The following is a 72089-nucleotide window of genomic DNA, read 5'->3' as shown; positions in this document are numbered from 1 at the left end:
CTTTTCTTCTCTGTAAATGCTGTTTTTTCTCCTGGGGGTCAGGGGGAAGATTCCTTCTATTTCTAGTTTACTGGGGATTTTGATCATGAATGAATGTTGAGTTTTATCCAAATGCTTTTCCATTATCTTTTCACAGTTAATTACTGATAGAGAAATATTGAATTCTCTGACTCTAATTGTATATATGGCAATTTCACTTTCCAGTTTTATCGAATTTTGCTTCTTGAACTTTAAAGTTCTGTTAGTGGCATACGTATTTAGAATATTTATATATTTTCATAAATTTGCTCTGCTTTTGATTATGTAATATCTGTCTTTATTCCTGACACTATTTCCTGTTGTGAAATTTAGGAAGTCTGATATTAATATGGCTATGCCAGTTTCTTTTAGTCTGTCTTTGCACAGTATATATTTTTCAAACTTTTACTTTGTCCTATATTTATATTTAAAGTGGGTTTCTTGTAGAAAGCATATGAATGAGTCTTTTTTTTTTTATCCAATTGGATTATCTACCTTGTTAACTGGTAGGTTAACATTTAATGTAATTAAATGTTACATACATTTAATGTAATTAATAATATAAATTAATGATATGGATGGATTGAATCCTACCTTCTTGCTAGAAGTTTTCTATTTGTTCAATCTGTCCTTTATCTTTTTATGTTCTATTTACATATTTCCATGGGTTATGATTTTATTCTATCTCCTCTTTTGATTAATCATTTATACTTCTTTTTATCTTTTTGTAGTTAACCTGGAGATTTAAATGTATGTTTTCAATATTATAATATTATAAATCAAAGTTTAGTGTTAGGAGACACTGAGATGCATTTAAATCTTTTATTTTAGTTGATAGTTACCTTTCTCTGGGGTTGCTGGGCAGAAGAGAAAAGTCTAAGGACCCGAGTTCAAAGTGACTTCCTGTGCTGGTCTGCTTGCTGTGGCTAGGAACATTTGGTGGTGTTACTTGGCCACCTTGGTATCTCTCTAGAGTGGAAGGGGAGTCTCAGGCCTGGAAGGGTTGGAGGGCATTTTCTCTGGCCACTTCATGTTGGCAGGGCTACAGTCTATCATTCTGCAGTTGATGTTGGGCTCACCTGATGTTGTCAGAACTCTCTTTCCATCCGGGGAGGAATGAGTCTTCCTGGGCTGTCTTCTGTTGATATCCTTGTTGCTGGGTTAGGAATAGAACCCTGTTCCACTATTCCTGGGGCTTCTAATAAGTTTTCCTTCTTCCTACTATCTTTCAGAGCTCTTCTTTGATTGTGTTTTAAGTTATGTCCAGGATTTATAGTTGTTGTCAGGAGTCATTTCACCATCTTTTCCAGTGCAAAAAATAATTACTCTCCATCCATTTGAATCTAAAAAATAAATATATTTAGCTCATGTTAAAGAAAATCATGGATGTTTAAGTGTTTGTTAGCTATGTATGTTCCTCTGCAACATTAAATTTGTTGGAACTTACTGTTATATTGTCTTCTTTTAAGACACTGTGTCCTATTCCTAGAAGTGAAAAAACAAAATGGAATAATTATATTCTAATGAGAAAGTGTGCAAAGGACACAAAATATGAGTCTCTGATCAATTGACAAAGTAACCAATATGTAACCTAAAGACGTTTTTGGCTCTAAGGGACTTGAAAGGTGAATTTCGTCAAGCATTTAAGTAAAATATAACATATGTCTTATCCAAACTCTTTCAGGAATAGAGAAGGAGGGATACTTTACACTTTATTTTGTGAGAACAATATTACTATGATAAAAACAAAGACATCACAAGAAAACAGAACTAACAACCAATGATCCCTCATAAATATAGATGCAAAATTTCTTAACAATATATTGACATACAAGTTCAACAACATATAAAACATGTAATACTTTATGACCATGTGTTTTTTATTCTGGGAATGCAAGATTAGTTTAATGTAAAATTGATCAATATAGTCACAATAATAATAGAGAAAAAAGGCATGATTCTTCCAGTAGATATAAAAAATATTTGAGAAAATTCAACATTTTTCATGGTAAGAACTCTCAGGAAACTAGGAATAGAAGAAAATTTCTTCAACTTGATAAAAAATATCTATGAAAAATCTAAAGGTGATGTACAATATTATTATTGATTTATAATCAATAATATTATTGATTATAAATCAATAATAATGATTAATTATAAATCAATAATAAATGTGTCAATTCTTTCTACTTGTGATTGTGAACAAGACACGAATGGGTATTCTCCTCACTTTTATTTAACAGTATACTGGAGACAATATCAAATGTATTGAGGCAAGAAAAATAAACAAAATATATAAATATTGGAAAGGAAGAAGCAAAACTCTGTCCTTGTTTGCAGACAACATAGTTATGTATATAGAAAATCTTAAGGGATTTCCAAAAATTTAATAAAACTAATGTAAATTTAGCAATGTTACAGTATACAAGGACTATATGTTTAAAATTTGTATTTGTATACTAGCAATCAAAAGTCATAAAATGAGATCTTTAGAACTTTATTTTCTATAGCATCAAAATATTTGGAAATTAACTTATCAAAAGATATGTACCATACAGTTTAAATCACAAAACATTGCAATGGCAAATTAGAGAAAGTCTAAAAAATGGATATATCTACCATATTGGTGGACTAGAAGTTTCAATGTTTTTAAAATGATGATCCTTCTCAAATTTTTCTATAGATTTAATGCAACCCAGTTCCTAGTGGAGAAGTTCTTGGTCTTAGCTTTCTTGCCCAAAGCCCAAATGGAATCTAACAGAAGGAGGCATGCAAACTTTTTGCCCACTGTTGTGGTGCTTGCTACTGGAGGGTAAATTTCAAAAACCTTCGAATATCTGAAAGATGAGAGGGATAATTATGATGGAAAACTGAATACTTCAAAATATTGCCTATGGCTGAGAGATAATGGCATGCAGTCATGAAAATTCACTTCCAAATAGATTACATGGTTATATAAAATGAAATATTGTTTAAATCATTACCTTACACACCATAAATCTAAATACAACTTAGAATGTCATTTGATTTAATTAATATTTTTATTTTCTATTTCAAGTATGTACATTGATCTTGAAGGCTGATTTCTTCATTGGTGTCACTTGATTTGGCAAGTTCCTCAGAACTTTTAACAACCAAGCAATTTATCTTCATTTCTTAAGAATAACTAAAAGATAAATCTCAAATATTAGAGCTCCACTCATAATAAGGAAAAATGTTTGGAAGCAGAGAAATTACCCTTATTTTGGAAAGATATAGGTATTTAAAAGTTAAGGCCTGAATTTTTTGATAATTGTTGATGCATTTTGGATTTTACAATTACATTTTCTATGATAGTAGAAGACGAGCCTTACTATATAAAAGATGCATATCATAGTGGAAATTAGAAGACTAGAGTATTGCCATAATTCCTATGTATTCTGACAATCTGGTTCCTATGTATTCTTATAATGTAGTTCCTATGTATTCTGATAACCCAGTTAAGTCACTAAATATCCCAATCCTTAGCTGTCTAATGAAATAAAAGTGGGAAAAATGACAATTGCCAGGTCTTTTCCTCACAGGATTGTGATGGAAACATGAGAAACCTTATGAAAACACTTTGACAAGTGTTAACTAGTATAAACAAAGTAGAGAATATTGCTTGAGTCCTTTCTCTCTTCTTTCTCTTTTCCTGTCTCATATTTTCTTTCTTTATCCATTTCTTTCTATGATTATTATTAGTATTAGTAGAAGTAGTAGTGTTAATAATTCCAACTTAAATCAATGTGAATAATGGCTAAGACATTTTTATGAAATGAAAATTGTATCATAGAGCATAATTTGCACTGCAGGTTTAAAGACAAGGCTTACAGATTTTGAGGTTGAAAATTCTATTGATTTATGCAGCACTAGGTGATTCTCTTATCGTTACTTGCCCCCAAGAAGAAAAATGAGTAGCAAGAGAATAAAAGATATTAAGTAACATAACCTTAACAATACAGATGAAAAAAGGTCAGCAGAACAGAGTGAACTAAGACCTTGGGATAGAATTGAGAAGCCATGTCTTCCAAGGTTATTTGTTCTGTACTACACACACTAAGCAAACACTGTTTGAACAGTGTGGTGATACCACAACTGCATTTTCAGAGTTGTTGTCTCCTTTACCAAGCTTCTGGGACTATTGACTGCAGAGAACTTACAATTGACACCTTTATTGGGGAATTGCTGTCACCTGCAGGAAGCTCGCCATCCAAGATTGTCTTCTTTGAGGGGGTCAACCACAGTAAGTGACTGACTCATATAGGATATAAAAGCTCAGACCTGTTGCTCCAATTCAGGACAACTCTGAAGATCCACCAAGCTCTAAAACTTCTTATCTGACCAGCTGAGGCCTCAGTTGCAACCAAATCACAGGTCAGCTTTTCCCTGTGCTTAATTCCTGCCTTCCTCACTTCTTACAAACACATCTCCTGCAAACACTTCCTAATAAACTCTCTGCATGCAATTCTCCATCTCAGATTATACTTCCAAGGAACTCAAATTAAAACTAAGATAATTATCTATGAAAATGATACATGTGCTGGAACCACAAATACAGATATGATAGTATCAGTATGGCAGAAAATACAGAGAAATGATTGATATAATCACTAATTTTTGCAGTGTTTATGAAGGAATAACATTTCCGCTTGTACTGTACAGGAAGGCTGAAAAATAAAGTTAGGGTTGAAAAGTATATTCCTTGGTATTACAGAGTGGTATACCTTTTTTTACAAGGGAAGTTTTGTATGAATATATACCAAAGGGTAAAAAAATATGGCATGTTGGGAGAACTGAGTGTTTACTATCACTTGAGGATAGAGTAGCAAGAAAAGAAGGAAGAGGAGGATGAAGAGATAAACAAGAACTGGATAAGAAAGACATTATATGTCAGGAAGAGGAGTTTGGATTTTATAGGGCAGATTTTGAAGAGGCTTTGAAGAGTGTTAAATGAGGTTAAATGAGGAATAACTAGGTATTGCTGAAATTTTACTCTTTCTGTCAACTGCAAGAGAGATTGAAGGTGTAAGATAAGAGGTCTAAGTATACTTAGATTATTATATAATAGTACTCTATTGATCCTGCTATATTTTATTTACTAAAAATCAATAATAATATCATCCTTAATTTATAATTCAAAACTTATTTTTCCATAATTTAAATTAATCTTCACTTTAAAAATGAAAAAACACAGGTACAGTTCATTAATTTATTTACTTATTCATTAATGTCTTCCCTCAGTTTTTAAAAATCTATACTTTATGTTTTCTCATAAGGTAAATTCTGAAGTACATATCAGCAAAATCAATTATATATGAATTAGGGAATATTTTTACTTCCAGATTCACATTAATAAAAAGTGTGTTTCCCACACCTTAGAAATGTTGAAGCTATATTGATTGCATGGTGTTGTTTTTTGAAAAAATAATATTGACATTATTTCCTATACTAACATGTTTTGTAGGTCTTGAGTAGCAAAGGGAAGGCTTTTGAATGTACATAGAAATTCTGGCAGGAGTGTAACATCAAATTTCAAATTATAGGGCTTCCCTGGTGGCACAGTGGTTGAGAGTCCGCCTGCCGATGCAGGGGACACGGGTTCGTGCCCCGGTCCGGGGAGATCCCACATGCCGCGGAGCGGCTGGGCCCGTGAGCCATGGCCGCTGAGGCTGCGCATCCGGAGCCTGTGTTCCACAACGGGAGAGGCCACAACAGTGAGAGGCCCGCGTACCGCAAAAAAAAAAAAAAAAAAAAAAAAAAATTCAAATTATAATCTTTATCTTTACTCTCTGATGGTAGATAGAACATGATGTGGTAGAAAAAGCACAAGCCAACTTAAGGCTGAGATTGGAGTTTGATGCTTACCAATGATGAGACAATGAAAAACCTCAGAAAGCACTTTATTTCCTTCCATAAAACTGGGAGACTGAGTTAGGTGATTTCTGCATTTCTCTCAGTGTTGAATATTCTCCAATCTAGCACATCAAGGAGTCTTTTCCTTTCTTTCTTTCCTTTTTCTCTTCGGGGGGATGCAAGTCTCTCAAGGTTGGCCCTTTGCATTTCTTTCTTATCTAAGTGAACACCAAGTCACTATCCTTTACTTAGTGCTTATAAAATGAAAGAGTGAATGATGTTATATTACAAAATTGTGCTGTCTTTATTACAATGCAAGATAGCAAGTATTTCTATTAGCAAGCAGTTTACCCACATGACATAACTATTTCTAACTGTAGAGAACACATGCTTAAGGATCATGAATCTTTAAATGGGTTTTGAGTTTTAAAGGCACTGATAGACCCTAGAACTGTTGAGTCACATTGACTATGCATTAAATTTTGCCATACATCAGAAGGGTAATATGTCTCTATGAACTCCATTTCTATTTCTCATTATCTGCATCCTACATCATTAACTTTTAATGAATCTGGCTTTTATTTGCTACCCCAGCATAGGAAAGTTTCATTTTTCTTCTACAATGCTTAGCACTTTTGAAGAAACAGAGTGTTTTCTTTTTGTATGCAATTCATATTTACAGCTGGGTTTTATTCTCTTGAATTTGTTATAGCTGAAAATAGAAGGCTACAAAATCCTTGGTTAAAAAGTCCCTTTGAGAATTTGCTACCAAACAATCATAACTTCACTGCAAGAACAAGACTTTTTCTCCATGAAAACCAGGGAGATTATGTCCTGACATAAACATTCTGATGCCCCAAAGAAAGACTAGAACAATTTGTTTGAAAATGTTATAAGCTGAAGAAGTTATTCTTGGCTATTATGCAGTCAGGCAATATAACATCCCATAGAGGAATATATTTAGGACAGGGGTCTATTTCATTGATTCTTACCCTATACCAGAGGGTGGCTTTGTTATAATAGCCATGCATGAAGCTACATCTACCTCAACCTGACTTTTGGACAGTGAGCATCCTGATTCAAATTGAAGATCATCATAGCATGGGGTCTGACCTACTGAAATAAACAAAGGTAAGTAGAAAAATAATATTTGTGTCTCTTTTATTTAAGGAGAGGTTGCATGCAAAGGTAATTTCCGAGGGCCTGGGACTTGATTCCCCATGTGAAGAAGGTAATTATCACATCTGTAGAGCAACCTCTTACAACTCACACCCACCTAGGTTTTTATAAAACCTAGTATAAAAGACTCCAGCTTTTTATACTTTAGTGATCTCTGCTGCTAAGACCTGGGAAATCCAAATATATTTTTTTTCAATTCTTTCATCTTGAATTAGACTGGGAAGCATTTTTCTGTTGATGCATGCCCTGTGCTTGCTACAAACCTATTAAAACATAGATACTTAGGAACTGACTAGGATTTTCCCCAAATATCACTTAGCTGCTCACAAAACATTCTCCATCCAACATTCAAGATTAAACTTCTATTTCTAGCCTAGGTGTCTTCACACTGTGGTCCACAGAGTCTGAATTATTCCATGTAGAACTATCAGGAGACATCAAGGGAAGTGAGGAGCAGAGTTACAGGAGCCTGCCCCATTGAAGAAGAGCAATCCTATCATTTTTATCTGTGTCACCTATTAGGATTCTCTACGATTAAAGTTCAGAAAAGGATTAATTGCAAAAAACTAATGCAATGATGGTTGTAACTTGGTCTTCTTCTCTAATGCTTTAAAAGTCCTCAGCTCTGTTCAATTACGTTTTTCTTTTCTCAGAATATGGTTGTACCTTGTTGATTACCTAGTTTAATTCAAGGCCTTGGAGGGGAAAGCTAAGGGGATAAGTTTCTTGTTTGGGGACGTTCTCACTCTGCTTTCTTGTCAGGGACCTCGATCCTTCTTTCAAACCAGGTCATTTGTTTCTCCAGCTAAGTCACATAAATAGCCTACATGCAAGAATGAAAAAGGTCTCCTTCATTCCGTATCAACAGGGATCAAAGAGATTCAAGTAATTTGTTTTCTTAATCAAATAAGATTATCAAATCAAAATAATCTATCAAATCAAATAATCTATCAAAAATCAAATCAAATAATCTATCAAAATCAATGGAGATTAGTGGCAATTGAATCATAGTGTCCAGAGTTGATTAAGGAGAAACTATTTTCACACATCCAGGTTAAATATAAGCATAATTATCTCAGTCTACAAATAGACCATGGCATTACTGGCAGAGTATACTTGGAACAATTTAGGCATTTGGATTTTGATGACAGAGTGTCAGCCTCAAGTGATTGTGCATAAGTAGCCATCACACTGACATCTGAGAGTGTCTCACAATTACTGACTTCCTTCTGGAAGGTGTTCCCTTGCTTTCTAGGGTACTGACTCATCTACCTGTCAATCACCCTTCTTCTTTTTAGAGAAGCAGTTGCATGCATGCTACATAGAAAGCATAGTGTCTTCAGAGACATTACTTTAATACTTTATAGTATCACCCATTACTTTAAAACTTTTATTTATTTTGGTAGCATCAATTTCAAACTCCAGAAGAAATGAAATGAACCTGTGATTACATGTCATGACCAATGGAATCCTCTCATTTCTTCATTTTATTTTTTTTAATTTAACTGGGAGTTGATTTACAATGTTGTGTTAGTTTTAGGTGTAGAGCAAAGTGATTCATTTATATACATATATATTATTTTTCAGATTCTTTTCCATTATAGGTTATTAACAGGCATTGAATATTGTTCTCTGTGTTATACAGTAGGTCCTTTTAGTTTATCTATTTTATAAATAGTAGTGTGTATCTGTTAATCCCAAATTCCCAATTTACCCTCCCCCTCTTTCCACTTTGGTAACCATAAGTTTGTTTTCTATGTCTGTGAGTCTGTTTCTGTTTTGTAAATAAATTCATTTGTATCATTTTTTTTTTTTTTAGATTCCACATATAAGTGATATCATATTGTATTTGTCTTTCTCTGTCTGACTTATTTCACTTAGTATGATAATCTCTAGGTCCATCCACGTTGCTGCTAATGGTATTCACTCTTTTTTATGACTAATAGTCCATTGTATATATACCACATCTTCTTTATATATTCATCTGTCCATGGACACTTAGATTGCTTCCATGTCTTGGCTATTGTAAATAGTGCTGCTATGAATATTGGGGTGCATGTATCTTTTCAAATTAGTTTTCATTTTTCCAGTTTATGCCCAGGAGTGAAGTTACTGGATCATATGGTAACTGTATTTTTAGTTTTTTAAGGAACCTCCATAATATTCTCCATAGTGGCTGCACCAATTTACATGGTGCAGACGAATGGTGCAGAGAGTACCCCATTCTCCACACTCTCTCCAGCATTTATTGTTTGTGGACTTTTTAATGAGGACCTTTCTGACCAATGTGAGCTGGTACCTCATTGTAGTTTTGATTTGAATTTCTCTAATAATAGCAATGTTTAGCATCTTTTCATGTCCCTGTTAGCCATCTGTAGGTCTTCTTTGTAGAAATGTCTATTTTGTCTGTTTAGGTCTTCTGCCCATTTTTTGATTGGGTTGTTTGTTTTTTCTGATATATATATATTACCTATTTCTGATATTTATATATGTATATATATAATGTCTATTTAGGTCTTTTGACTGGGTTGTTTGGCTTTTTTTTTTCATATTGAGATATATGAGCTGTTTGTATATTTGGAAATTAAGCCTTTTTCGTCTCATCCTAAATGTAGTACATCAGTATTTTAAGTACATCCTTATCTTTGTAGATTGCATTATAATGGTTAAATGAATATGGTCTAACTTAATGAAGGATGGAATCCATGATCTTCTACTTAGCAAGGGTGACCTTGGACATGATATTCACCTTGTCTTAGCCTAAAAATGTAATAATCATAGGCAGGGAATTGGACATAACACTGGTCATTAGGCCAAACTTTGTGATTCTCATAATGTATGACCTCGTATAAGTCATTTCACTTATCAGGGACTCATATGCCTCAATTGCAATTGGGGAGACTATTTTGTCAAAGTTTTTCTAGGTCTAGATTTTATTTTTTCATTCTGATTGGGAGAAAAAAAAGAGGATTTTAAAGGTGAGATTCAGGAATAGCTTTACACAGAAGTTTTAAATAGTTTTTAAAGTAAAAGCGGGACTGAAACTGGCCCAGATCAGGAATAGACTAATCCAGGTACAGGGAACAGCATTAGCTCAGGCACACAAGTGGAAAAGCACAGGCCACATACATGCCAGTGCCAAACTTAGACATTTTCATCTATCTGTGATATTTTATTCATAAGGTTAAATTATCAGTTAGTAAGATATTATGAAAGCTAAATTTATTCAATATAAGGGCTTTATTTTGTTATATATGCCTTTTTTTGCAGTTAAAATATTCTTTCTTAAAATGGAGTGTCAGTAATACAATTTGGAATATATAATCTTAAAAATGCCCTTACTTTACAAAATTAAATGTTTGCTACCATATGGTGGTCCCCAGCATGTTTTCTTAAACATTAAAAGTCTATGAACAGGGACTTTCCTGGTGGTCCAGTGGTTAAGACTCCGTTCTTCCACTGCAAGGGCTACAGGTTCAATCCCTGGTCCGGAAACTAAGATCTCACAAGCTGCACAACTGAAAAAAAAAGAAAAAACAAAAACGTCAATGAACAAAAAATCTAGGAACCACTACTGCAAGTCAAATAGCAAGTGATTCTGGTTGGAGCCCAGCCTCTTTGGTGACTAAGATTAATAAGATAGAGTTTGAAGGCTATGATTGTTAAGGTAGCTGTTATTATTATTTCTGTTCTATTAATGTAGAAATAGGGGCTCAGGAAAGTCAATTTCCTTTTCCAAAGATTCATAGTCACTACTTTATGACTTGAAATCCTGTTTCTAATGATCTTGGTGATCTTGGTGAAAGCAGGAGCGTTGGAGTAGTGAGGGTAGAATCGATTTTGCCTAACATTGTGGGGTAACAATAAAACGTTATTTAGAACAGAATGACTTTCAAAACTTTTGTGAAATAAGATAGCTTTGGGCTGTAGATACATGTAAGGCATAGGTAAAATCAGAGCTATCATTTCTTAACATATTATTGATGTTTGACAAAAAGATGCAAGGGAATACAACTTGTAGAAGAAGTGGAGATAGAGGAATAAAAATAAATAACTAAAGCAGTACAATATATAATCAAGCTAAAAAATTGCTAATGCAATGACATATAGACTTTTTAGTTTCAGATATATCCCAGTTAATATCTCAAATCCACACGTTATGTGCCATATGAATGTGACAATATAATATGAATGTAAATGTAAAATAATGAAACCATGCAAATACTAGAAGAAAACATGGGTGAATTCCCCTTCAAACTAGTATAAGGAAAGACATTGTTACTGTAACTCAGCCTCCCTTTCTTTCTTCTGGCAACAAAACTAATTTTTCTTCAGGAGATTGGGTGTGACTGGATAAAACTCTCAATCAAAGAACATTGCCTTCTTTAGCCAAAACTTGTGTTTATGAGCAAAGCTAGTCCAGTCAGACTTTCTCCCCTGGAATTAAAATTAGTTTTAACATCTGCAGTTTATATCATTAAAGCATTAAATAGAAGCGAGCCAGACACATACAAATTACTCAACCACTCTCTTCCTTGAAAAGGCAGAAATTGGTAGACTTACCCTCACATTGAGAGTTTACATCTGTAATGAAGAGGGAAAAGAAATGTAAAATGGTAAAATCACATTTGGTAATTTTGTAAGTCATTGGGAGTTTGGAACTTGACAATTTTGATTTTGTAGACTTGGAAAAGTTAGAAATAGTAACTGATAGAAACAGGAGAGGGAACTTAGAGCATGGGCAGGGGATAAGTTCTGTTTTGCTGACTTAGTAGATATTAAAGACAGGACATATTACTGATTTAAATACATAAAATTGTACAACATTCACAGTGAAGTAGATGGAGCAGGGTAATGGAGATGCAGAACATATCCGGTATCTTATATTTTCTGGGATCTTGCTATACTCTACAATAAATAAAAAATGTGTGTGTGAGTTAAACAAAAATTCAAGTATCTAAAAATTAAGGACATGGAACTTTACAGTTTTGCACTATTCACTCATTTACCTTTCAGGATTGTGTTAGGATTTCAGTGAAATAGTTTACTATGGTGACCAAGTTCTGTTAATAATCATGAAGCAAAGTTATTTACATATCCCTTCAAGCACACAGTATTACATTTCAATTATTTCTAATTACAGCAGGTTGTATACTTTATCATAAGTCTTACTAAACACAATATCCAATCTGCTGATAGCTCTAAAACAAGGAAATGAAGCTAGTAGTCTATGGAAAATAGCAGTGAACTCAAAGAAGTAAAGATGGAGTAAAGACAAAAGACCAGAAATAAAAGAAAATTAAAAGAGTATAAGAAATGAGAGAATGGGATGTTATAATGTCAGTGGATACAAATTACTGTTGAATATTTTGGAGATGGTACAGGTATTTGTGAGTATAAGCCTTAGTATGTAACCATCATTACATATAGATGAAATCGTGCTGAAATAAATATTGTTTATAAGATCAAGGCAATGCCCTCTTGGATAACAACATCTCTCCAAATAATGGCATAAGCTGGGATAGAAAACCTGTGAATCAAGTTTTGGGATAAAGTAAGACATTGGAAAATGACAGTGATAAGAAGCACCATTGAAGTCCTTCATTGTAGCTATGTCCTTTTCAGTATTTCCAGATTATCACACAGCCAATAAAGTTGCTACTCCAGCTTTAGAGAATTAGACTCAAATATGAAGACATACAAATGGACAAACAATCAGCTATCAGATGTGCTATTGTCTCCACATGTGCTTCTAAACAGCACCAGACTGGTCTTTAAATTCTCCTAGAAAAGTGATCCTATTTACTCTTGTGGTATGTCTCAATGTTGTGCAAGTTGAACACACATGAATCCTTCCTCATGAAGATATTCAAGATTTCAGAAGGATGGGTATGACATTACCAATAAAAGATTACTTTTAGTAATAATACTACTTTCTCAAATAGTAGTGAACAAGTGGGTTTTTTATTGATGTGCCAACTATTGATTATGCCTCTGCCTGATAAAATGCAGCTGTCCTTTTGTTACTGTAAAACTCCCCTCATTATATTTTATTTTGTAAGAGGATTTTTTCTTTTCACTTTCACAGTTTAGCCTGATACCAGGGAAAGTGGGATATATGCTTAAATCAGAGAAGAATTCAGGAGAGTTAACCCTAGGAATTTCATTAATGAAATATACTTTTGTGAAAGAAATGAAAGCTACTCATGGATACTGCCACAGGTGATTGGTGGGAGGAAGTGAGAGACATTTGAGGGACCTAGAGGCTAACAAGAAATACTTTATCACTCTTACATGAATGGCTTAATTTCTCCACGGATTAACCTCAGAATTGGTACATTTTGAATAGAGCATTGTACATGTGGGAAAATCCACAGGCTATCAAGTAAAGGAAATTAATGTCTCTATGTTTCTCATTTCAAAGAAGAGACTTACTATCTACTCCAGCATATAAAATTTCAATCAAAGTTCCATATACTCAGAATAATTCTGAGATACTGGTTTCAATTCTCTGTATTAATAGAATGTACATAGAATCGTCTGAGAAGAAACATCGTAAAGCCAATAAATCCCAGATATTTTCCTTTTTTATTTGCCACCTAATAAGTTATCTTGGTACAAGTTTATCTAATTAAAACATCACCACCATTAAAGAATAAAACTGATTTAATATTACATGGGGCAGTGGTAGTAACTTGAAATGAAATATACTGTTTCTTCTGATAGAAAAAGTTAGGTAACAAGTGACAGGCTCTTGGGCACCAAGAGAAAGAACCTAGAACTACCAAGAGAAGATATTCACCAAATTCTGATTGTGTCCATAATTAGTCCTAATATTTCACATAAAATTTTCCACCTATTGTCCAGAACATGTTTTTTTTTTTTTTTCATCTCAAATATTCTCATTCAAATTGGTGAGTTGAGAGAGTGATATATGGATGGAAAATATGAGAAAGGTGAAAATATGAAATAATTAAATATTTCATATTCCCTAGATAACAAAGCCTAGGGCAAAAGTTTCCATGCTATCATATTATAGGAGATTGCAATCAGAGGGAAGCAAATGTGAAGGATAAAGGAAAGTGAGAGAGGAAAATAGAAAGAGCATGTACAAGAAGGAACATTTGTTCTCAGTAAGCACAGCTGATGGTAGGACATCCTCAGAAAGCCCAGATAAAAACATTGTATCTCAGGGAAATTCATGAAGGTAGGATGAGAGAATATCTGCTGGCTTTTTCTCAGTTTCCATTCCCTATTAGTCAAAGCCTATCTATGGGTCGTGAATAATCTTTATGTCCAGGATATAATTACCTGGCCCCTCACCTGAACTTTTGGAGATATTGAATGCTCTGTGTATCCAGACTGGGTGGTGCACAGATGTACCTGTCTCTACTTACCAGTCACCTTGTACATGTGAGATCCTTGCTTTGTGGTGGTGACAGCAGTTCCTGCAGAAATATGGGCTAGAACCATCTCTAGGCCCATTTTAGAGCAAGGAAGTATCCAAGGTCTAATGTTGGAGAGGTAGGTAGGGCTGAGCATAACTTGAGTGGCACATAATTTAGCTTGGTAAAGGTCATTTCCTGTGCCATTCTTGTATAGTTGGATCATGTAGGAATGAACATTGCCCTCAGTTGTAGGAGAGTATATATAGTCCTCAAAGGTCACCACCAGTTGAAATATTCTAAAAAGAGTTAAATAAAAAGGCTAAGCAAATATAACTGTTAATATTTATACCTATCTTTCTCCTCTCCCTACTAGTTTAGATTTCCCTCCCCATTGATATGACTTTGGCTGATGTGGATTGCTTTCTTGGAGAGATAGACCATAGTGAGCCCACAGTGGTCTGTACATTTAGCTGCTTTGCCCTTTGTCCCTGTGGATATGGTTGGAGAAACTGACCATTTTCATATAGTGTTGTCCACTGAAGCACAAGAAAAATCCCGATGGATTCCCCTGGGGTAAACATACTCTTACCATCACCCTTGGGATAATCAGGTTGGATTATTTGCACTATAACTCCTTTCTTTGCTTTCTAATTTTCCGATAAGTAAAGCCTAAAATTGTAATGTGATAACCTGGATTGCAGTTCAGTGAATACCTTACTATATTCCCTGGTAAGAGCATAGTTCTACCACCACCACTCACACCAAAGGAAGCAAGAACAATTACCTGACAGATCCTAAACTTTGGGGAATGAGAAGTGCAAATTCCTCACTTGGATAACTGGGAATGAGTGTGTGAGATGTTGATCCTACTTACACTCCTTGACTGATGGAATGGAATATTCTACTGGGAACACTGCACTCTGCATTAATCATCGATTAAGTAATAACCTGCATCCTGAAGGACAATGCCCAATTTCACAAGGTGTTGTCAACTTGGTACATTAATTAAGTCTTCAGCACTCTATTCCAACAGCAACAGTCCTGTTCAATCCGGCCGGCTGATTCTTGTTGGTGGAATACATGGCATGACCAGTAAAAACCGTAATTATACTTTCATTATCACAACTCCTTTTCTGGAAAGATCAGAGACAATATTGTGTGGGATACCATGTCAATAGATTAGGCATCCTGTAAATCTGATATTAGTACAGGTAAGTTCACATTATCAGGGTTTCAGGTAAGTTCACATTATCAGGGTTTCTCTTGATGCTTCAGTTACTGCACAGAGGCATTAATGGTTAATCCAAGTATTGATTTTAACATGGTTGAGTTTTTACTTCTGCCAAAGTGGATGGAGTTTGGTGAGATGGGCCAGTACGTATTTGATGGCTACTAACCCTGAAGAATGATGCCATATTAAGGTTTCACTATCAGTCTCTTGCTGACAAATTGGATGCCAGCAGTTTAGCTAGCACATCTTTAGAGAAGAGAAGGTCCTATTTTGGAGCTCACACATACATTCCATTCCTTCCTAGATTGTTACTTGTCCATGGGCACATGTACAAGTACCAAGATTGTCAAGGAAAGAGTCAAAGTGACCATCACAGGATGAGTCACTCAGGCAGTTTTAAGTAACTCATCTCTGACGGATAATCTCTGTTGACCATTCATAAGAGACAAAAAAGTTGGCATTTTTTGTTCTTAATTTCCTAGATTCATCTGAACACCTATTCCTCAGGTAACTTTAATCTGAAGTTTGCACTCTTGTTCTTTTTAGGCCTCTGACCAAACAATGCAGTCATTCTCTAATGCCCAAGGCTTAGGGTATATCCATACCTCAGATCTCCTCTCCCACCAGATAATAGGCTTTATTTGATAATTGTGTTTAGGGTCACCCTTGAGATGAGTTGCAATTCAGATCTTCCACAGCTAGTGCCAATTTATTGCACTAATTATCTATGAACCTGGCCTGCATCCTTTCTTTCCTCATGAAGGAACCACATATGAAGATACAGGCATGATTTCAGAGAGAAGTGACAGGTCAACTGAGACATATGGCATGGGAGTCTGAACTTCATTATCATGTCATTTACTTCCTTCTTCCATATTTGCTCAAATCTGATTTAAAATTAATCACGGCCATGATGATATAAATTATGTCTATGCCCACCTCATCGTGTGATTGAGTAGATTTGACAATACCCTGGAGACATAATATCTTGCTGTGTAATTACTGGGTATTTTGTCTTTTTTAGGTCCAACAGTAGAAGTTGGAAGTAGACTTCAGAAGTCCAACTGAAGTCAGTGTAAATATCTGTGTCCATTATATTGTTGGACATAGTTTTGATGGGATTATGTGTCATGTAAAGTTCCACTGGTACTCCATGAAACTTTCTATATCCCAGGTACAGAAACAGTTAAGCAAAAACCAAAGAACAGAGGAGCTCAGAAAGAAGAACCTGCATCTAAATGCCTACAACTTCCCTATGTTGGGAACTCAATGATAAATATTACAAGATTTACCATCTTATGAGCAATAAGAGTGAGAAGAGTTCTTTTAAAAATTATATTCAGTCCTATAATCTTATTAAAAAAGAAAATGTACACATTTTTAATTTATCATAATTTCCTTTTGGTGCTAATGGAAAATCAATAAAAAATATATCATCTTTCAAGCCACAATGGATTACTTTATATTATTGAAGGTAATGCCTGTGCAAACTTAAATACAGTTCTAGAGAAAAGGCTGAATTGTCAAGGTGAAATAGTTGTAATTGAGATAAATCACAAATAGAATTAGCATATACTTCTGCAGTAAATCTTAACCTATTTGGAAACTGAGGCTTGATTCAGTGAAAAACAAGACTTACAATGTACTTTCAGAGGGAGGAAAACATAACTAATAAATGCATAATATTCTTGTACTTCTAAAATGCTTTCATATACAGTATTTTATTACTTGGAAGTATTTAGAGTGAGTTAACAAAAAACTAACAACACTTTGTCAAGTAGAAATACTGTTGGATCTAACTTAAAAGAATAAAGAATATTGTAATCACTAAGTTACTGGTAGTGTTTATATAAAATACATTTCTTAAGTAGTTTTTCTCTCAATAAAATGAATCAACTCCCTCTAAAATTTTACTTTATTAGGTTAGTTTTCATATGAATCATCACTTAATACATATTATAAAATATAAAATTAATATAGTCTTTCAATATAGTTAAAAATGTTAGGATTTTAGTGTATTTAAGACAATATAAAATATACACTTTACATTTTAATTATTTATTAAACTTTTTAATTTTGGGGGGTATTTGCAATATTCAGGGCCAATTATAAAGCAGATATATGGGGAAAGATTTCTGCCATAATTTACATAAGTGAACAGGCAAATCAGATTTTTTTTAATATTAGAAAATCAATAATGAGAGGTGTCTATGCATGGAAAAAATCATGTACACAGAGCTCATTTATGGCACACAAAGTTGTCAGTATAAGTGCATTTGTGTACCAACTGCAAAAAAGTCAAAATTTCACATAAAATTTCTGCCTCTTGGAATTTAGTGACGAACAGATGTGTTTCTTGAGATGTGGGATTTTTCAGTGATAAGACCAGGATCATCCCAGCAAACTGAGATAATTATCCACTCTAACTATTGGACACATTTGCTTGGCAAATGAGAAGAGGCAATTTATGTGGCTTATGGGAACATTCTTATGATCTTAGACAAACTCTTTGGGGTTCTTATAAGGTAATCACTCCCAGAAGGCTCCAAAGCACTTGCCTTTGTTACAAAACATAGAGGAACTTTCAGAAAAGTAAGAAATCATTCTCAGTAAAATCATCTTTATTGAATTTATCATTCCCAACAGATAAAATTCAGTTTTACTTTCCATTCTCACCTATGGACAATCTGCTATCATATTATTTATATTAACTTTATTTTTTAATGCTGAAAGTGTCTAAGTAAAATACAGACATCATAACATCTTATATACTTTATCGCATGTTCTAAATATTAAAACACTTTTTTTGTAATTTCTTTTTTTATTTCTTTTTTATGTTTTTTGTTTTTTACATCTTTAATGGAGTATAATTGCTTTACAATGGTGTGTTAGTTTCTGCTTTATAACAAAGTGAATCCGTTATATATATACACATATGTCCCCATATCTCTTCCCTCTTGCACATCCCTCCCTAACACCCTCTCTATCCCACCCCTCTAGGTGGTCACAAAGCACCGAGTTGATCTCCCTGTGCTATGCGGCTGTTTCCCACTAACTATCTATTTTACGTTTGGTAGTTTATATATGTCCATGACACTCTCTCACTTTGTCACAACTTACCCTTCCCCCTCCCCATATCCTCAAGTCCATTCTCTAGTATGTCTGTGTCTTTATTCCTGTCTTACCCCTAGGTTCTTCATGATATTTTTTTTTTCTTAGATTCCATATGTATGTGTGAGCATACGGTATTTGTCTTTCTCTTTCTGACTTACTTCACTCTGTATGACAGACTCTAGGTCCATCCACCTCACTACAAATAACTCAATTTTGTTTCTTTTTATGGCTCAGTAATATTCCATGTATACATGTGCCACATCTTCTTTATCCATTCATCCGATGATGGGCACTTAGTTTGTTTCCATCTCTGGGCTATTGTAAATAGAGCTGCAATGAACTTTTTAGTACATGACTATTTTTGAATTATGGTTTTCTCAGGGTATATGCCCAGTAGTGGGATTGCTGGGTCGTATGGTAGTTCTATTTTTAGTTTTATAAGGAACCTCCATACTGTTCTCCATAGTGGCTGTACCAATTCACATTCCCACCAGCAGTGCAAGAGTGTTCCACTTTCTCCACACACTCTCCAATATTTATTGTTTCTAGATTTTTTGATGATGGCCATTCTGACTGGTGTGAGATGATATCTCATTATAGATTTGAGTTGCATTTCTCTAATGATTAATGATGTTAAGCATTCTTTCATGTGATTGTTGGCAATCTGTAGAACTTCTTTGGAGGAATGTCTATTTAGGTCTTCTGCCCATTTTTGGATTGGGTTGTTTGTTTTTTTGTTATTGAGCTGCATGAGCTGCTTGTAAATTTTGGAAATTAATCCTTTGTCAGTTGCTTCATTTGCAAATATTTTCTCTCATTCTGAGGGTTGTCTTTTGGTCTTGTTTATGGTTTCCTTTTCTGTGCAAAAGCTTTGAAGTTTCATTAGGTCCCATTTCTTTATTTTTGTTTTTATTTCCATTTTTCAATGAGGTGGGTCAAAAAGGATCTTGTGGGAATTTCTGTCATAGAGTGTTCTGCCTATGTTTTCCTCCAAGAGTTTGATAGTTACTGACCTTACACTTAGGTCTTTAATCCATTTTGAGCTTATTTTTGTGTATGGTGTTAGGAACTGTTCTAATCTCATACTTTTACATGTACCTGTCAAGTTCTCACAGCTCTACTTATTGAAGAGGTTGTCCTTTCTCCACTGGACATTCCTGCCTCCTTTATCAAAGATAAGGTGACCATATGTGTGTGGGTTTATCTCTGGGCTTTCTATCCTGTTCCATTGATCTATATTTCTATTTTTGTGCCAGTACCATACTGTCTTGATTACTGTAGCTTTGCAGTATAGTCTTAGGTTGGGGAGCCTGATTCCTTCAGCTCCATTTTTCGTTCCCAAGATTGCTTTGAGTACTCAGGGTCTTTTGTGTTTCCATACAAATTGTGAAGCTTTTTGTTCTAGTTCTGTGAAAAATGCCAGTGGTAGTTTGATAGGGATTGCATTGAATCTGTAGATTGCTTTGGGTAGTAGAGTCATTTGCACAATGTTGATTCTTCCAATCCAAGAACATGATATATCTCTCCATCTATTTGTATCATCTTTAATTTCTTTCATCAGTGTTTTATAATTTTCTGCATACAGGTCTTTTGTCTCCCTAGGTAGGTTTATTCCTAGATATTTTATTCTTTTTTTGCAATGGTAAATGGGAGTGTTTTCTAAATTTCAATTTCAGATCTTTCATCACTAATGTATAAGAATGCCAGAGATTTCTGTGCATTAATTTTATATCCTGCTACTTTACCAAATTCATTGATTAGCTGTAGTAGTTTTCTGGTAACATCTTTAGGTTTATCTATGTATAGGATCATGTCATCTGCAAACAGTGACAACTTTACTTCTTCTTTTCTGATTTGGATTCCTTTTATTTCCTTTTCTTCTCTGATTGCTGTGGCTAAAACTTCCAAAACTATGTTGAATAAGAGTGGTGAGAGTGGGCAACCTTGTCTTGTTCCTGATCGTAGTGGAAATGCTTTCAGTTTTTCACCATTGAGGATGATGTTGGCTGTGGGTTTGTCATATATGGCCTTTTTTATGTTGAGGAAAGTTCCCTCTATGTCTACTTTCTGGAGGGTTTTTAACATAAATAGGTGTTGAATTTTGTCAAAAGCTTTCTCTGCATCTATTGAGATGACCATATGTTTTTCTCCTTCAGTTTGTTAATATGGTGTATCACATTGATTGATTTGTGTATATTGAAGAACGCTTGCATTCCTGAAATAAACACCACTTGATCATGGTGTATGATCCTTTTAATGTGCTGTTGGATTCTGTTTGCTAGTATTTTGTTGAGAATTTTTGCATCCATGTTCATCAGTGATATTGGCCTGTAGTATTCTTTCTTTGTGACATCCTTGTCTGGTTTTGGTATCAGGATGATGTTGGCCTCATAGAATGAGTTTGGGAGTGTTTCTCCCTCTGCTATATTTTGGAAGAGTTTGAGAAGGATAGGTGTTAGCTCTTCAGTAAATGTTTGATAGAATTTGCCTGTGAAGCCATCTGGTCCTGGACTTCTGTTTGTTGGAATATTTTTAATCACAGTTTCAATTTCAGTGCTTGTGATTGGTCTGTTCATATTTTCTATTTCTTCCTGATTCAGACTTGGCAGCTTGTGCATTTCTAAGAATTTGTCCATTTCCTCCAGGTTGTCAATTTTTTTTGGCATAGACTTGCTTGTAGTAATCTCTCATGATCTTTTGTATTTCTGCAGTGTCAGTTGTTACTTCTCCTTTTTCATTTCTAATTCTATTGATTTGTCTTCCTCTTTTTTTCTTGATGAGCCTGGCTAATGGTTTATCAATTTTGTTTATTTTCTCAAAGAATCAGCTTTTAGTTTTATTCATCTTTGCTATTGTTTCCCTCACTTCTTTTTCATTTATTTATGATCTGATTTTTATGATCTCTTTCCTTATGCTAGCTTTGGTTTTTTTTTTGTTCTTCTTTCTCTAACTGCTTTAGGTGCAAGGTTAGGTTGTTTATTCGAGGTGTTTCCTGCTTCTTAAGGTGGGCTTGTATTGCTATAAACTTCCCTCTTAGAACTGCTTTTGCTGCATCCCATAGGTTTTGGGTCATCGTGTCTCCATTGTCATTTGTTTCTAGGTATTTTTTGATTTCCTCTTTGATTTCTTCAGTGATCACTTCGTTATTAAGTAGTGTATTGTTTAGCCTCCATGTGTTTGTATTTTTTACAGATCTTTTCCTGTAATTGATATATAGTCTCATAGCATTGTGGCCAGAAAAGATACTTGATACAATTTCAGTTTTCTTACATTAACCAAGGCTTTATTTGTGACCCAAGATATGATCTATCCTGGAGAATGTTCCATGAGCACTTGAGAAAAATGTGTATTCTGTTTTTTTTGGACAGAGTGTCCTATAAATATCAATAAAGTCCATCTTGTTTAATGTATCATTTAAAGCTTGTGTTTCCTTATTTACTTTCATTTTGGATGATCTGTCCATTGGTGAAAGTGGGGTGTTAAATAAATATTAAAACACTTTTCATCAATTGCCAAGCATGACATGCCCACACTTAACAAAATTAATAGAAATTCCATAATGTCATCTAATGTGTAGCCCATATTCAAATTCACCAAATTGTTTGACTTAACCCAGGACTGTCATATTCTCCCTTGGTTTCTTATAATTTAAAACAATTCCTGTGTTTTTATCTTCTTTAAAAACTCTTATTCTTTGACATCCATGCAGCAATCCTCGGGTGTCTTTTGTTTGTTTGTTTGGTTTTTATATTTGCCTTTTAAAAACTGTTATTTACCACCTTTTGACATCAGTTTTTCTTACGCTAAAATTTTATCTAGGGGCAGAGGGGAAGATGGCGGAAGAGTAAGATGCAGAGATCACCTTCCTCCCCACGGATACACCAGAAATACATCTACACGTGGATCAACTCTTACAGAACACATACTGAATGCTGGCAGAAGACCTCAGACCTCCCAAAAGGCAAGAAATTCCCCACGTACCTGGGTAAGGCAAAATAAAAAAAGAAAAAAGCAGAGACAAAAGAATAGGCATGGGACCTGCACCAGTGAGAGGGAGCTGTGAAGGAGGAAATGTTTCCACACACTAGGAAGCCCTTTCGCAGGCAGAGACTGCGGGTGGCAGACGGGGGATCTTTGGACCTGCGGAGGAGAGCACAGCAACAGGGGTGCAGAGGGCAAAGTGGGGAGATTCCCGCACAGAAGATCGGTGACGACCAGCACTCACCAGCCCAAGAGGCTTGTCTGCTCACCCGCTGGGGCGGGCGGGGCTGCGAGCTGAGGCTTGGGCTTTGGTTGGAGCCCAGGGAGAGGACTGGGGTTGGCTGCATGAACACAGCCTGAAGGGGTTAGTGCACCACGGCTAGCCGGGAGGGAATCCGGGAAAAGGTCTGGAGCTGCCAAAGAGGCAAGAGACTTTTTCTTCCCTCTTTGTTTCCTGGTGTGCATGGAGAGGTGATTAAGAGTGCTGCTTAAAGGAGCTCCAGAGATGCACGCAAGCCGCGGCTAAAAGCGCGGACCCCAGAGATGGGCGGGAGATGCTAAAGCTGCTGCTGCCACCACCAAGGGGCCTGTGTGCGAGCACAGGTCACTATCCCCACCCTTCTTCTGGGGAGGCTGTGCAGCCCGCCACTGCCAGGTTCCCGGGATCCAGGGACAACCTCCCTGGGAGAATGCAGGGCAGGCCTCAGGCTGGTGCAATGCCACGCTGGCCTCTGCCGCCGCAGCCTCGCCCTGCACTCCATGCCCCTCCCTCTCCCCGGCCTGGGTGAGCCAGAGTCCCCGAATCAGGGGCTCCTTTAACCCCTTCCTGTCTGAGCAAAAAACAGATGCCCTCCAGCGACCTACACGCAGTGGCAGGGCCAAATCCAAAGCTGAGCCCCTGTGAGCTGTGAGAACAAAGAAGAGAAAGGGAAATCTCTCCCAGAAGCCTCAGAAGCAGTGGATTAAAGCTCCACAATCAACTTGATGTACCCTGCATCTGTGGAATACATGAATAGACAGCGAATCATCCCAAATTGAGGAGGTGGACTTTGCCAGCAAGATTTATGATTTTTTTCCCTTTTCCTCTTTTTGTGAGTGTGTATATGTATGCTTCTGTGTGAGATTTTGTCTGTATAGCTTTGCTTCCACCATTTGTCCTAGGGTTCTATCCGTCCATTTTTTTTTGTTTATTTGTTTTGTTTTGAATTTCTTTTCTTAATAATTAAGTTTAATAACTTTATTTTATTTTACTTTATCTTCTTTCTTTCTTTCTTTCTTTCTTTCTTTCTTTCTTTCTTTCTTTCTTTCTTTCTTTCTTTCCTTCCTTCCTTCCTTCCTTCCTTCCTTCCCTCCTTTAGACAATGAATCATCCCAAATTGAGGAGGTGAACTTTGAGAGCAAAATTTATGATTTTTCCCCTTTTCCTCTTTTTGTGAGTGTGTCTGTGTATGCTTCTGTGTGAGATTTTGTCTGTATAACTTTGCTTCCACCATTTGTCCTAAGGTTCTATCCGTCTGGTTTTTTTTCCTTAATAATTATTTTTTTAATTTAATAACTTTATTATATTTTACTTTATTTTAACTTCTTTCTTTCTTTCTTTTTTCTTCCTTCCCTCCTTCCTTCCTTCTTTCCTCCCACAGTACCTCCCTCCCTCACTCCCTCCCTCCTTTCTTTCCTTCTTTCCTTCCTGCTTTCTTTCTTTCTTTCTTTCTCTTTCTTTCTTTCTTTCTTTCTTTCTTTCTTTCTTTCTTTCTTTCTTTCTTTCTTCTTTCCTTCCTTCTTTCCTTCCTTCCTTCCTTCCTTCCTTCCTTCTTTCCTTCCTTCCTTCCCTCCTTTCTTTCTTTCTTTCTTTCTTCCTACTTCTACTAATTCTTGCTCTCTAATTTTTCCCCCTTTTATTCTGAGCCATGTGGATGAAATGCTCTTGGTGCTGCAGCCAGGAGTCAGTGCTGTGCCTCTGAGGTGGGAGAGCCAACTTCAGGATGCTGGTCAACAAGAGACCTCCCAGCTCCACATAATATCAAATGGCGAAGATCTCCCAGAGATCTCCGTCTCAACACCAGCACCCAGCTTCACTCAATGACCAGCAAGCTACAGTGCTGGACACCCTATGCCAAACAACTAGCAAAACAGGAACACAACCCCACCCATTAGCAGAGAGGCTGCCTAAAATCATAATAAGTTCACAGACACCCCAAAACACACCACCAGACGTGGACCTGCCCACCAGAAAGACAAGATCCAGCCTCATCCACCAGAACACAGGCAGTAGTCCCCTCCACCAGGAAGCCTACACAACCCACTGAACCAACCTTAGCCACTGGGGATACACATCAAAAACAACAGGAACTATGAAACTGCAGCCTGCAAAAAGGAGACCCCAAACACAGTAAGATAAGCAAAATGAGAAGACAGAAAAACACACAGCAGATGAAGAAGCAAGATAAAACTGCCCTAGACCTAACAAATGAAGAGGAAATAGGCAGTCTACCTGAAAAAGAAGTCAGAATAATGATAGCAAAGATGATCCAAAATCTTAGAAATAGAATAGAGAAAATGCAAGAAATATTTAACAAGAACCTAGAAAAACTAAGAGGAAACAATCAATGATTAACAAAACAATAAATTAAATTAAATTAAACAATTAAACAATAAATTAAACAATAAATTAATTAAACAATAAATTAAATTAAAAATACTCTATAGGGAATCAATAGCAGAATAACTGAGGCAGAAGAAGTGACCTAGGCAGAAGATAAGTGACCTAGAAGATAAAATAGTGGAAATAACTACTGCAGAGCAGAATAAAGAAAAAAGAATGAAAAGAACTGAGGACAGTCTCAGAGACCTCTGGGACAATATTAAACACACCAACATTGGAATTATAGGGGTTCCAGAAGACAAAGAGAAAAAGAAAGGGACTGAGTAAATGTTTGAAGTGATTATAGTTGAAAATTTCCCTAATACGGGAAAGGAAATAGTTAATCAAGTCCAGGAAGCACAGAGAGTCCCATACAGGAAAAATCCAAGCAGAAATACACCAAGACACATATTAATCAAATTGTCAAAAATTAAATACAAAGAAAGCATATTAAAAGCAGCAAGGGAAAAACAACAAATAACACACAAGGGAATCCCCATAAGGATAACAGCTGATCTTTCAGCAGAAACTCTGCAAGTCAGAAGGGAGAGGCAGTACATACTGAAAGTGATGAAGGAGAAAAATCTGCAACCAAGATTACTCTACCCAGCAAGGATCTCATTCAGATTTGATGGAGAAATTAAAACCTTTACAGTCAAGCAAAAGCTGAGAGAGTTCAGCACCACCAAACCAGCTTTACAACAAATGCTAAAGGAACTTCTCTAGGCAACAAACACAAGAGAAGGAAAAGACCTACAATGATGACCCCAAAACAATTTAGAAAATGGGAATAGGAACATACATATTGATAATTACCTTAAATGTAAATGGACTAAATGCTCCCACTAAAAGACACAGATTGGCTGAATGGATACAAAAACAAGACGCATATATATGCTGTCTACAAGAGACCCACTTCAGACCTAGAGACACATACAGACTGAAAGTAAGGGGATGGAAAAAAGATATTCCATGCAAATGGAAACCAAAAGAAAGCTGGAGTAGCAATTCTAATATCAGACAAAATAGACTTTAAAATAAAGACTATTAGAAGAGACAAAGAAGGACATACATAATGATCAAGGGATCGATCCAAGAAGAAGATATAACAATTGTAAATATTTATGCACCCAACATAGGAGCACCTCAATACATAAGGCAAATACTTACAGCCATAAAAGGGGAAATCAACAGTAACACAGTCATAGTAGGGGACTTTAACATGTCACTTTCACCCATGGACAGATCATCCAAAATGAAAATAAATAAGGAAACACAAGCTTTAAATGATACATTAAACAAGATGGACTTAACTGATATTTATAGGACACTCTGTCCAAAAAAAACAGAATACACATTTTTCTCAAGTGCTCATGGAACATTCTCCAGGATAGATCATATCTTGGGTCACAAATAAAGCCTTGGTTAATGTAAGAAAACTGAAATTGTATCAAGTATCTTTTCTGGCCACAATGCTATGAGACTATATATCAATTACAGGAAAAGATCTGTAAAAAATACAAACACATGGAGGCTAAACAATACACTACTTAATAACGAAGTGATCACTGAAGAAATCAAAGAGGAAATCAAAAAATACCTAGAAACAAATGACAATGGAGACACAATGACCCAAAACCTATGGGATGCAGCAAAAGCAGTTCTAAGAGGGAAGTTTATAGCAATACAAGCCCAACTTAAGAAACAGGAAACATCTCGAATAAACAACCTAACCTTGCACCTAAAGCAGTTAGAGAAAGAAGAACAAAAAAAACCCAAAGTTAGCAGAAGGAAATAGATCATAAAAATCAGATCATAAATAAATGAAAAAGAAGTGAGGGAAACAATAGCAAAGATGAATAAAACTAAAAGCTGATTCTTTGAGAAAATAAACAAAATAGATAAATCATTATCCAGACTCATCAAGAAAAAAAGGGAGAAGACTCAAATCAATAGAATTAGAAATGAAAAAGGAGAAGTAAAAACTGACACTGCAGAAATACAACAGACCATGAGAGATGACTACAAGCAACTCTATGCCAATAAAATGGACAACCTGGAAGAAATGGACAAATTCTTAGAAATGCACAACCTGCCAAGACTGAATCAGGAAGAAATAGAAAATATGAACAGACCAATCACAAACACTGAAATTGAAACTGTGATTAAAAATCTTCCAACAAACAAAAGCCCAGGACCAGATGGCTTCACAGGCAAATTCTATCAAACATTTACTGAAGAGCTAACACCTATCCTTCTCAAACTCTTCCAAAATATAGCAGAGAGAGGAACACTCCTAAATTCATTCTACATGGCCACCATCACCTTGATACCAAAACCAGACAAGGATGTCACAAAGAAAGAAAACTACAGGCCAATATCACTGTTGAACATGGATGCCAAAATCCTCAACAAAATACTAGCAAACAGAATCCAACAGCACATTAAAAGGATCATACATCATGATCAAGTGGTGTTTATTCCAGGAATGCAAGGATTCTTCAATATACGCAAATCAATCAATGTGATACACCAAATTAACAAATTGATGGAGAAAAACCATATGATTATCTCAACAGATGCAGAGAAAGCCTTTGACAAAATTGAACACTGATTTATGATAAAAACCCTGAAGAAAGTAGGCATAGAGGGAACTTTCCTCAACTTAATAAAGGCCGTATATGACAAGCCCACAGCCAACATCATCCTCAATGGTGAAAAACTGAAAGCATTTCCACTAAGATCAGGAATAAGACAAGGTTGCCCACTCTCACCACTCTTATTCAACATAGTTTTGGAAGTTTTAACCACAGCAATCAGAGAAGAAAAGGAAATGAAAAGAATCTAATTTAGAAAAGAAGAAGTAAAGCTGTCACTGTTTGCAGATGACATGATACTATACATAGAGAATCCTAAAGATGCTAGCAGAAAACTACTAGAGCTAATCAATGAATTTGGTAAAGTAGCAGGATACAAAATTAATGCACAGAAATCTCTGGCATTCCAACACACTAATGATGAAAAATCTGAAAGTGAAATTTAGAAAACACTCCCATTTACCATTGCAACAAAAAGAATAAAATATCTAGAAATAAACCTACCTAAGGAGACAAAAGACGTGTATGCAGAAAATTATAAGACACTGATGAAAGATATTAAAGATGCAACAAACAGATGGAGAGATATACCATGTTCTTGGATTGGAAGACTCCACATTGTGAAAATGAATCTACTACCCAAAGCAATCTACAGATTCAATGCAATCCCTATCAAACTACCACTGGCATCTTTCACAGAACTAGAACAAAAAATTTTCACAATTTGTATGGAAACAGAAAAGACTCCAAATAGCCAAAGCAATCTTGAGAACAAAAAACGGAGTTGGAGTAATCAGACTCCCTGACTTCAGACTATACTACAAAGCTACAATAATCAAGACAGTATGATACTGGCAGAAAAACAGAAATATAGATCAATGGTACAGGATAGAAAGCCCAGAGATAAACCCACACACATATGGTCACCTTATCCTTGATAAAGGAGGCAGAAATGTCCAATGGAGAAAGGACAGCCTCTTCAATAATTGGTGCTGGGAAAACTTGACAGGTACATGTAAAAGGATGAGATTAGATCACTCCCTAACACCATACACAAAAATAAGCTCAAAATGGATTAACAGCCTAAATGTAAGGCCAGAAACTATCAAACTCTTAGAGGAAAACATAGGCAGAACACTCTATGACATAAATCACAGCAAGATCCTTTTTGACCCACCTCCTAGAGAAATGGAAATAAAAACAAAAATAAACAAATGGGACCTAATGAAATTTCAAAGCTTTTGCACAGAAAAGGAAACCATAAACAGGACCAAAAGACAACCCTCAGAATGGGAGAAAATATTTGCAAATGAAGCAACTGACAAAGGATTAATTTCCAAAATTTACAAGCAGCTCATGCAGCTCAATAACAAAAAAACAAACAACCCAATCCAAAAATGGGCAGAAGATCTAAATAGACATTTCTCCAAAGAAGATATACAGACTGCCAACAAACACATGAAAGAATGCTCAACATCATTAATCATTAGGGAAATGCAAATCAAAACTACAATGAGATATCATCTCATGCCAGTTAGAGTGGCCATCATCAAAAAATCTAGAAACAATAAATGCTGGAAAGTGTGTGGAGAAAAGGTACACTGTTGCACTGCTGGTGGGAATGTGAATTGGTACAGCCACCATGGAGAACAGTATGGAGGTTCCTTAAAAAACTACAAATAGAACTACCACATGACCCCTCAATCCCACTACTGGACATATACCCTGAGAAAAACCATAATTCAAAAAGAGTCATGTGCCAAAATGTTCATTGCAGCTCTATTTACAATAGCCTGGAGATGGAAACAACCTAAGTGCCCATCATTGGATAAATGGATAAAGAAGATGTGGCACATATATACAATGGAATATTACTCAGCCATAGAAAGAAACGAAATTGAGCTATTTGTAATGAGGCTGGTAGACCTAGAATCTGTCATACAGAGTGAAGTAAGTCAGAAGGAGAAAGACAAATACTGTATGCTAACACATATATATGGAATTTAAGAAAAAAAATTTCATGAAGAACCTAGGGGTAAGACAAGAATAAAGACACAGACCTACTGGAGAACGGACTTGAGGATATGGGGAGGGGGAAGGGTGAGCTATGACAACGTGAGAGAGAGGCATGGACATATATACACTAACAAATGTACGGTAGATAGCTAGTGGGAAGCAGCCACATAGCACAGGGATATCAGCTTGGTGCTTTGTGACTGCCTGGAGCAGTGGGATAGGGAGGGTGGGAGGGAGGGAGACGCAAGAGGGAAGAGACATGGGAACATGTGTATATGTATACCTGATTCACTTTGTTATAAAGCAGAAACTAACACACCATTTTAAAGCAATTATACCCCAGTAAAGATGTTAAAAAAACAAAAAGAAGCAAACAAACAAACAAATTTATCTATAACCCTGATCTCTGTAAATTCAAATCTCTATTTTGAATTTGTCAACTGGGTGCAGGAATCTGGCTGTCCACGGCATGCTAAGCTCAGTATTTCACACATAAACCCTTTATATCTACCCCTTCCCTGCCACAATGAAATCTACTCCTTTTCTTCTCTTCTTTTGATAACTAAAGTCAAATGAGAATAGCGATTTTGTTTGTATTTTTCCTTTTTCATAACCACCAGTTTTTTTGTGTGTGCTAATTCAGGATGAATCTTTCAGTAGTCTTCCTGTTTACAAATTCCAAGTTCACACATATGCAATCTACAAACCATAACCTATTATTCTCACGACTATGTTTATAAATTCCAATGTGTCTAATTTATTCTTTTTTTACATTTTTCTGTTTCCTTTCATATATGTCTCTTAGCAATTCACATCTTAATATTTGTGTTTATAATGTCTTTCTCCTTTAATCATTTTATTATAATAGATGTCAGACTACACATATCTGAGGAATTTAAAAATATGTATTTAATATCATAATTCAGATTTTCATTTTTGCTGAGCATAAATTTAGTTCCTCATTTTTGCAAATGTTGGCTATCAATTTGAATGATAGTTTCTGTCATTTATTTTGAAATTTTCATTCTCAGTCTTATCCTCAAAGAGATTAGTCAGGAGCATCTCTTGGTGATCACACATTCCATATTTTGCATTTACAGTTGTGCTTCACTCTGTTTCTGAGGTCCTTGCTGATATTGGGGTTAGCTTAGTTCCAACTTGGCCGTGTACTTTTTGCTGGTTATGTTTATTTTCTCCAGCCAACAAATGCAAGGAGTTGTATCAAACCTCAGCCAGCTGGACTAAGTTAATAGGTAGGGAGCCCCAGTCTCTGATTTCACAACATTAGCCAGACTTTGATATTCAACAATGCCTAAGGTGTTTTTGGTCCCTGTTATCCAGAAACAAAAACTCCAGACCCTCTTCTCATGTATTCAGTCCTTGATCCCAGCAGGCACACAGCTTCTGCCCTCGTTTGCTACAGTATGTTTCTATTCATATTATGGTCCATGGAAATATTTTTTCTTGTTTGTAGTTGTATCATTTCATTTTTATGTACTCTTAAGGTTGCCATTTTCGAAGGGAAGGGAAGATTTAAATGCAGGAACTATAGACTTATCTTGGCTAGAATTCCCCCAGTGTCTTTTCAAGATTCCATCACAATCTCTTGTCTACAGCAGCAAAATATATTCAGCAATTTCTGCTGTTTTCTCATCACTTCCCAACAGCAATCTGTGGTCAATTCCTAATGTTTTATAGAAACTACTCTCAGAAAAATCACTGATAATTCCTGCAGCAACCATTTCAGCTTACTTTTTCCCATCTTCTATCATTGCAACAGTGGATACTTGCTAATCTCCTCCTGCTTTAAATTGCTTTTGGTAGTATTATTTCCATACTTTATACACACTGTTATTCTGGTATAAAAGTATGCATGTCAAATCAAAACAAATAGACTAGAAGTAGGTCTTCTATTATGCTCATATATAACTGTTTCTTTGTCACGTAAAAGACTCAAGATAAACACCTCAGACTAAAACTTTAAAATTAATCATTGGTTTTCTATTAATTGTGTGCAGCAAAATTAATTACTTATTCTCTAAAGAGTCATGTAGAATTTTTATTCCACTTATCTTATTTTCCTGTATGTAACTGGAGGAGAGAAGACAAGTGAAACAAAAAGTAATTTTGAATTCTAATTTGCCAGCTTGCTATATACATGCTGGTATGGGGGAACATTTGGGTACCCTAAAATTTTATTTTATGGTGTATCATGTAAACAAAAGTTATGAATTAAAGCAATGAGTTCATTTCTTAGGTCTCATTCTAGAGACAATACTATACTCTTGGTGGCATAGAATAGTAATATACTATCTTTAATTGAAATGTTTTTGAGATACCTGTAAATTCTCCTGCTATTGTTAGAAATAATAGAAACATATCAGTGTACATTTGGCCAACTTCTCCCCAGTGGTAACATTTTGCAAAACTATATACAATTATTACAAACTTGATATAAACAGTAATAAGACCCACTCATTCAAATTTTCCCAGTTTTACTTGTACTCATTTATGTGCATATTTAGTTCTATTGAATTTTATCACTTGTGTAGGTACATTTATCCGCCATCATAGTGAAGAGACTGAACGTTTCTGTCAATCCAATTAGAAAGTGGCAAAAAACATTCAGAGAAATTTCACTAAAGAAGAGAATATACAGCTAGCAAACAAACATGTGAAAAGATTTTCAACATTATTAGCCATAAGAATGAAAATTAAAATAATAATGAGATATTAATACACACCAATCAAATGGCTATAATAAAAAAATAATGAAAACATTAAACACTGTTAAGGATGTAGAGAAACTAGATCTCTTGTGCATTGTTGGTGGGAATGTAAAATGGTAGAGCCACTTTGGAAAAAATTTGGACAATTTCCTATACAATTAATAGGTCCTTACTGTACCACCTAAGGATTGGACTTTCCAGTTTTAATCCTGAATAAATGAAAATTTGTGTTCACACAAAAAGCTGTAAACAAATGTTCATTGTAAGCTTATTTCTAATAAGCAAAAACTGGAAACAACACAAATGCCATTGAACAGCTGAAAGGTTAAATAAACTGCAGTATATTCATACCATAGAATATTACTTAGCAATAAAAGCAATGAACTATTGATATTTGCAATAGCTTGGATAACTAATCATGGAAATATGCTGAGTGAAAAAAGCTAATGTATAAAGATTGCATACTATATGATTAAATTTATATATAAATTTGGAAAGACAAAATTTTAGAAATAGTGAACACATTAGTGATGCCAGGATAGAAACAGGAGGTGGGAGGGATATTGTTATGGTTTTAAAACAGCAACACAAGGGATACTTGTGGTAATACAACACATTATTTTTCTGTGACATCCTTTTGGTAAGGAATCTAACATTCTTTTATAGACACTATTGTATTAATTTTTATAATACTCTTAAGAATAAAAAGAAACATCATAAAAGATGGTGATAAAAATTATACTGATAGCTATAACCATATCTATATACACATACACATGTACATTACACAATGGCATATAATTCTATATATTATAGTATTTCATATATATATATATATATATATATATGGAATGACATTCCACTCAATATGTATTACATTATGTGTGTGTAATAATATATATATATACACACACACTTGTGTGTGTGTGAAAGAGAGAGAGAGGGAGAGAATGGGAAATCAATTCCATGGTTTGATATTAGATTTGAGTTAAAGAAATAAATGGGAAAAATAACAAGTAACAAACTACTAAGATGTGCCTTATTTTCATCCATTTCAATATAATTTGGTTGCTCATAAAAAAAATTATTTAAGAAAATTCAGACATATTTATTACAAAAAATATAATGCACTAGACTTCAACAGGTATTCCTAAATACATTCTAGTAATTCAATAATTTTTGGCAGGGATATCTAATTGTTATCCTAAGATAACAATTCTCAGAAAAGCCACAAGACCTACTGAAGCAGAAAAATGTTCATTCTCTAACACTGTTAATTTGCTTTATGCTTAACCAGTATTTACTGACAACACTTTTATTTAAGTCTGTTGAAAGATTTAGAATAAAAAGGTCATTGACTGTACACCTGAGATTCAGTTATCATTAGAAACATTGAACTTTAAATAGGTATATTCTGTCTTGGAGAAAGGGAAGGGGTAATTAATTCTGACTGTGAAACAGTGACATTTAAATTGGACATATAGAAAAGAGGATCATAGTGAGAAACAAATAAATATATGGAGAAACATATTTCTTCAAAACTATACTCCATATCCTTGTCTTACATTCTTATCCTTTATCCAAATCACCATCAAGTATTGCTTGGCCTCTCCTTGGGACAAAGATATTCTTGACACAAGTGAAGTCACATATGAAGATGATGTGGTGAGAGGCACATCTGGGGAAAATAATTGGGACAAGACCATGAGGGCATTGAATAATAAGCTACACACAGAATACCCATTCTCTTATAATAGCCAGTGTAGAAAATATAGGTTCATGGCGCTTTTCAAAAATTGTAACTCTTTATATATGGGGGATGAACCAGATAACATCAAAGGTCTGAACCATTTGTTTTGTTTGTGTCATAATTGTTGTTTGTACTCTCATGTGTTTGGGGATTCATTATAGGGCACTGTCATTAATTTTTTACACTTAATTTTGCTACATTTGACTATGAGTTCCTTAGTTAGTAAGCACATTTTATTTATATTGTATCCTTAGTGCTTATTACAGTTTCTGAAAAAAAAAATGATTACTGAAATTGGAAACAATGAACCGCCTAAAGTATGAGTAATTACAAATACATAATAGTTTGTTCCTGAGTGATTTCAAATACTACTGGTGTTTCTGGACTCCGTATGCCAATATTAAGAGATTTTGATATATACATCTACTATCCTGCCAACAATTTCACACATTGGAATTTTTCCTAGTAAATAATAAAAGGTGAACAAAAATGTGTATGCAAAAGGTTATTCATTAAGGATATATTTGTACAAAAATGAACATATTAAAATGCGTAACAGTAGGAAAATGGTTAAATAATGACATAACACAGCCATTAAAATCATAATACTGGAAATATGTCATACGGCACATTGCTGATATTCTAAGTGAGTGAAAATCAAAATCTGCAAAATTATAAACTATGGTTTTAATTTATAGAAGATAATACATGTATAAAATAATAACACATCTGTTTTTATTTTCTGGTTGGCAGAATTAACGTTCTCATTTTTTTCTTTATACATAGCTGACTCTTAAATTATAAACAACAGAAAAAGTTTAAATGGATATAAAATAGTCTCAGAGATACATTACAATTTATTTTACAAGTTATATTTCTCAAACTCCTTTTAAATCAGTGTGTCCACATGATTAACTTAACTTCTCAGCACAAGGGCATTATTACAAGAATTGTGGAAAACCTTTAGACATGAGTCCAAAGTCCCTGAGTTAATAATCTTCCAACTTTTCTTTCCCTCCCCCTGAGCTGGAGTATGGAAGTATACATGGCTCAATTCCAACAGTAAAATGAAAAAAACCTTTGTCCTTGAGAAGCTGTCAATGTGTATTGCTCAACTGAAACTCTTACATGAACTGAAATAAAATTCTTTGTTGAATCCATTGTATTTGGACCTCTCTTTTTACAATAGCTCAGACTCATCTTCTATTACAAAAATTGGTACCAAAAGCAAACCATTATTCTAACAAATTTAAATTATGTAACATCTACTTAGGAATAGAGTGGCAAATAGGGAAGGTATATGTGTTGTTTCTGGATAATGGGTGATTTATTCTACTGTAGTGTAATATATGATAAAACTTCAGTGATTAAAGTGAATGGATACTGTTTAGATATGTGTTGCCTCACTGGTTTGAAAAATCTAGCTTCTTTTATATTCCAAATGCCAGAAAATAAGGCTGTTACTCAGAGGCTCTCTGAAACATCTTTATGATTGTCAGGAAAGAAAGGAAAGTGTGTCTAAATGATCAGACTAAAACATTGCCTTCCCACCCAAGCTATTGATTGATCAAAGCTGATCCAAGGCAGGTATAAGTAAAATTAGGGTGAGGGGAATAGGTTGAGAACAGAAGATAGGATGTAAAATTAGTTTATGATATCTGCTCACAAGAACATGCAACTGTCTAGGACCAAATACAACAGAAACTTGCTTTTTATGAGACAATTCACTGGTAAAGAGTCAACAAGCCTGTCTCTAAAGAATTTATAATATTTGTTTCTGATTTTTCTCTCTTTTGTGATATTTTATGTTTTTATTTTTTGGTTCACTGTATTGAGGTATAATTATATACAATAAAATTCACCAATTTAAACTGTATAATAAGATAAATTTTGAGAAATGTATGAAACCATGTAAATACAATGCCACATTAGGTCATAGAATATTTGCATTATCTCCAAAAATTTCTGTGTGCTTTTTTGCAGTTACCACTCACTGAACCTTGGCAACAACTGATCTGCTTTCTACCACTATAATTTTTCCTTTTATAAAATTTTATATAAATGGTGCCAAACAGTATCAGTATTTTTGCATCTGAATTATTTACTTAGCATACTGTAGTTGAACTTCTCCATAGTGTAGCATACATCAGTAATTCATTACTTTTTTTTTTTTTGCCATTTTATTTTCTTCTTTTTATTTTGTTTAACATCTTTATTGGAGTATAATTGCTTTACAATGGTGTGTTAGTTTCTGCTTTATAACAAAACGAATCAGTTACACATATACATGTATCCCCATATCTCTTCCTCCTTGCATCTCCCTCCCTCCGACCCTCCCTATCCCAACCCTCTAGGTGGTCACAAAGCACCAAGCTGATCTCCCTGTGCTGTGCAGCTGCTTCCCACTAGCTATCTATTTTACATTTAGTAGTGTATATATGTCCATGCCACTATCTCACTTTGTCCCAGCTTACCCTCCCCCCTCCCCGTACCCTCAAGTCCATTCTCTAGTACGTCTGCATCTTTATTCCCATCTTGCCCCTAGGTTCTTCATGACCATTGTTTTGTTTTTGTTTGTTAGATTCCATATATATGTGTTAGCATACGGTATTTGTTTTTCTCTTTCTGACTTACTTCACTGTGTATGACAGTCTCTAGATTCATCACCGTTGCTCTACAAATGACCCAATTTCGTTTCTTTTTATGGCTGAGTAATATTCCATTGTATATATTGTATACATTTCTTCTTTAGTCATTTGTCTGTCAATGGGAATTTAGGTTGCTTCCATGACCTGGCTATTGTAAATAGTGATGCAATGAACATTGGGGTGCATGCGTGTTTTTGAATTAGGTATTTCTCTGGGTATATGCTCAGTAGTGGGATTGCTGGGTCATATGGTAATTCTATTTTTAGTTTTTTAAGGAACCTCCATACTGTTCTCCATAGTGGCTATATCAATTTACATTCCCACCAACAGTGAAAGAGGGTTCCCTTTTCTCCACACCCCTCCAACATTTGTTGTTTGTAGATTTTCTGATGATACCCATTCTAACTGGTGTGAGGTGATACCTCATTGTATTTTGATTTGCATTTCTCTAATAATTAGTGATGTTGAGCAGCTTCTCATGTGCTTCGTAGCCATCTGTATGTCTTCTTTGCAGAAATGTCTATTTAGGTATTCCGCTCATTTTTAGATTGGCTTGTTTGTTTGTTTTTTTTTAATGTTGAGCTGCATGAGCCATTTATATATTTTGAAGATTATTCCTTTGTCCGTTGATTCATTTGCAAAGCTTTTCTCCCAGTCTGAGGGTTATCTTATCATCTTGTTAATGGTTTCCTTTGCTGTGCAAAAGCTTTTAAGTTTCATTAGGTCCCATTTGCTTATTTTTGTTTTAATTTCCATTACTCTGGGGGGGGATCAAAAAAGATCTTGCTGTGATTTATATCAAAGAGTGTTTTTCCTATGTTTTCCTATAAGAGTTTTATAGTGTCCAGTCTTACATCTAAGTTTCTAATCCATTTTGAGTTTATTTTTGTGTATGGTGTTAGGGATTGTTTTAATTTAATTCTTTTACATGTAGCTGCCCACTTTTCCCAACACCACTTATTGAAGAGACTGTTTTTTCTCCATTGTATATCCTTGTCTCCTTTGTCATAGATTAGCTGACCATAGGGTCATAAGTTTCTCTCTGGCTTTTCTACCCTGTTCCATTGATCTATATTTCTGTTTTTGTGCCAGTACCATATTGTCTTGATTACTGTAGCTTTTTAGTATAGTCTGAAGTCAGGGAGTCTGGTTCCTCAAGCTCCGTTTTTTTCCCTCAAGACTTCTTTAGCTATTGGGGGTGTCTCCATACAAATTTTAAGATTTTTTGTTCTAGTTCTGTAAAAAATGCCATTTGTAGTTTGTTAGGGATTGCACTGAATCTGTAGATTTCTTTGGGTAGTATAATCATTTTCACAATATTGATTCTTCCAATCCAAGAACATGCTATATCTCTCATCTGTTTGTATCATCTTTAATTACTTTCATCAGTGTTGTATAGTTTTCTGCATAAAGGTCTTTTATATCCCTAGTTAGGTTTATTCCTAGGTATTTATTCTTTTTATTGCAGTGGTAAATGGGAGTGTTTCCTTAATTTCCCTTTCAGATTTTTCATCATTAATGTATAGGAATGCAAGAGATTTCTGTGCATTAATTTTGTATCCTGCAACTTTACCAAATTCATTGATTAACTCTAGTAGTTTTGTGGTGGCATCTTTAGGATTTTCTTTGTATAATATCATGTCATCTGCAAACAGTCACAGTTTTACTTCTTCTTTTCTGATTTGTATTCCTTTTATTTCCTTTTCTTCTCTGATTGCTGTGGCTAGAACTTCCAACACTGTCGAATAATAGTGGTTAGAGTGGACAGCCTTGTCTCATTCCTGATCTTAGAGGAAATGCTTTCAGTTTTTCACCGTTGAGAATAATGTTTCCTGTGGGTTTGTCATATATGGCCTTTATTATGTTGAGGTAGGTTCCCTCTATACTCACTTTCTGCAGAGTTTTTATTATAAATGGTGTTGAATTTTTTCAAAAGCTTTTTCAGCATCTATTGAGATAATCATATGGTTTTTATTCTTCAATTTGTTAATATGGTGTATCACACTGATTAATTTGCACATACTGAAGAGTCCTTGCATCCCTGGATAAATCCCATTTGATCATGGTGTTTGATCCTTTTAATATGCTGTTGGATTCTCTTTGCTAGTATTTTGTTGAGGAATTTTGCATCTATATTCATCAGTGATATTGGTCCATAATTTTCTTTTTTCCAGTATCTTTGGTTTTGGTATCAGAGTGATGGTGGCCTCATAGAATGGGTTTTGGAGATTTCCTTCCTTTGCAATTTTTTGGAAGAGCTTGAGAAGGATGGGTGTTAACTCTTCTCCAAATGTTTTATAGAATTCACCTGTGAAGCCATTTTGTCCTGGACTTTTGTTTGTTGGAAGATTTTTAATCACAGTTTCAATTTCATTACTTGTGATTCGTCTGTTCATATTTTGTATTTCTTCCTGGTTCAGTCTTGGAAGGCTATACCTTTATAGGGAATTGTCCATTTCTTCCAGGTTGTCCATTTTATTGGCATAGAGTTGCTTGTAGTAGTCTCTTAGGATGCTTTGTATTTCTGTGGTGTCTGTTGTATCCTGTCCTTTTTCACTTCTAATTTTTAAAATTTGAATCCTCTCCCTCTTTTTCTTGATGAGTTTGGCGAATGGCTTATCAATTTCCTTTGTCTTGCCAAAGAACCAGCTTTTAGTTTTATTGATCTTTGCTATTTTTTTCATTTATTTCTTTCTGGTCTTTATGATTTCTTTCCTTCTGCCACCTTTGGGTTTTGTGTGTTCTTCATTCTCTAGTTCCTTTCGGTGTAAGGTTAGTTTTTTATTTGAGATTTTTCTTGTTTCTTGAGGTAAGCTTATATTGCTATAAACTTCCATCTTAAAACTGCTTTTGCTGCATCTCATAGGTTTTGGATCATCATGTTTTCATTGTCATTTGTCTCTAGGTATTTTTTTAATTTGTTTTTTGATTTCTTCAGTGATCTCTTTGTTACTTAGTAACGTATTGTTTAGCCTCCATGTGTTCATGTTTTTTAAGTTTTTTTTCTCTGTAATTGATTTCTAGTCTCATAGCATTGTGGTCAGAAAAGATGCTTAATATTATTTCAATTTTCTATAATTTACTGAGGCTTGATTTGTGACCCAAGATGTGATCTATCCTGGAGAATGATCTCTGTGCGCTTGAGAATAAAGTGTCATCTGCTGTTTTGGATGGAATGACCTATAAATATCAATTAAATTTGTCTGGTCTATGGTGTCATTTAAAGCTTGTGTTTCCTTATTAATTTTCTGTCTGAATGATCTGTCCATTGGTTTAAGTGAGGTGTTAAAGTCCCCTACTATTATTGTGTTACTGTCAATTTCCCCTTTTATAGCTGTTAGCAGTTGCCTTTTGTATTGAGGTGCTCCTATATTGGGTACATAAATATTTACAATTGTTATATGTTCTTCTTGGATTGATCCTTTGATCATTATGTAGTTTCCTTCTTTGTCTCTTGTAACATTCTTTATTTTAAAGTCTATTTTACCTGATATGAGTATTGCTAATCCAGCTTTCTTTTGATTTCATTTGCATGGAATATCTTTTTGCATCCCCTCACTTTCAGTCTGTATGTGTGCCTAGGTCTGAAGTGGGTCTCTTGTAGGCAGAATATATGTGGGGCTTGTTTTTGTATCCATTCGGCAAGCCTGTGTCTTTTGGTTGGAACATTTAACCCATTCACGTTTAAGGTAATTATCAATATGTATGTACCTATGACCATTTTCTTAATTATTTTGGGTTTGTTTTTGTAGGTCCTTTTTTGTCTTGTGATTCACACTTAGAGAAGTTCCTTTAGCATTTGTTGCAGAGCTTGTATGGTGGTGCTGAATTCTCTTAGCTTTTGGTTGTCTGTAAAGCTTTTGATTTCTCCATCAAATCTGAATGAGATCCTTGCTGGGTAGAGTAACCTTGGTTGTAGGTCCTTCCCTTTTATCACTTTAAATATGTTCTGCCAGTCCCTTCTGGCTTGAAGATTTTCTGCTGAAAGATCAGCTGTTAACCTTATGGGGATTCCCTTGTGTGTTATTTGTTGATTTTCCCTTGCTGCTTTTAATATGTTTTCTTTGTATTTAATTTTTGACAGTTTGATTAATATGTGTCTTGGCATATTTCTTCTTGGATTTATCCTGTATGTGACTCTCTGTGCTTCCTGGACTTGATTAACTATTTTCTTTCCCATGTTAGGGAAGTTTTTGACTATAATCTCTTCAAATATTTTCTCGGGTCCTTTCTCTCTCTCTTCTCTTTCTGGAACCCCTATAAGGCAAATGTTGTTGCATTTAATGTTGTCCCAGTGGTCTCTTAGGCTGTCTTCATTTCTTCTCATTCTTTTTTCTTTATTCTGTTCCACAGCAGTGAATTCTACCATTCCGTCTTGCAGGTCACTTGTCCATTCTTCTGCCTCAGTTATTCTGCTATTGATTCCTTCTAGTGTAGTTTTCATTTCAGTGATTGTACTGTTCATCTCTGTTTGTTTGTTCTTTAATTATTCTAGGTCTTTGTTAAACATTTCTTGTATCTTCTCAATCTTTGCCTCCATTCTTTTTCCGAGGTCCTGGATCATCTTCACTATCATTATTCTGAATTCCTTTTCTGGAAGTTTGCCTAGCTCCACTTCATTTACTTATTTTTCTGGGATTTTATCTTATTCCTTCATCTGGTACAAAGTCCTCTGCATTTTCATTTTCATCTTCATCTTGTCTATCTTTCTGTGAATGTGGTTTTTGTTCCACAGGCTGTAGGTTTGTAGTTCTTCTTGCTTCTGCTGTCTGCCCTCTGGTGAGGCACAATTAGGCTATCTAAGTGGCTTGGGCAAGTTTCCTGATAGGATGGACTGGTGGTGGGTAGGGCTGGCTGTTGGTCTGGTGGGCAAAGCTCACATGATTTTCTTAGCAAAAATAATTGAGAGTATTTGTGAGCTTTTTTATTCCTTTTGCATGCTATTTTGAGTGAAAGTCACACTTCTGTAGCTATCTAAATTTTTAAAACCTATCAGTCCTCAACTTACTTTTAAATAGAAAAATTATTTACTCTGCTGAAATTCAAGAAAAAAAACAATCATTGTTTTTACAGAAGATAAGATAATTGAATTCATAAACTGAAAGAGGAGTCAATATTTGCTGCTTCTTATTTAACAAATTGATTTTCAGAATGAAAGAGAGAACAGTTTAAATCATTATCCTTTTTTTCAGTGTTGATTATTGACCATCAGACCAAGTATATCATGATGACAATAAAATAAAAATATTCTTAAGTAAATTATTCATAATTATTTTACTATAGTGGAGGATGCTATGAAATAATTATGTGTAAAGTAATAAAATAATATAAACTTTCAGAAACATAGCCATGACAAAATTTGAGTATAATGTATGCATATATGTATATATATATACATAATACATGAGTAAATGCTAAAATTGTTATACAATATTTAAATATTTAAGAAACCCACAAGACTATTATAATAACTCACCAAAAAAATGTTTCTTTATTTCTTTCTTGAGTTTTGTTGTTGTTGTTTTGTTTTTAGTTTTTCCCTTGACAGTTTCAGAGGAGTTCCCTTCAGGAACCAGTCAGATGTCAATTCTTAAAATCAAACTGAGCCATTTTAAATTACTTTTGAGATATTTAAAGATAAAAATGCAAGGTTTTTAAGTTCCATACAAGCATTTTTGTATAAAATTAGTATAGTGGAAACATTGCTACCAGTCTTGTGAATTATCAGTACACAAGTTAATTACCTTAATCTGCCCAAGTCTGACATTCTATATCTATAATAAGAGTACTGGTGCCTTCTTTGTACATTAATTTAAAGAATTAATAAGAAATATTTTAAAACACTGATTACAATATTATGATTCACCCATTTGTAATATTTTATTTTATTTTGAAAGAGAAAATAAATATCTCAAGCTTTCTAGCAATAAAGATACAGATGATTTCGATTCTGTTTTGCCAAGAATATGACAAGGTTCCTAGTTCTATGCAACAAAATGTGGAATGCATTGCATAGACAGAAAAATTGAATTTGGTTCTTATAAAGAAAACTTTTCCAAGAATAATAGATGTCTAATAATGTGATGAATTTTCTTAATGGGGGAAGGGTGATGAATTGATTTCATTGGAGCTTGAATTCCCCAGTGTGTACTCAGGAGTAGGAAAACTATGCCAAGTATCTTACCAAAAATAATTTAAATCAAAAAAGTTTTATTCAAGTATTAAGAAAGTGATAAAGAACAAAATAAGACACGGACAGAAGTACCTTATAAGTAATACCCTAAGGGGGAAGAAAAAGTTACCATCCTTATAGCAGTGCAAACAATGCCGAAGAGGTTGGGCTAATTGAATTTAAGTTGTGGAAGAGAGGGTGTAGCACAGTTAGGCTGTTTCTGTGAATGTTGGAAACACTGCAAACAGGAATCAGTTGGAGATAAGGGAACAACGGCAAGAGTGAAAAAAAGCAATGCTGGGGCAAAGCTACCAGGGACAAGCAGACTGAAGGAGCATGCTACTTCCTCTTTCTGCCTTTCAGTCTCCCTCTACTGCCTCTGAGGGACGAAGTCTAAGTGGGAGCCACTGGCAAAGAAGCAGTGTCGTTGTCAAAGTTTCTGCCCAGCCAAGTATATGATTGTGTGTTTGAATGTGAGAGATGATAGTTTAATGAAAAGCACAGGGTTGATGAGAAATCACCAGGAATGTGATAAAACATGGATTCTCAACTTTCTCTATGATATAAATTATTTGGAGAGGCTTGTTGAAAATAAAGATGCTATTCTCCATCTCCCAGAGTTTACAATTTAGTCTGTGTTAGCCCGGGGATGTGCAGGCAAACCAATACTTCATGTGATTCTAATTTAGATGCACTTTGAGAAGGAATCATTGTTTCAGAGGAACTTCAAGACTGCATGGTGACATGGGATAGGCCATTTCACACTTGATTTTTTATAATTCTAACTGTAGAGGCAAAAATTAAGCAATCCAAATTTTATTGGTAGTCCTCAACATATGAATACAACTGAAATCAAAAATTAATAATGTTGTAATGTGGTTGTTTGTAATATAATATGCATTTTAAAGTCCTTTGTGGTTGTGAATTCACAGACCATGTCAACAATGATGAAATATTAGTGGTCGCTTATGGCAATAATTCAGGTTGTATTTACAGACCTGTCTCAGATTCTTAAGATTACATGTCAGGACAATAAACATCTAAATTAGATAATTAAGCTCATATTATTTTTACCTTCTATTTTACTTTGGCCCATAAAAAGAGAGAAGGGGAGATCCCTCAATGGAGGACAAACTACACCACTTATAATTCCTCTGGTTATTGGAGACGAACCAAGACAGAGAAAAGAAGCTCATCTTGGCAGCCTGTGAGTCCTCACTGCACTCCAAGTTATACAGCGATTCTGTCAGAGGTCCCAGCAGCTTCGGCAGTGCCATTGTGGTCTTGCCTTTTTAGCAGACCAAACAAAGTTATATAGTCGTTGCTGGAGCCTTTTCTCATCAAATCCTGGACATCTCTGAACATCATTTCAACATTTAATTGTCTTGATATTCAAATTCAAATTCATACAGACATCACCCCCATAAGAATCTTTTCAATTTATTCTATATTATAAGGTTCACCTTAAATGTTTTACTTATCTATAAGGTTACCTGTGTTTTTCTCCAACAACTATAGGCTCAAGAGGGGTTGTCTTCTGACCCTGCTTCATTTAATCCACAAAATTTCACTGTTTCCCAGTGAACGCCACTTTTACTTCCACTATAGGTACTGTTCTTAGTATGAAATAAAGACTTAGAAAGCACAGTGTTTTAGGCTGACATCCACATAAGTAGGGTCTGGGTTAAGGGAGGAGATTGGAACCACTTCAGTGGCAGTCAAGTATTCCTAAAGAATTCATGTATCCTCAAATGAGCAGTCATTATGTAGCAACTCGCCTCTTTCAGGTGTGGATAGTGATCAAAATTAAAAGCAAAAAAGCCTATGTGATTTTATTCAAGGATAGGAAGCTCACTATACTCTAAGAGGAATCAAATATGAAGGAGACATGGGGAACTCAAAATTAACAAGCCTGCGTAAATTATTAAATGCTATTTATAAAAGTAAATAGTCAGTGACATGTTTTAGAAAGAACATGGACTAGGGATTTAGACACAGAGGTTTAAATCTCAGCTTTGTGTAAACCTGGAAAATTATGTAACGCTTCATTGCATTTGAACTTATGTGAGACTATAGGTATAAGGTAGTGACTGATATCTCTGGTAAATAATAAGCGCTCAAAAATATCATCCAGAGTAGCATGATGATGAAGATAATGGTGGTGATGGTAAAGATAAAGAGCTGGAGACTACTAAACCATGAATCTATTGCTAAACTATTCTGTCCTAAAAACAAGGTCAATATGATCTAACAAAATTTGATATCAGAATTCTACTTTGAATTGTGAACACATTTATCACAGTCATGATATGCACCATTGCTATTCTTGTTTATTACATAAAATAAAGTTCTTTATGCAGTCAGCTTTCCTTGAACTATTTTTTATCATTCTTTGGGCTTTCTTTTATCATCCTTGTAATATTCCCTCCAATATTTTAAATATATCTTATGAAATGATTACATCATAGAAAACAAATTCAACCCATATTCTCATACTTATTCAGAATGCTCATTCTACTTCTTGGCACCTCCAAATTATTTAAAACCTAGTTTATTCTTAAAATTAATTAGAAGGAAAATATTTTAACCACTAAGATTTTAAAAAGTGCAAGAAAGAGAATTGAACATCGTTTCCTCAGATAGAAGACTGAAAATTCTATAGTAAGTTTAGTGAATTATATATGTGATATTTTAGAAAATCTCAGCAACACAAAATGACGCTGTTACTGGAAAGTTTACTTAGGGAGCATAAGATTGGTAAAGATTTAGAAAAATTATTCCATGAAATTAAAGAGGGCATTGACTTAGAAGAAATAAAGGGGATATCAATACATTTATCAAACTTCTGAGAGTAGCACACATAGATTTACAGTAAACATTTAGCATAAGAGACATTTCAGATAATCTCCAAGTTTGTAATCATCAATTTCCCTGAGATTCTGCTCCTTAAAGATGTGATTTCTTTGTCACATTTTCTCATAAGTGAGTGGAAATATAGGTAAAAATGTGGCAGAAGAGCCTCTCTAGTTATTAAAAAAAAAAAAGAGAGAGAGAGAGAGAGAAAGAAAGAAAGAAAAGAAAAGAAGAAAGTCAGGTCTGCAATTACTAAGAGGATTAGCTTAACTAAAATCATGGAGTAGATAACTAAAATGGGGATATACTATGTAAGGTCTAGAAATCCAAGAGAAGTGTTAGAATTCCAGGTACCAGGAAAAGAAGAAAAAATACACACTTTTCTATTATAGAAATAATCATATTGAAAAGGATTTGGTAGTCTTCATTTCAACTGATGAATAGTATCATTAAGAATATCTTTGATTTAGAATTCTATTGATGCTTATTAGCAAGAGAGTTTAACTGTTGGATAGCATTTTGGATCCCCCATATATAAAATGGGACCTATATGTTCTGAGGTCATTGGGGTCAAAGTACAGCATTACTCAAACAAGTCAGCTAGAAATATGTCCTAAGACAAATGATAATCAGGTCCTACTTATAATATAGAAAAGTATTCTTTTATCACCTAAACCATACATTTAAAGGGGTTAATATGTTGGCACTTTTGTGTAGTTAGCCTGAAAGATATTTATACAGAAGGGTGGTTCCTTTAAATGAACATTGTACAGAATAATCTTGCATCTAAAAGTTAACAGCAATTTCGTGGAAAACTGTTTTCCAGAATACACAGAGGGCCAACAATAGCAAATTGCAAGTGCACAAATTACCTAAGTTGTCTCCAGTTGCCTTTTAGATACATTTGAAAAGAGACATTTGTTTGCTTGCAATATTAAATATTCTATTGTTAGCTGACACCTAAACAAATATCATCTTCCATTCACAATGGATTCCAGAAGCACTGGTAAGAATTTTTAGAGATTATTTCCAATTACCGGATGACAAAAGAAATAGACAAATGCTGAACTATTTTCCAAGAAGAATATTGAAGTTAAAAAAATAAAGTGACCTAATGAAAAAGAATATTATCTGGAAAGTCTGACTTTGGAGATTTCCACTATTTCATTGGTTTCTGTCTTAGCACCAGATCCTATTATAGGTGTAGGGAAAATTAGTTTCCTTGGTCTAAAATAACAAATAAAATCTGTCATATCTGTGGGTGAATGCTGAAACTTATCTAGAAGAAGATGGTCTTCTGAGAATAAGGTATTTAAAAACATTTTCACTTACCCACACTCTCAGACTTAGGGACCCAGAATGGGCAGGAAAAACCAACATTTTTCTTCTAATAAGTATATACATGGGTTCCCCATGAGGATTCCATCATAGAACATGGACTGAGGATAAGTAGTTATACTCCCATAAGAATTCCCTGAGAGAACTTACCCCAGGAGAGACATATGCTTCCTCTAAGATGTAAAATACTTAGCTATGACTGCCATATATTATCGGTAGGAAAGAAAATTGTTACTTTCAGGACAGTGCATTGCCAATTTATATCAAAGTCATAAAAGACTGTGTTTCACTTCACTTTTAGATGTTTTTTAAAAAATCTGAAAAGAAACATACTCTGTAGGCTCAAAGATACCACTTCAGAGAATTAATCTGAAAAGGTTAATAGTAGACTTCTTACAAATGTATGCCTAAGGACATTCCCTGAAGTATATTGTATATGAGAAAAATAGGACCAACCAATACAGTCAACAAATGGTGATTTGTTAAATACATTATCATATATCCATAAAATTTATTTTCATTAAATTAATAATTCTAGTATAGATACACATTTATATACACATGAAGTTATTTCTGCATATTTTTGGTTGAAGGAAAAATAGTATGCATAACATGACCACATCCAAAAAAATAACTTGTCCTCATATATGCATAGAAAAAAAAGCTGTAAGATTTACAGCAAAGAAAAAAAGTGTTTAATTCTGGATTTTGAATTACGGGTAATAAATATTCCTATTATCTCCATTATCTATTTTGAATGCAATAAAATATACATTCTTGCAAAATAAATAAAAAAATGTTTAAACAAAAAAGACAAATCAAGTAAATCTCAGCAATGTTAAAAGTAATTATCATCAGGACAAAAGATACAAGAATGTTAAAAACAAAAGACAAAGCCTTCCTCTCTCACCTAAGGAAAAGAAAAGAAGACAGTCAACAAGGCACAGGACATCAAGCAAAAATATTGAGATTGCTGCAGCTGGAGAAGGGAGTAGAGCGTGGTTTTGTGGAAGAGTAGACATAGGTGTGGAGAAGGAACAGAAACACTTGTAAAGGCTACACTCAGGAGACACAAGCCCACTAACATACTGAGATTTGATCAGAAGGTTATAGAATATACCCTAAATCCAAAACTATACATTTTAGTTAAGCACATGTTACTTCTACACAAACAGGGCTCTAGAATAATAACAGTGGATTGTAGCTGAAAGTGCTTCAGGATGCAGACACTCAGCAGAAGTACTTAGGGAAGCCCTAAGTCAAGATAGGAGATGAAAGCAAGGACACTAGAAGAATTTGAAGTCTCTTGTACTAATACCTACAACAAACATTAAACACACCAACACCTAACCAGATTAACATCACTTCTCATACTAAAAGCCTATTTAACTCAGTTATGTTGCTGACACAGTGTCTCTGGCTTTCAACAGAAAATTACAAGGTGTGAAAAAAGACCAGAAAAACGAAGTCTGGAAAGACAAAGCATCAACCACAGCCAGATTCAAATGTGATGCAAATATTGGCAATTTCAGTCATGGAATTTAAAATAACTATGATTAATATGTTAGGGGTTCTATTGACAAAAGGAGACAACATTCAAAGCTAGATGAATAAAGTCAGCAGAGATATGGAAATTATGAGAAAGAATCAAAAGGCAATGCTAAACAAGTACTCTTACAACTCAATGATAAGTAAATAAACAACTCAATTAAAAAAATGGGTAAAATATCTGAGCAAACACCTCACCAAAGAAGATATATAAATGGAAAATAAGCATATGAAAGAAGTTTCACATCACTTGTCATAAGGGATATGCAAAATTAAAATAACAATGAACTCTAGCCACACTCCTATTAGAATGGCTAAAAGCCAAAGAACAATTCCAATTGCTGTCAAGGATGTAGGGCAATAGGGAATCTCATTCACTGCTCATAACTTGTAAAAATCTAGAGTTAACCATATGATACAGAATTGGAGTTGGAGATATAGAAGGGTAAATATAGACAAATTAAAGATATGTGTATAAATACAGGTTCATATATTTCCAGGCTCTGCCCACTGAGAAAGCCTAGAAGCAAACACATCTCAGTAACAATGACAAGCACCAATACCCAGAAGCTGGCTCTAATTCCATTCTCTAATAAAATGAACAAGGTTTTCTTGGAGAAAGGACTGATCCTATGGCCGGGGCAGGGAGTACACAAGATGAGCCTCGATCCATTTGTAGTTCCAAAAGATAAGGAAGTACTCAAAAAAGATGATGAAGATATCCAAGCATCTGGAGAAGCCAAACAAACAAACAAAATCTTCTAATAGCCAAACTAAAATCAGAGAAACAGAATAAAAAATATACAAATAAAAATACATATATAGTATTGGATTATAACTCATTATAAAATAAATATTCATGATTTCATAATGATTTAAATAAATAACAAAGTACATTTTAAAAACAGCTAAATGGTGGAGAATAAGAAAATCTCACATATAACATAATTCAAAACAACTTATGTCGATATCCTTCTTCAAGGCTGTGGAGCATAGCTTTAACCACTAAAGTGTGGTCTGAACATCACGACTTCCTTCCAAAGAGTACCATAAGGGAAGGGGGGAAACCGTGTAACTTTACTCTGCAAAAACATTATAGAGGACTTCCCTGGTGGTTAAGACTCCATGCTGCCAATGCAGGGGGCGCTGATTTGATCCCTGGTTGGGAACTAAGATCACACATGCCATGTGGCCAAGATAAAACAACAACAAATATATATATATATATACACACACACACACATATATGGAACAAATTGGGAAGAAATATTTGTAACATATATATTGAGTTGGCCAAACATTTCGTTTGGGTTTTTTCTGAAATTTTTGGCCAACCCAATACAATAAATTTTTTTTTTAAAGCCTTAAAAATACCTCACAAACATGACCGCAGACAGGTGATGAAGGTCAACATTAACAATGATGAGTCACTTTTTAAAAAAAAATTATTGGGGTGTAAATGATTTACAAAGTGACTCTGTTATACAAATATGTCATGTTAATTACACGTACCTTTGACATGATGAAGAGAATGGTCTTTTATATTTGCAGTCTTCCTCCTGTGAGCTCATAACTTCTATGCAATCATCAAGAAAACATAAGCAAAACCTAACTGAGACACCCTCTACAAAATACCTTACCAGTCCTCCTCAAAACAGACAAGCTCATCAAATGAAAGACTGAGAAATTATTCCAGTATAGAGAAGCCTGAGGAGACATGATCACCAAACGTAATGTGGTGATATGGATGGGAACCTGAAACAAAAAAAGGACATTATGGAATAACTAAGGAAAGTCAAATGAAGTATAATATTTAGATAATGATAATATAGCAATATTATTGATATATTGGTTCATTAATATATTAATTCATTAATTGCGACAAATGCATCATATCAATGTAATACATTTACAATAAGGGAACTGAGTATAAAGTACACTGAAATCCTCGGTGCTATTTTTGCAACTATTCTGTAAATCTAAACCTATTCTTTAAAGCCTACTTTTAAAAAGCAAAAACAAATATTCCAAAACTTTTATCAAAATATTTCATGATCAGATTTCCCTCTTTATTTATTACTTTAAATGTTATAATTACGTCTTGTTCTAGGAACAGTGGTTATTTTCATCATCTGCTTCCTAGAAATCCTAAGCATAAGGACCCAGCTCAGTCTGTCAAGTGACTGCTCCTGCTGGCTGATTCACTGGGAAGCATGCACCCAGGAGTGTATTTCTTGAGGCATCACTTGCCAAGAATATTTGATAAATCTTTTTCATTGAAAACCTAAGGCTAACTGTCTTTGCTTTTTCTTCTGGAAGACTCTACTTCTAGTCAAAGGATCTGGTAGGGGGCCTCAGGCAAATTTGAAGGGAGAACCCTAACCATCCGATGATTCTAAGTCTGACTGTTTCAGGTTGATTCATCACAGAAACTGAAATAATCAGAATGGGAGAAAGTTGAATCCCTTTTTGGGGATTATAGTACCTGAGGGCATAAGCCTACCCTTAATTATTTCATAAGGACTCAGACAATGATTTCCCCAAAGAGAAAAATGCGTTCTAGACAGAAAAGGAATAAGTCAAATTTCCCAGCTCTTAAAATTTATCGTACTAGGGTGTGTACAACTGGAAGTAAAATCTCAGATTAAAAAAAAAAAAAATTCTTAGAGTTAAGAGAGAATAAATTTAGATCCCACTTCATCTCCATTCATATTTTTTTCACTTCTCCTCATTTTTTCTAGAGGAATACTCTTGCCATTTGTGCATCTTTTTAATGTTTGTGAAAATATAAGAAAATATGAATATGTATCTCCCCATTTCTTACACAAAGATAGCATTACATATGAACTCTTGTGCACCTTGCTTTTGTCATTTCTGGTGATGCTTCAACAGCTTCATTCAAAACAGAGGTCTGGGCCTCCCTGGTGGTGCAGTGGTTGAGAGTCCAACTGCCGATGCAGGGGGCACGGGTTCGTGCCCCGGTCCGGGAAGATCCCACATGCGGCGGAGCGGCTGGGCCCGTGAGCCATGGCCGCTGAGCCTGCACGTCCAAAGCCTGTGCTCCACAACGGGAGAGGCCACAACAGTGAGAGGTCCGCGTATCACAGAACAAAAAAACAACAAAAAATAAACCAGAGGTCTGCTAATTTCCATCGCTTGTGGCTTTACTTTAATGTGGTTTAGTTATTCTCTGTAATGGCTTCTTTAGAGTATTCTTCTCTTCTCATGTCTTCTCTTCTTCAAAGCCTGCTGCAAACTTTCAGTTTCCTGGTGCCACCTATTTAAATTTCTGGATACAGAACATCTGTTGCATTAAAGGAATTGCCTAGACTTGAATGCAGCCTTTATACCCAACCACCTCATAAGCATAGAATTCTCATCTCTTTAAATTCAGATGTTTGAGGTCAGGTGAAAGCAGCTTGATCATTATTCGTACAAAAATGGAATCAGCCTGGGATGCTACCTGAATAGAGGCTGTGGACCTGGCTGTTTCCATCAGAAGCGTGGTGAGCATGAGAGGAAATGTGATTGTCCAAACTTTGTACCTATCTTAGTTGTCTCTTCTATTACCCGTCAAATAAAAAAGAGATGATTAACATGTCATTCTAGATTTTTTGCTTTCATTCTTGCTTTCCAGCTTCACTCTGTATTTCTCACTTCTCTGAGAACTATGCTCAAACCACATCAGTATAACAAATCCCATTGCCTGAAGATATTCAGCTTTTCTCATACTTTTTCCTGGCTTTTCCTTCCCTGTCAAATATCAGAAAATATCCCTCATCTCCTGAATCAATATTAATTACTCTTTCACATGCAAACCCAAGGGTACATATTTTTATTTTAACTTTATGTAGACTAGGAAAAATTATAAGCAAAAAATGATAGAATGAGTGTATAGAACATAACATAAAGAGTTAACTTGGTTCTATCAATGCATGAGAGCTTCTAAGTACTACTGTTTACTCACTCCTCCCACTGATACTGGTCAGAGATTGTTGGAAATAAATTGAGTAAGTATACATCTGTGATGACTTGCATCTTTGTTTTTTCCTTATTGAGAGAGATAATTAATCTGCAACATTATATTAATTTGCTTTTTTTTTTCATTGGCATTTTTGCCTGGAAGAAATCACAGAATAGGTAGAGACAAAAATTGACTACCTTATTCCACTTACTTATTTAGTGAGAAGCTTCTGTCAGCTGCCTAAGTTTGCTACCCATGTCCTTAATATTTGCCAGGAGTTTTGAAACCCAAAAAAAAAAAAAAAGTAGAAATGAAAGCAAATAAAGTGTATAGCAAACACATTAATTTCTCTTCTTCTTTTCTCTATGTGTAAAGGGGACATATGTATGCACATGTCATTTGCATATGACTTATGCAAATAAGTCACCAGAAACAGCTCTATTCAGGAACAACACCCATTTAGAAATGACTGCAGCTTCACAGTTCCACCCTGAGAACCAATTTCCAGTTCACTTTACAGTTGCTGGAGATGAAATTGCTTCATTTTTCAAGAAAGTAAAAGAAGATTTTCATATCCCTTAGATGTACAGCCTACAAATACGTTACTTTGAGTCAATTCAATTTCTACTGATAGGTCCAGGTTTAAAATTTCAAAGAAAACTAATTAGACCATGTATTTAGGGATTATGTAATCCAACTTCCAAGGAGTTAATCTGGTTATTTCAGCCTTTTAAAAATGAACTCTGAATTCCATGTATTCATCCTAAAGAGTTATTGCTCAGTGGGTCAGGGAAATAATTGAAAATACTGAACTAACAATGTTGTAATCAGTTTAGTTATTTACGTTGACTATGGCACAATAAATCTTACCTATTGCAGGGTAGAAGTTCAAGGAGAGTTAGCCAGATTTTGGCTCAATTGTAGAAATGAAATTGGGTTCTAGAAGCCTAAAGCTAACATAAGGAAGTAAAAAGAAACCAGAAAACTCTAAAGCGATAATAGGTAGATACAAATACAGAAATAGATAGCAAGGGTAGGGAAATGAACTACACTAATGAGTTCAACTGACACAAGAAATTGGAAGCCTTTGCAGCTGGTATCAGAGAAAATAATATTTTGAAAACAAAATGGAGATTGCAAGAAATATTGGGATTTTGAATATTAATGGATATATTTTGTTGCAAATATATTGTCTGTGGATGAGTTGACCTTACTAGGAGAGAGCAGGGAGGAAGAAACATATGTATTTTAAAGTTGGAATGAAACTCCGATATACAAAATTTTATCTAGGCAAAATCAATTTAGCATCCTTGTTAACTGGTGGTCATGTCGCTTCAGTCTAGACCAGGGTTTGATTTCTCTCTTTTCATCACCAAAACACTATAATCAATTCTATCAGAAAGTTTTACTTTGATGGATGGAACTGAATTACTGAAAATGACCCTAAGCACTCACTCTGCATTTCCTGGACAATAAGCTACATAGTAATGAGGATTCCTCCTTCTCCAAGTAGGAATGTGCTCCAGTACCTTCCTTTCCTAAACAGAAGGGTTGTAATTTTCAATAGCTCCAAGGTGAACACGTGCTGGGCAGTTGGGGTTCCTAAACACCTATGAAACACTGGCAGACAATAAAGACTCTGCAGCATCCAAATAGCTTATGTGTTCGTTTTAGAAAAAGGCTAACTTCCTATAAGAAGGAATAGGAGCAAGTGTTGTGAGATGCCTTCATGGGAGAGCAGATCCACCCTTTGGGTTTAGCCCTGGCTCCAGGAATCATACCCACGTGTTAATTTGGGGAATCATGCCTTGTTTTCTTGCACTAACACAAGCTTTTAAGTTTCTCCATTGAATCCTATCCCTTAGCCCATGTTATAAGACACTGTAGAATTCTTCCCTTACTCTATTACATGAGAGGTGGCTAATAATAAATGACCCACTTTGACACCCAAATGGTGACAATGAAGGGGTTCTTCTTACAAAATACTTGTTAATTATGCCTTCAAAATATATTTAAAATGTTACAAAAGCAAAGATAAGCAAACGTGACCTAATTAAACTTAAAACCTTTTGCACAGCAAAGGAAACTATAAACAAAACATAAAGACAACCTACTGAATGGGCGAAATATTTGCAAATGATATGAAAAATAAGGGGTTAATATATGAAATATCTAAACAGTTTATACAATTCAATATCAAAAAGAAAACCTGATTAAAAAATAAGAAGAAGACCTGAACAGATATTTTTCCAAAGAAGACATGCAAACAGCCAACAGGCACATGAAAAGATGCTAAAAATTACTAATCATCAGAGAAATGCAAATCAAAACCACAATGAGGTATCACCTCACACAGGTCAGAATGACTATCATTAAAATGTCTACAAATAACAAATGTAGGTAAGGATGTGGAGAAAAGTGAACCCTAGTACACTGTTGGTGAGAATGTAAATTGGTGCAGCCACTATGGAAAACACTAAGGAGGTTCATCAAAAAACTAAAAATAGAACTATCATATGATCCGGATATTCCACTCCTGGGTATATATCTAAAGAAAATGAAAACACTAATTCAAAAAGATATATGCACCCCAATGTTCATAACAGCATTAATTATAACAGCCAAGATAGGTAAGCAAGCTTAGTGACCATCCACAGGTGAATGGATAAGTAATACATATATTGGTATACATACACAACAGAATATTACCGCAAAAAAGAATGAAATTCTGCCATTTGCAACCATATGGATGGACCTAGAGGGTATTATGCTTAGTGAAATAAGTCATACAGAGAAAAACAAATACTGAATACCAAAAATGGGCAGAAGACCTGAATGGACATTTCACCAAAGAAGATATACAGATGGCCAAGAGGCACATGAAAATATGCTCAGCATAACTAATTATTAGAGAAATGCAAATCAAAACTACAATGAAGTATCACTTCACACTGTTCAGAATGGCCATCATCAAAAAATCTACAAACAATAAATGCTGGAGAGGGTGTGGAGAAAAGGGAGCCCTCATTCATTGTTGGTGGGAATGTAAATTGATACAGCCACTATGGAGAACAGTATGGAGGTTCCTTAAAAAACTAAAAATAGAACTAGCATATGACTCAGCCACCCTACTCCTGGACATATACCCAGAGAAAACCATATTCACACTGAAGAGAATCTCGATACCATTCTTAGGCTTCTAAACCCTGGTACAGTTACGATCTATTTAAATACCTCTTTGGCATCCAAAAGAGCATGTTTTATATATATATATAAATATATGTAATTGTCTACTACTATACATAATAAACGTAAAATATACTAGCAAATAAACTTATACTGTAACAGGGTTGCCTGTTACAAAAAGGAACACGATTCATGATAAATAAACTTGACAAAAATGTGGCGGAGAACATTCATCTTCTGAAAAGTTGTTAAAATACACTGTATAGACCTAGAAATAATGCTACTTTTTTATCAGCTAAGAATAAAAATTTAATGGTTATAAATTAGTGAGGGATTTTGTATATATAAAAAGATGTTTACATATTTCTATTACTTAAGCTGTTACTTAAATTCTATTGATGCTTAATTACATGAAGGAACTGTAGGATATTTTTTAGCAGTAGAAATACACAATCCAGGAGGAGATGAGGAGTAGTAATAGCATGCTATGTGAACTTATTTTTTAAATTAAAGTATAGGTGATATACAATATGGTTTTAGTTTCAGGTGTACAAGACAGTGATTTAACAGTTATATTAAGAATTGATCACCACAAGAAGTCTAGTAGCAATTTGACACCATGCAAAGTTATTGCAATATAATTGACTGTATTCACTATACTGTACTACATCACCATGACTTAATTATTTTGTAACTGGAAATTTGTACCTTTTAATAATCATCATTTACTTTACCATGTCCTCTACTCTGGTGATCACCAGTTTGTTCTCTCTATCACTGAGTCTGTGAGTCTCTTTCTGTTTTATTTTCTTTGTTCATATGTTTTGTTTTTTAGATTCCACATCTAAGAGAAATCATATGGCATTTCTCTTTCTATATCAGACTTATTATATATATATATATATATATATATACATATACACATACTATATATATATATATATATATATATATATATCACTTCTTTTTTATCCATCAATCTTATGATAGACACTTAGGTTGCTTCCACATCTTGGCTATTATAAATATTGCTGCAAAGAATATAGGGGTGCATATACTGTTTCAAATTAGTGTTTTTATTTTCTTCAGATAAATACTCAGAAGTGTAATTGCTGGAATGTATGGTAGTTCTATTTTTAGTTTAATAAGGAATCTCCATACTGTTTTTCACAGTAGTTCCACCAGTACATTCTATAAACAGTGCATGAGGGTTCCTTTTCCTTTACGTCCTCAGCATCACTTGTTTTATGTTTTTGTTTTGATAATAGTCTTTCTGACAAATTTGAGGTGATATCTCATTTTAGTTTTGATTTGCATTTCCCTGATGATTAGTGATGTTGAACATCTTTTCTTGTGCCTGTTGTCCATTTGTATGTCTTTCTCTGAAAAATGTCTATTCATGTTCTCTTTCTATGTTTTAATTGGATTGTTTGTTGTGTTCATATTGAGTTGTGTGAGTTCCTTATATCTTTTATATATTAATTTCTTATTGAATATCATTTGCAAATATCTTCTTGCAGTAGGCTGCTTTTCATTTCTTTGATAGTTTCCCTCACTGTGGAAAGCTATTTAGTTTGACATAGTTCCATTTGTTTATTTTTGCTTTTGTTTCCCTTGCCTGAGGAGACAGATCAAATTATTTCTAAAATCAATGTTAAAGAGTTTACACAGTACATTTTCTTCTAGGAGTTTTATGGCTACAGGTCTTACATTTAAGTCTTTTTGTTTTTTTTAATTTTTATTTTTGGCTGCATTGGGTCTTTGTTGCTATGCGTGGGCCTTCTTTAGTGGTGGTGAGAGGGGGCCACTCTTCATGGTGGTGTGCGGGCTTCCCATTGCAGTGTCTTCCCTTGTGGTGGAGCACAGTCTCTAGGCACACGGGCTTCAGTAGTTGCAGCACACAGGCCATAGGGTACAAAGGCTTCAGTAGTTGAGGTGTGCAAGCTCTAGAACGCAGGTTCAGTAGATGTGGTGCACAGACTTAGTTGCTCTGTGGCATGTGGGATCTTCCCAGACCAGGTATCAAACCTGTGTGCCCTATATTGGGAGGAAGATTCTTAACCACTACACCACCAGGGAAGTCCACATTTAAATCTTTAAATAATTTTTTAACATCTTTATTGGAGTATAATTGCTTTACAGTGGTGTGTTAGTTTCTGCTTTATAACAAAGTGAATCAGCTATACATATACATATATCCTCCCTCTTGCATCTCCCTCCCACCCTCCCTATCCAACCCCTCTAAGTGGACACAAAGCACCAAGCTGATCTCCCTGTGCTATGCAGCTCCTTCACACTAGCTATCTAGTTTACATTCGGTAGTGTATATATGTCCATGCCACTCCCTTACTGTGTCCCAGCTAACCCACCCACTCCCTGTGTCCTGAAGTCCACTCTCTACATCTGTGTCTTTATTCCTGTCCTGACCGTACGTTCTTCAGAACAATTTTTTTTTTTTTAGATTCCATATATATGTGTTAGCCTATGGTATTTGTTTTTCTCTTTCTGACTTACTTCACTCTGTATGACAGAATCTAAGTCCACCCACATTGCTACAAATAACTCAGTTTCATTTCTTTTTATGGCTGAGGAATATTCCATGTATATATGTTCCACATCTTCTTTATCCATTCATCTGTCAATGGACACTTAGGTTGCCTCCATGTCCTGGCTATTGTAAATAGAGCTGCAGTGAACTTTGTGGTACATGACTCTTTTTGAATTATGGTTTTCTCAGGGTATATGCCCAGTACTGGGGTTGCTGGGTCGAATGGTAGTACTATTTTTAGTTTTATAAGGAACCTCCATACTGTTCTCCATAGTGGCTGTATTCCAACCAAGAGTGCAAGAGGGTTCACTTTTCTCCACACTCTCTCCAGCATTTATTGTTTCTAGATTTTTGATGATGGCCACTCTGACTGGTGAGAGGTGATACCTCATTGTAGTTTTGATTTGCATTTCTCTAGTGATTAGTGATGTTAAGCATCCTTTCATGTGTTTGTTGGCAATCTGCACCTCTTCTTTGGAGAAATTTCTATTTAGGTCTTCTGCCCATTTTTGGATTGGGTTGTTGGGTTTTTTTTTTTTATATTGAGCTGCATGAGCTGCTTATATATTTTGGAGATTAATCCTTTGTCAGTTGCTTCATTTGCAAATATTTTCTCTCATTCTGAGGGTTGTCTTTTGGTCTTGTTTATGGTTTCCTTTGTTGTTTAAAAACTTTTAAGTTTCATTAGGTCCTATTTGTTTATTTTTGTTTTTATTTCTATTTCCTTGAGAGGTGGGTTAAAAATGGTGTTGCTGTGATTTATGTCATAGAGTGTTCTGCCTATGTTTTCCTCTAAGGGTTTTAAAGTGTCTGGCCTTACATTTAGGTCTTTAAACCATTTTGAGTTTATTTTTCTGTATGGTGTTAGGAAGTGTTCTAATTTCATTCTTTTCCATGTAGCTGTCCAGTTTTCCCAACATCACTTATTGAAGAGTCTGTCTTTTCTCCATTGTATATTCTTGCCTCCTTTACCAAAGATAAGGTGACCATATGTGCATGGATTTATCTCTGGGCTTTCTATCCTGTTCCATTGACCTCTATTTCTGTTTCTGTGTCAGTACAATACTGTCTTGATTACTGTAGCTTTGTAGTATAGTCTGAAGCCCAGGAGCCCTATTCCTTCAGCTCTGTTTTTCTCTCTCAAGATTGCTTTGGCTGTTTGGGGTCTTTTGTGTTTCCATACAAATTGTGAAATATTTTGCTCTTGTTCTGTGAAAAATGCCATTCATAGTTTGATAGGGATTGCATTGAATCTGTAGATTGCTTTGGGTAGTATAGTCATTTTCACAATATTGATTCTTCCAATCCAAGAACATGGTGTATCTCTCCATCTGTTTGTATCATCTTTTATTTCTTTCATCAGTGTCTTATAGTTTTCTGCATACAGGTCTTTTGTCTCCTTAGGTGGGTTTATTCCTAGGTATTTTATTGCTCTTGTGGAAATGATAAATGGGAGTGTTTCCTTAATTTCTCTTTCAGATTTTTCATCATTAGTGTACAGGAATGCAAGAGATTTCTGTGCATTAATTTTGTATCCTGCTACTTTACCAAATTCATTAATTAGTTGTAGTACTTTTCTGGTAGCATATTTAGGATTCTCTTTGTATAGTATCATGCCATCTGCAAACAGTGACAGCTTTACTTCTTCTTTTCTGATTTGGATTCATTTTATTTCTGTTTCTTCTGTGATTGCTGTGGCTAAAACTTCCAAAGCTATGTTAAATAATAGTGGTGAGAGTATAAAACCTTGTCTTGCTCCTGATCTTAGAGGAAATTGTTTCAGTTTTTTACCATTGAGAATGATGTTGGCTGTGGGTTTGTCATGTATGGCTTTTATTATGTTGAGGTAAGTTCCCTCTATGCCTACTTTCTGGAGGGTTTTTATCATAAATGGGTGTTGAAAGCTTTTTCTGTATCTATTGAGATGATCATATGGTTTTTCTCCTTCAATTTGTTATTGTGGTTTATCACACTGATTGATTTGCATATATTGAAGAATCCTTGCATTCCTTAATTTTTAAATAATTTTGAGTTTACTTTTGTTTATGGTTCATGAAAGTTCTTTGTGTCTAGCTGTCCTGTTCTCCCAACACCACTTATTGGAGATAGTGTGCTTTCCACATTATATATTCTTGTTTCTAGGTTGTAAATTAATTAGCCATATAAATGTCAGTTTATTCCTGGGGTCTCCATTGTGTTCCACTGATCTATGTTTCTGTTTTTGTGCCTGTACCATACTATTGTGATTACTGTAGCTTTGCAGTATAGTTTGAAATCAAGGAGTGTATTACCTCCAGCTTTGTTCTTCTTTCTTAACATTGCTTTTACTATTCAGGGTTTTTGTGGTTCTATACAAACTTTAGGGTTATTTGTTCTAGTTCTGTGACAAGTGCCACAGGTATTTAGATAGGGATTACATTGAATCTTTAAGTTTCTTTGGGTAGTATGGATATATTAACAATATTAATCCATCCAATCCTTGAGCACTGTGCATCTTCCTATTTGTTTGTGTTTTCTTCAATTTATTTCTTAAATGTATTTCAGCTTTCAGAGTACAGAACTTTTATCTCCTTGGTTAAATTTACTCCTAGGTATATATATATATATATATATATATATATATATATATATATATATATATATATATATATATATATATATATATATTGATGCAATTGTAAATTGGATTTTTTTCTTCATTTCTGTTTATGATAGTTCGTTTTTAGCGCATAGAAATTCAACAGATATCTGTATATGGATTTTCCAACCTGCAACTTTACTGCACCCATTTATTCTAATTCTATAGCTTTTTGGTTATGTCTTTAGTGTTTTCTACATATGTCATCTGCAAATAGTGACAGTTTTACACATTTGTTTCCACTTAGGATGACTTTTATCTTTCTTTTTCCTTTGGTCTGATTGCTGTGGCTAGGACTTACAAAACTATATTGAATTAACATGGCTAGAGCAGGTGTCCTTGTCTTGTTCCTGATCCTAGACGAAATTTTCAAGTCATTTTGCATTGAGTATTATGTTAGCTGTGGGCTTGCCATGAATGGCCTTTATCATGTTGATGTATGTTCCCTCTATAACCACTTTGTTCAGAGTTTTATTGTAAATGGAAGTTGAATTTTGTCAAATGCATTTTTATACCTATTGATATGATCATTTGATTTTTATCCTTTGTTTGTTAATGTGGTATATCACATTGATTGATTTGTGGAAATTGAACTGTACTTGTGTCCCTGGAATAAATTCCACTTGATCATGGAGTATGGTCCTTTTAATGCATTGTTGGGTTCAGTTTGCTAATATTTTGTTGGAAAATGTTGCATCTATGTTCATCAAGAATCTTGTCCTGTCATTTTTTTGTAGTGTCTTTATTTGGTTTTGGTATCAGAGTAATGTAGGACTCATAGAATACATTTGGATGCATTCTTTCTATGTCAATTTTTTGAAAAGTTTGAGAAGGATCATTATTAAATCTTTTTTAAATGTGGTAGAAGGCACCAGTGAATCCATCTGATCCTGAACATTTTTCTGGGAATTTTTAAAATACTTTCTAAATTTCATCACTTGTTATCAATCTCTTCAGATTTTCTTTCATTTATTATTCAAACATGGAAGATTTTAATGGCTCTTAGAATTTATTGATTTCTTCTAGATTGTCCAATATGTTGACATATACATTTTTTGTAGCAATTGCTCATGATCTTTTGTATAACTGTAGCATCTGTTGTAAATTCTCTTCTTTCATTTTTGATTTTATTTATTTGGGCCTTCTTCCATTCTTTTCTGGGTGATTCTGGCTAAAGCTTTATCAACTTTGTTTATCTTTTCAGAAAACCAACTCCTATTTCTATTTATCTTTTCTATGTTTTTTGTCTCTATTTTATTCATTTCCAATCTGATCTTCATTATTTCCTTCCTTCTACTAACTTTGGGCTTTGTTTTTTAATTATTTTTCTAGTTCATTTTGGTTACGGTTAGATCTTGTTTCATGAGTTAGGCCTGTATTGCTATAAACTTCCCCTTTAGAACTCTTTTTGTTATGTCCCATAACTTTTGGATTGTTGTGTTACCATTTTTGTTGTCTCACAGTATTTTTTATTTCTTCTTTGATTTCTTCCTTGATCCATTGGTTGTGTAGTAGCATGTTGTTTAGCCTCCACATGTTCATGAATTTTCTAATTCTTATCATTGATTTATAGTTTCATAACTTTGTGGTTGGAAAAGATATTTGATGTGATTTCAATCTTTTAAAATTTATTTAGACTTTTTTGGTGGCTTACTGTCATTACCTCCCTTTATGCCCATCAATATTTGCTTTATGTATTTACGTGGTTGGGTACATAGTTATTTACAAGTGTTATATCCTCTTGTTTGATTGATTATTTTATCATTATATAATGTCATTCCTGGTTTCTTGTTACATTATTTGTTTTAAAGTTTATTTTGTCTGATAAAGTATTGCTAACCCAGCTTTCCTTTTGCTGTTCTTTTGCATGGAATATCTCTATCCATTCCACCACTTTCAGTCTGTGTGTTTCTTTAGATATGAAGTGAGTCTCTTGTAAGCAGTATATATATGACTCTTGCTTTTACCCATTCAACCACCCTATGTCTTTTGATTAAAGCATTTAGTTCATTTACATATAAAGTAAATATTGATAAACTTATTTTTATTGTAATTTTGTTAGTTGTTTCCTGGTTGCTTTTGTAATTCTTCTCTATTGCTTTCTTTCTCTTGTTAGCTTCTCTTGTGCTTTGATGACTTTCTTTAGTGCTATGTTTATATTCCTTTTTCTTCTTATTTATGTATATGTTATAGGTTTATGGTTTGTGGTTACCATTAGGTTCATATATAACAATCTATTTATATAGCAGTGTGTTTTAAGTTGATGGTTGCTTAAATTTGAGCACATTCTAAAATCACTACATTTTCATTACCTCCCCATGTTTTACACTTTTGACATCATATTTTATATCTTTCTAATTTGTGTACTGCTTAACTTATTATTTTATATATAAATAATTTTACTATTTTTTTCTTTTAATCTTCACACCAGCTTTATAGGTGGTTGGTGGTTGATCCACTACGTTTACTATACATTAGCCTTTATGAATGTGTATTTTCATTCATAACTTTCTTATTTCTAGTTATGGCCTTTTCTTTTCCATTAAAGAAGCCCCTTTAACATTTCTTGTAAGTCAGGTTTAGAGGTGATGAACTCCTTTAGTTTTTCTATGAAACTCTTTTTTTCTCCTTCAATGTTGACTGATAATTCTTGCCAAGTAGAGTATTCTTGGTTGTAACTATTTTTTTTCCTTTCAGTACTTTAAAGAAATTAGTCCAGTCCCTTGTGGCTTGTAAAATTTCTGCTAAAAATTTAGTTCATAATGTTAAGGGGATTCTCTAGTAAGTAACCAGCTGTTACTCTCTTGCTGTTTTTAAGATTCTTTACTTTGAAATTTGAGGTTTTAATTATAATCTATCTTGATGTGGATCTCTTTGGCTTCATCAAAGAGAATTTGGAACTCTCTTTGCTTCCTGGACCTGTATATTTGTTTCCTTCAACAGGTCAGAGACATTTTCAGCCATTATTTATTCAAATAGTTTTTTTGTCCTTTTCTCTTTCTTTATCTCTCTCCTGTTCTGGGGGCCCTATAAATAGAATGGTAGTATGCAAGATGTTGTCCCATAGGCCCATTAAACTATCCTCATTTTTTAAGTTCTTTTATCTTTTTGCTGTTCCAATTGGGTGATCTCAACTGCCCTGTCTTCCAGATTGCTTATCTGTTCTACATCCTCTAACCAGCTGTTAATTTTGTCTAGTGTATTTTTCACTTCAGTTATTATATTCTTCACTTCTGATTGGTTCTTTTTTATATTACCTGTCTCTTTGTTGATGTTTTCTCTGAGTTCATTCACTTTTCTCCCAAGTTTAGAGAGCATCTTTATTACTATTTATTACTATTACTTTGAACTCTTTGTCTGGTAAATTGCTTATTTTCATTCTATTGTGTTTTTTTGTTTTTTTTTCTTTTTTCCCCCTTTGGTTTTGTCTTGTGCTTTCACTGGGAAGTTATTCTTCTGTCTCCTCATTTTGCCCAACTCCCTGTGTTTTTTTGTTTGTTTGTTTGTTTGCTTGTTTTTGTTCTTGTTCTTTTTTTGTTTAATTTTTTTATATGCTAGGTGTATCAGCTACATCTCACAGTCTTGAAAGAGTGGCCTTATGTAGAAGGTATCCTGTGGAGCCCAGTGTCATAATCACCCCTTTTCACTAAGGCCAACTGCTCCAGGGATATTCCCCATGTGGGTTTTGTACTCCCCTCTATTGTGGTTGGACTGTGATTGCTACAAACATGCTGGTGGGCAAGGTTGAGCCCCAAGGAGGCAGGCTCTAAGGCCTGGACATGACTGTTATGGACATACTGATGAGCAGGGCTGGCATCTTGTTATAGATGAAAATTGTCTGTGACTGCTGTAGGCATGCTGATGGATGGGGATGGCTGTAGCATGACTGACTGTGAGACACATAAGTGACTTTTGTGTGTATGCTGGTGTGTTCAGGGCTGGAACTGCTTTGGAAAGGAGCTGGTGCTAGCCCACGGCTTCCTGCTGAGCATGCTACATAAACTTTTATCAGAGGATATAACTTAATCCAATGATATCAAGCAAAATTTACCTTAAGAGTTATTTTTCATTCATTCATTCACTCATTTATTCACTGAACAAGCACCTAATTAACCACTACTTTGTGTCAGGAACTGTTCTAAGTTTTAAAGATAAAGCAGTGTGTCAAACATTAAATCTTGCTCTAATGGAGCTTATATTGTAGTTGGAGAACATGATGATAAGCAAATGTATGAGGGGATAACAATGAAAAAATAAAGCCAGTGTTTAGTATCTGAAAAGAGAGTATAGTGTAGTTAAGCAAAATAAGTGTTAGATAGGAAGAATACTCCAGTCAGAGGCTGCTATAATGCACACAGTACCTGAGATAAAGATAGTATGCAAATTTCAAGAAATGTGGCTGGAACAAAGATTTCCAGGTGTATGGGGAGTATTATGAAAGAAAGTTGAAAGGAAAATAAGACCTATACTCTTCCAAGGTTGGTATTCCTTTGTGAGGATTTTGCACTTTATCTTAATGAAATTGAAAACAACTAAAAGATTCTAAGAATGGAAAAGACATTAATTTTTAAAATATATTAATTTCTGAGCACAGAGACAACTATTGTATTTTTTTGTTTTGTTTTGTTTTTTGTGGTACGCAGGCCTCTCACTGTTGTGGCCTCTCCCGTTGAGGACCACAGACTCCTGATGCGCAGGCTCAGCGGCCATGGCTCACGGGCCTAGCTGCCCTGCGGCATGTGGGATCTTCCCGGACCGGGGCACGAACCCGTGTCCCAGCATCGGCAGGCAGACTCTCAACCAGTGTGCCACCAGGGAAGCCCCAACTATTGCATTTTAATGGAAAAGATAAAGAAGATGTACTGATGAAGCTGTTATATTTGCCTATCAACAGCATTAGTTCCCACTGCAGTTAACAGGGTGAAAGACTGTCCATCATTGGCAGTGACTAAATTAATTTCCCTAGTTTAACCTCTCTCCTTAAGGAGGTTTCTAAGTGCACAACAACAAACAATATTCCAATATTTCCTAATAATGCACCATTTGATTTATTATGCCAACAAAATTATATGGGATTTATACTGTGATGTAATAGAGCCCATTTACATGTTTAAAAGCCATTTTTGGCATCCATAAAACTGTGGGATTTATTTTACAATGTGAGGAACATTTATGACAAGAGTCAGTTTACAATTGCTAAAATTGCATTAGCAGTAAACATGCAAACTATGGCAATTGTAAGCCTTTAAGCTTATTGTTACTGGAAATATTTCTCAGCCTCTAATCCCTGAGTACATCAAACTGTATATTTATTTTCTTTCTAAAAATAATTACTAGACTTTATCATTTTTAGTATAGTTTTAGATTTACAGAATTCCATACACCTCCTCAACACCGCCCCCCCCCCACTGACCTTTCCTTTGAGGTACATTTGTTAACATTAATGAGCTAATATTAATATATTATTATTAACTATAGTCCATAGTTTACCTTAAGATTCACTTTTGTAGTGTACAGCTCTATGGGTTTTGACAAGTGTATAATCTCTACCATTAGATATTTAATATCTATAATTAAGTTTTCATGAAGAAGAGATTCAGTTTCCTAAAAATCACCTATTTGTCCATTCCCTCCACTCCCTGAATCACTAACAACCACTGATCTGTTTACTGTCTCTGTGATTTTACCTTTTCCAAAATGTGATATTGTTGAAAATCAGAGTATATAGCTTTTGATAAGGCCTTGTTTAATTTAGAAATAGGCATTTAACATTCCACCATATCTTTTTTTGTAGCTTGATAACTCACTTCAAACAAATTGAATAATATTCCATTTTTTCTAAATGAAACATATATTGACAAAAGATATTTTTATTATCCAGAATGTCCTTTTTTTAATGGGTGAAAATATATAGCTGGCTCACTGTTGCTACTTTGATTATCTCTCATGTGCAGAGTTGAGTGATCCTATAGATATGGTCAAAGAATAAGATCAAAAGAAAAACTATAATCAATGGAATCAGAGTGATGAGCAGAAACAAATAAAGAACAGAGCATAGCTCTAGAGGGAAGCTTGAGGTACAAAGATAGATGATAGAGTTCATTATATATCTCAAGATTAATATCCTTGATGAAAAGGATAGAGAAATGAGACCAGATAGGGTAACAGGGACTCTCAGAGAAACCACAAAACAAGCTTAACAAAAGAGAGAAGGGCTAAAGGTAAAAAATGGAGAAAGGAAACTTGATAATCTATATTGTAAACACAGTGTGTGCTTGAAGACAGAATACATTAGGTTTTTTTGTTTTTGTTTTGCTTTAGTAATTTTACCTCTTATAGGCAGGGGGTCTAGAGAATTAGATGAAGGCAATCAAAAGTTACTACAAACTTCCAGTTACAAGATAAACAAGAACTAGGGAAGCAATTCATAACATAATAACTATAATTAGCACTGCTATGTGTTATATATGAAAGTTGTCAAAAAAGTAAATCCTAGGAGTTCTCATTACAAATTATTTTTTCTGTTTCTTTAATCTTGTATGTATACGAGATGACGAATGTTCATTAAATTTATTGTGGAAATTATTTGATGACATATGTAAATAAGATAATTATGTTGTAAACTTAAACTTATAGAGTGCTGTTTGTCAAGTATATTTCAATAAAACTGGAAGAAAAAAGAAATAGAGCAATAGGAAGAAAAAAAGGAACCACACAAACCCTATAAGACTCACTTTCTTCATTTGTAGTATCCAATGTCTCTTTAATTGGTGAGATTCTGTGAATATTTCTCCCCATGGGAAAATGACATTTTATTGTTAAAATTCTAACTTGAGAACACACTTATAAGAAAGAAAACATATGTTTTTCATAAATAAACTACAATTTTCCTGAAAAAAAACTAATAATTTTACCTCTTGAGGGTTAATGTTTATTCTATGCATAAACCTTATGCATGTTCCTGAAACAGAGGAAATGGGTTGGAAGAAAATTTGGTCTGTCTTTGCCACTTTATATTAATTGCATATAGGGATCACATTTTTGCTCCCTTAAGAGAAAAGAAAAATAAAATAAATTTAAATAATATAATATTACTATCTATATCTTAGAGCAGAAGAAATTACTTGGAAAGATGAGGAAATGGGAGGAACAGAAAGAAGACAGAATGCATTTCTTCTTCCTACATTTCATAAATATATGAAGAGTAGGTCGGAATAAAACAAGAGCAGAATAAGCTTCCTTGTCCTGAAAGCCATCTAATGCCTATTAGCAAATAGTCTGATATTCTTTTGTGTAGCAAGATCAAGGATATAAGGGCTGATCAAGGAAAAATATATGACCATGTAGTGGTAGTACTAAACAATGGGCTTTGTTTGGGTGGACTTTGACAGGATTGCATGCAAGTGGAGGTCCCTCACATCATAAGACCTTCCAGAGACAACCCAGTGTTACCAAATGCAAGTTCATGTGCCAGACACATAATGAGGCCAAACAATACTGAAACATTGGAGTTTGGAGCAGAGAAAGGTTTGTTAGAGGACTATGTAAGGAGACAGGTGGCTCATGCCCAGAAAAACCCCAAACTCTCCAAAGAGTTTTAGCAAAGCAGTTTTAAAGGCAAGGTGAGGGAGGGCTGAAAACTTCCTGGTGTAAGAATCCTTTGTTTGGGCTTCCCTGGTGGTGCAGTGGTTGAGAGTCCGCCTGCCGATGCAGGGGACACGGGTTCATGCCCCGGTCTGGGAAGATCCCATATGCCGTGGAGCAGCTGGGCCCGTGAGCCATGGCCACTGAGCCTGTGGGTCTGGAGCCTGTGCTCTGCAATGGGAGAGGCCACAACAGTGAGAGGCCCGTGTACCGCAAAAAAAAAAATAAATAAAAATTAAAAAAATAATCCTTTGCTCTTGTAGCTGTCCGTTTAGACCAGGTCACAAAGTTCCTGTAAACCTCCAACAAGACACATGTTATTCTCTGTTCTGAAACTTTTTATATGAATGGACTCCTAAAGGTCATAGCCTTGAGAATAGGTTAACCTCTATATTTCAGGCTATAGGCAACATTGTCTTACAAAAGATGCAGAGCCAGCATGACTCAGCACAGGCGCAGAGCACAAAGGTTAAAGCAAAAGGACCAGCTCAAATATGGAGTCAGATTTTTTCTTCCTTATTATACCAGGAAGCAAAGAAGGCTAGAGAACTCCTGAGGGAGAGGTTTATTAGAGGGTAACTTTCTAAGTGATGGCACTCAGCAGCAAAATGGGGAGGGGGGTCAGAGGACTCAGAAAGGCTGCAGTGGCCTGGGGTGTTTTATAGCCCCAAGGTTTGTATTATTTACGGCTAGCAGATATTGGGTGCTGTTTTGTGGATGATCCAAAGCAAGCAGGCACTGATATGCTTATTGGAGCTATTTTTAAAGCAAATAGAGGTATAAAATTTTTAGTTTTCCCAGTCAGCTGTGGAGAAGTAAACAACATAGGACCAATATACAAAGGCATCTTCATTCAACTCATTTATATACACATGGGCTTTATGATACATGCAAGCCCTTGACTACTACATTCTGCTTTCTTTTTTCTGGTATATGGGACAAGTGGCTGAGGTTCTTTTGCACATTTCCCTGTGCAAAAATGTTTATTTCCAAAGTTAGATATTGAAGGCCTGTATGAATATGGTCCAGCTATAGGCAAATGGATAGATGATAGAAAGATAGATAGGTAGATAGATAGATATAGCCAAACAGACAGACAGACAGAGAGATAGATTATACCTTGTAAATTCCACATGACCTTGTTAAGATTCATTGATTGCAACCATTTCTGGCTTAAAACTCAAATCTTTTCAGATAATTTTCACCCTCACTCCCTCTCTCTTAAGTTTATTCTAGCTCTGAAGCTTACCTAAACTGGAGTGTTGGTGTGGAATATGTCTCCCCTTGCTGGTCTTGATCAACAGTACCCATGATTAATCTACCTGTCATCAGGTAGTAAAAGTGATTGAGATATAACTTATTCTGTGCTATAGTATAATTTTTTTAAACTTAGTTTTGTTTTTCATCAGTGTTTGTGACTTGTAAAAATAATATCTGCACTATATTTATTTATATACCACTTTTGCTCCCTGTTTCCTCTTCTTAGGGATGTCTGCCTTCTTCTTCTGCCCCTCAGTTTCCTCCAGGCACTCTGTGTATCTCCAAGAAACCTCCTCTGTCTACTCAGCTGCAGAGAAATCTACCTTTTGAGTTCCTAGAGAAATAATTAGCTTTACCCCTTACTCATTACTTTTTATCTATAATCTATTATTGTCAGACAAGATATGTGCATACTTTGTTTCCCCCTGCAACATCCATTCATTCATTTGAATATATTTATTAAATGCCTATTATGTATCAAATGTTTTATGTTTTATGTTTTTATGTTTTTATGTTTTATGCATTGGGAATATAGCAGAGCACAAAAAGGTAAAAAAAAAATCTTCTTTTTTGGAGCTTGTATTTCAATGACACAGGCAAACAATACCCATGATAAATAAGTAAATATTTATTATGTTATGTTAGATAGGGATACCTGCTAAGGAGAAAATAATTAGACACTAAAAGAGAATTGGAGGTATCAAGAAGGAAGGTAAATTTTTTAAAATGTGTTGAGCAGAGAGAGATTCACTGAGAACGTGAGAATGATGTTAGTGGGCTTGTTATGTGGATAGCTTGGGGAACAGCATAGAGCATAGAGGAAACATCAAGTTCAAAATCCTGTAGTTGAGCCATACGTGGAATTTTTGAGAAACAACAAGAATACCAGTGTTCAAAGTGATTAAGTAAGAGAATAAAGTGTATAAATTCAGAGAGTCAGTTTCAGGGAGTGAGATGGAGGCAGATCATGTGAGGGATTTTTTAGATCAGAACACAGATATACATGTTTACTTTGAGTGAAATGGGAAAACAAAATAATTTTAAACAGAAGAGTGATATAATTTGATTCATGTTTTAAAAGGATCCCACTCTGTTGGGAAGAGACTACAAGGAGAGAAGGACAGAAGGGGACCTAGTTGGAAGACTTGCAATTATCAATGTGTAAGATAAAGATATATTGGGCCAGAGTGGTAGCAGCATTAGCTGGTGAATGAGGTCAGGTTTTGGGGATATCTAAAAGTAGAGCCAATCAGATTTGATGGTAACTTGCATGTAAGGTATGAATAAAGGAGAATCAAGAGTAAGATCGGGCTTCCCTGGTGGCGCAGTGGTTGAGAGTCCACCTGCTGATGCAGGGGACATGGGTTTGTGCCCCAGTCCAGGAAGATCCCACATGCCGCGGAGTGGCTGAGCCCGTGAGCCGTGGACACTGAGCCTGTGCATCCGGTGCCTGTGCTCTGTAACGGGAGAGGCCACAACAGTGAGAGGTCCACATACCCCAAAAACAAAAAAAAAAAAAAAAAAGAAAGAGTAAGATCACAGTTTTTGAAAAATTTTATTGAAGTATAGTTGATTTACAATATTGTGTTAATTTCAGCTGTAAAGCAAAGTGATTCATATATATATATATATATATATATTCTTTTTCATATTCTTTTCCCTCATGGTTTATCACTGGTTATTTAATATAGTTTCCTGTGCTAAACAGTAGGACCTTGTTGCTTATCCATTCTAGATATAATAGTTTGAATCTGCTAATCCCAAACTCCCAA

The sequence above is a fragment of the Orcinus orca genome, chromosome 13 (assembly GCF_937001465.1).
Source record: "Orcinus orca chromosome 13, mOrcOrc1.1, whole genome shotgun sequence".
Lineage (NCBI taxonomy): Eukaryota > Metazoa > Chordata > Mammalia > Artiodactyla > Delphinidae > Orcinus > Orcinus orca.
This window is presented reverse-complemented; position numbering follows the sequence as displayed.